The sequence below is a fragment of the Bombina bombina genome, chromosome 3, assembly GCF_027579735.1.
Source record: "Bombina bombina isolate aBomBom1 chromosome 3, aBomBom1.pri, whole genome shotgun sequence".
Classification (NCBI taxonomy): domain Eukaryota; kingdom Metazoa; phylum Chordata; class Amphibia; order Anura; family Bombinatoridae; genus Bombina; species Bombina bombina.
The window spans coordinates 130,740,229-130,812,317 of record NC_069501.1 but is presented as its reverse complement, the minus strand read 5'-3'; the positions used below and the strand labels follow the sequence as shown (position 1 = coordinate 130,812,317).

At 38.2% G+C, this 72,089-nt stretch overlaps 1 pseudogene; it reads left to right on the top strand.

Moving 5' to 3' along the window:
• Positions 1–66,232: 66,232 nt before the first annotated feature.
• On the top strand, positions 66,233–66,585 carry LOC128652244 (ER membrane protein complex subunit 6-like; annotated as a pseudogene).
• The last annotated feature ends 5,504 nt before the right edge of the window (positions 66,586–72,089 follow it).

The following is a 72,089-nucleotide window of genomic DNA, read 5'->3' as shown; positions in this document are numbered from 1 at the left end:
AAGATGACATCGCCCGGATGGAAGACTTCTTCAGCGCCGCCTGGAGGATCACTTCATCAGATGGAAGACTTCTTCAGCGCCCCTTGGAGGATCACTTCTGCCGCTCCGGATCTCCTCTTCGGTTCCATCGGTGGCTCGGCTGAGTGAAGACGACTCAAGGTAGGATGATCTTCAGGGGGGTATTGTTAGGTTTTTTTAAGGGGGGGTTGGGTTAGATTAGGGGTATGTGGGTGGTGGGTTTTAATGTTGGGGGGGTTGTATTTTTCTTTTACAGGCAAAAGATCAGTTTTCTTTGGGGCATGCCCCGCAAAAGGCCCTTTTAAGGGCTGGTAAGGTAAAAGAGCTTTGAACTTTTTAAATTTAGAATAGGTTAGGGATTTTTTTTATTTTGGGGGGGCTTTGTTTTTTTATTAGGGGCCTTAGATTAGGTGTAATTAGCTTAAAATTGTTGTAATATTTTTTAAATGTTTGTAACTTATTTTTTTATTTTTTTGTAACTTAGCTTTTTTTATTTTTTGTACTTTAGTTAGTTTATGTAATTGTATTTAATTGTAGTTATTTGTAGTTAATTTATTTAATTAATTTAATGATAGTGTAGAGTTAGTTTTAATTGTAACTTAGGTTAGGATTTATTTTACAGGTAATTTTGTATTTATTTTAGCTAGGTAGTTATTAAATAGTTAATAACTATTTAATAACTATTCTAACTAGCTAAAATAAATACAAAGTTACCTGTAAAATAAATATACATCCTAAAATAGATACAATGTAATTATTAATTACATTGTAGCTATCTTAGGTTTTATTTTACAGGTAAGTATTTAGTTTTAAATAGGAATAATTTATTAAAGTATAGTGTAGTGTTAGGTGTATTTGTAACTTAGGTTAGGATTTATTTTACTGGTAAATTTCTCTTTATTTTAACTAGGTAGCTATTAAATAGTTAATAACTATGTAATAGCTATTGTACCTAGTTAAAATAAATTGAAAGTTACCTGTAAAATAAAAATAAATCCTAAGATAGCTACAATATAATTATTAGTTATATTGTAGCTATATTAGGGTTTATTTTAAAGGTAAGTATTTAGTTTTAAATAGGATTAACTTAGTTAATAAGAGAAATATTATTTAGATTAATTTAATTAATATTTAATTTAGGGGGGTTTTAGGGTTAGTGTTAGACTTAGGTTTAGTGGTTAATAAATTTATTACAGCGGCGGCAGTGTAGTGGGGGGCAAGATAGGGGTTAATAAATGTATTATAGGTGGCGACGGTGTAGGGGGGCAGATTAGGGGTTAATAAGTTTAATATAGGTTGTGGCGGGGTCCGGGAGCAGCGGTTTAGGGGTTAAACTATTTATTTAGTTGCAGCGAGGTGCGGGATCAGCAGGATAGGGGTTAATAACTTTATTATAGAGGGCGGCGGTATAGGGGGGCAGGATAGGGGTTAATAGGTATCATGTAGGTGGCGGCGGGGTCTGGGAGCAGTGGTTTAGAGGTTAATACATATATTATAGTTGCGGCAGGGTCAGGGAGCGGCGGTTTAGGGGTTAATATGTATAGCGTAGCTTGCGGTGGGCTCCGGGAGCGGCGGTTTAGGGGGTAATACATTTATTTAGTTGCGGCGGTGTAGGGGGGGCAGCGGTGTTTAGACTCGGGGTACATGTTAGGGTGTTAGGTGTAGACAGCTCCCATAGAAATCAATGGGATGTCGGGCAGCAGCGAACTTGTACTTTCGCTATGGTCAGACTCCCATTGATTCCTATGGGATCCACCATCTCCAGGGCGGCGGATTGAAAACCAGGTACGCTGGGCCGTAAAAGTGCCGAGCGTACCTGCTAGTTTTTTGATAACTAGCAAAAGTAGTCAGATTGTGCCGCACTTGTGTGCGGAACATCTGGAGTGACGTAAGAATCGATCTATGTCGGACTGAGTCCGACGGATCGAAGCTTACGTCACAAAATTCTACTTTTGCCGGTCTCTAGCCTTTGATAACTAAGGCGAATCAGCCTCGCCACAAATACGCTGCGGAATTCCAGCATATTTGAGGTTGACGGCTTGATAACTACCCCCCATAGTTTGCTTAGGGATAATGACAATTTTTTTGCAGGCAGAAACTGGATAAACATTCTGTTATTGTTACTAATTTTAATCAATTTAATAATTTAATCAAGTTTGTTGGATTATTAAGAACCATTTACCCATCATTTATGGTGATGAGGATTTGTATTCTATCATAAAGGCTGTTTCGAAATTTGTATCCAGAAGAAATTAGAGATTGGGCAATGTTTTGAGACTATATGGTATATATACACTATATATGCCGACAGCACTCATGCAGGTCCAGACCATGACACTCCCACCACCATGCTTGACTGAAGGCAAAAACACTTGTCTTTGTACACCTCACCTGGTTGCCGCCACACACACATTATCTGAACCAAATAATTTTATCTTGGTCTCATCGGGCCATAGGACATGGTTCCAGTAATCCATGTCCTTAGTCTGCTTGTCTTCGGCAAACTGTTTGCAGTCTTTTTCTGTTCATCAGCTTTAGAAGAGGCTTCCTTCTGGGACAACAGCCATACAGACCAATTTGATGCAGTGTGCAGCGTATGGTCTGAGCACTGACAGGCTGACCCCCACCCCTTCAACCTCTGCAGCAATGCTCTCAGCACTCATATGTCTATTTCCCAAAGACAACCTTTGGATATGACACTGAGCATGTGCACTCAACTTCTTAGGTCGACCATGGCGAGGCATGTTTTGAGTGGAACCTGTCCTGTGAAACCGCTGTATGGTCTTGCCCACCATGCTGCATCTCAGTTTCAGGGTCTTGGCAATCTTCTTATAGCCTATGCCATCTTTATGTAGAGCAACAATTCTTTTTTTCAGATCTTCAGAGAGTTCTTTGCCATGAGGTGCCATGTTGAACTTCCAGTGACCAGTATGATATAGTGTGAGAGCGATAACACCAAATTTAACACACCTGCTCCCCATTCACACCTGATACCTTGTAACACTAATGAGTCACATGACACTGGGGGAGGTAAAATGGCTAATTGGGCCCTATTTGGACATTTCCACTTAGGGGTGTACTCACTTTTGTTATACAGGCTGTACACTCACTATTTATTATTTTACATTGTAGCAAACATTTTAGTACTGTTGTTGTAACATGCTCTTTTTAGAGCCGGCTTTTTTCTTGTGAAAGGTTGCACTTTCACAAGATCTAGATTTGCACAGATCTTTGTTGCCATTTCACAAGAAGAAATCTGGCTCTGAAAAGATCTGAATCTTGTGGATAGTAGCGATTTTAGCCGTTTGTTCACAGAATGCAACTAATACTAATGTTTAGAAAGAAAAAAAGAAAAAAAATGATATATATATATATATATATATATATATATATATAAAAATATATATATATATAGTAAAAATCTCTCTCTTTTATGATACTTGAGTATGCTCACCTTTTTCCAGAGACCAAGCATACTTATCTTGTACCTGCATATGCTCACCTTGTTCCAGAGACCAAGCATACTTACCTTGTACCTGCATATGCTCACCTTGTTCCAGAGATCAAGAATACTTACCTGATACATGTGTATGCTTAATTTGCTGCAGAAACCAAGCATACTTACATCGTACCAGCATATGATCACATTGTTCCAGAGACCAAGCATACTTACCTTAGTCTCTTGAAAGCCTAACAGTCGTACTTGATATCTGTGCCTGCTGAGAACCCTGTGTCTATTATACCACAAACAGTCTTCCTCAAACCAGCTGTGTCTGTTGTATCTATCTGGTATCCAGTGACAGTCACACCAACAGTACCAGCTGGGTATCCTGTGCCTGTTGAGAACCATGTGTCTACCATACCAGAGACATCCTTCCTCAAACCAAGCTGTGCCTGTAGTACCTATCAGGTATTCTGTGACAGCCTCACCCATACTGCAAAATTAAGTACCAGTGTTCATTGGACTTTGTTACTGCAACCTACTTATGATTTTCTGAACTTTGTATTGGGCCTATGTTCAAACTTGCTGTTTCTGTGACTTTCAATCTAGACTACAAACTGTTCCACACACCCTGATTTTATCACATTTTGTAGCCCAGTGCAGTTATGTTTAAATGTGTGCAGCTATAAATGTAAATATTATCTTTTATGTAAATCATCTTATTCAGTGGTACTGCTAGCATTGTTTTACATGAGTTATTTTAGTGCTTTAAATAAGAACTGTTATAATCAGAAGTATGGATGCCTGTGGTAGAAAAAATGAATTTCCCCAGTAGTGGCAACTATCTATGCTCCCACTAGAAATCCGGGTCTTGAAAGTTCTACTAGTACACTAGCCTCAGATGAGCACCAGAAGAAATTATAGAGGACTCTGGATTAATAGATTAGTAAATACATTGCACTAATTGTATTGAGTTTTAAAACACATAGCTTTGCAATAATACTTATGATTGTGGAACCACTGTCCATCCATATATATGATTTATAGAGAGGATTCTGAGCTTGGTGAACATTGCGTTAAATATGTATGTCCTATCATCTACTGATTACTCTTGAGAAACTTTATTGCTTATGGTAATTTGTATTTGTTATGGTATTGATGGATTTCACTTGATATGTTTATGGTGTTCAGGGTGATGCATTTCCTTAAAATATATTTTTATGGATTTCCAACCTTTGTTTTACAAAAGTTGCATCTGTCACTTGCAATCTTCCTGCTTCAAATGTTACATTTTCTCTAGGGTGTACATTAACCCTTATACAATTTAAGCAGCATTATAAATAATGTAATGTAATTGTTTAAACAAATCTGTACCAATCTGTTAGAGTAATTGAGACAACTAGTCATAGGTATGCTGCCATGATGCATTAATTTCACATCTCCGTTATCACAAGTGATCAGTCTATTGTTAAAAACAAACATTATAACTCACTTATCTGGGTATTCATATTAAGTAATCAAAGTTTTGTCTTGGGTGATGGAATGCTTTTATAGATTTGTGATTAGTCAAAGTAGACAACTGCCTAAAGACAACTTTGCTTAACCCTATTTACTAAGTTATGCCATCCAGTCTCTCATCAACATAAATATATTTGTTTTGAACTTATACACTAGAGCTAACTTCCCAAGGGACAAGTTGGGCGAAAGTAAAAGACAGCACTGAAGTCATTTAGTCCATGAAATAAAAGAGATGTAAAATCAGCTCTGATTCCATTGAATGCTAATTTGTCTCTTATGAAACAATACACTAGATGACAGCATTTTTCTAAAGAAAAAACAACAATAAACCTGACTATTTTTAGACTTTCTGGTACACAAGGACCTTGTTAATCATTGAAAATATTTAGCATTTAGATTAAAGCAATACCAAGTAACCCAACTACATATACCATGTTCTATATTCAAAGAAAATTATCATTTGTCATATTTTTATTGTTTCTGATTCCTGAAAATGAAAAATATTCTCAGTATGATAAGCATTCTGTTTGTTCCTAATGAATTATTCAGTTGTTTGTGATTGGTTAGAATCATAAGGAGAACATTGCAGTTGCAGAAGCTTTCACATAGATATGCCAATATAAATATGGGCCAACACTATACACTAATGTACCTTAGCAAATTTTGTTTTAAGATTTCATATTGATTTTAATGTGGGTATATTTCATGCATTTAAATGTTATTTTTTATTCTCAGGGTTTTAAATAAAATTATAATGTTTTGTTATCCAAAAGGGCTAGATTATGACTGGCCCGCTAACTGTTGCTTACGAGCAATAAGAGGTTTATAGCGGCTCTTTGCATGTCGGAAGTAGTGTGCGTATTAAGTTGAAAGTAAATGTGTTTGCTTGAGCACAATTGAATTTAACTTGCGTCAGGAAATCTTGGCTTTGGGGCCCTGGTTAACTGTTACGTAAGACAAAAAAGTTGCAAAAAATATCAAAAATGCAATTAAAAGTAAACAAACTCATAATAATACTGTCTATTAAAAATTGTAAAATATTGTATAAAAAAGATATAAGAGCTCAAATATATGAGGTCTCAGGTGTTAGAAAAAAAAGGTATGCAAAGAGCTTTAACATAGATATACATACATACACTTGTCTAAATCAGTGTGTGTGTATATATATATATATATATATATATATATATATATATATATATATATATATATATATAGTACTGTGCAAAACTCTTAGGGTACCATTAGATTTGCTGTTTTAACAAAGTTTTAATGACCATCCATATTTATTTTTTGGTCTCTTTATTAAGACACTAACAGAAAATACAGGAAATATGTACATAGCATATAAAAAAACCCCATAATTTTCACAACAAAATGGTATTTAGTGTAATCTTCTGGTATATTATACCAGGCTTCTTTCAGCACTTCCCACAATTCTCCTTTAGATTTAGGTTGTCTTTTATTTCTTTCTCTGTACAGGTGATCCCATGCCAATACAACTAGCATAAATGCAGCCCCAAACCAGGACAGACCATTCACCATGTTTCACTGAAGGCAGCAAGCATTCATTCTTCCATCTCTCTCCAACTCCTCTTCTCACATATTGTCGACCATTTGCCCCACAAATGTTAAACTTTGATTTGTCACTCCATAATACTCTATTAGACTGATCTTCAATCCAATATTTATGAGCTTTAGCTTCCGAAAAAGTGGTTTATTGGCTGCTACCCTTCCACAAACACCATTCCTGATCAAACTTCTTCAGACTGGGACAGTCTTCTGGCAGGGTCAACGTGGCATCTCGTTGAAGCTGCTAGATGCAAAGCAAGGTCCTTTCTGGACTTCTTGCAAACTCTCAAAGAAGAAACTCTGAAAAACTTCTCATCAGATTTTGAAAGTTTTCTTGGCCTTCCTGTTCTTTTTTTATCCTTGACCTCTCCTGATTCTTCAGATTTCTTTATAACAGCTTGAATACCATATCTCAAGTATCCAGATTGTTTGCTGATTTCCCTTTAATTATTTCTGTCAAATTCTGTGAATCACGAAAGAAAACATTTGGGTTCAGTGTCCCTTTAACATGTTCACAATATTTTAAGTTTGTTTTTTTGCGCGTGTCTCTGTCTAGCGAAATTTAACCTGTGAGCGGACGCGATAAATTGTGATCCACTCATAATCTAGTCCTAAATGGGAACCTCTCTGTTTCAATAATATTTTTTTTTCTTTTGGTAACTTGTATTATTCTTTTTATATAAAACAGTCTAAACTACTTGTAGTTACAATTTTTTTTAATATATATATATATATATATATATATATATATATACATATATATTACAATTTATTTATAAACATCTTATGCAGCACTGCAGCATTAAGTATAAAGTTATGCGGTAAAATTAACACAACACATTTATATATATCGTAGGTATACAGTTATGGAGTACAATAATTAGAAGACAATGGTCCCTTGGGGGAATCGGACAGCGATGCCAGCGTGGCGGGAGGAGGCACTACCGCAAGAGTAAGAGGCGGTGTACATGGCCAGAAGAAATGGCAGGGACACCAGGATTGAAATCAGCATCAGACCCGCTCCAAGACAGGACAGAATCCTCACTAGTGGTAAACTCTTCTAATGTTTCATTGAGATCTTCGTAACTGTCTATTATCGAAAAAAGGTTTATCATTCTGCCCAGAGACAAATTGCAATTTTTTTGAGTTACATAAAGATTCATTTTTTTCAGCTAATGATCATAACAGAGGAATTGTTGGCCCTGATGATAATGTGTTAAGTGTTGAAAGAGGGAATAAAGACCTATGCATTAGCCATTTGGGTTTGAGAAACAAAAGTACATTTGCACCAGGTATAGCTAACCCTAGCATAGATAACTTTTCAAAACTGGTTCTTAATGATGTAGCTAATTTACAGCATGAAATGGATGTTAAACCAAAAAAAGGTAGCATTAATAATTTCTCTCAGTCTGATAGATAGGCAGTACAATCCCTCAGACAGAACAGTGAGGTGGTATTGAAGCAAGCCGATAAAGGCATTGTCACTGTAAACCTTAACAAGGGTTACTACATTGAGGAGATACTGCCCCAGCTCTCAGACTCAGAGGTTTATATGAAACTTGATTGTGATCCCAAGTTTAGAATTCAAAAAGAGATAGCTACATTATTGAAATGGGCTTTGTGTAATGGAATTTTTGATGCGAAAACTAATCAATTTCTGAAAAAAAATGATGGTTTAACACCTATATTTTACACACTGCCTAAAGTGCATAAAAGCATTAGCAAAACCCCAGGTTGCCCAATTGTGGCTAGTACAGACTCTATTTTTTCCAATATTGCCATTTATTTGGATAAGATATTTTGCCCATTTGTGGAACAAGCACAATCCTTTATTAAAGACACTGGGGATTCTTTGGAAAAATTAGAGAATGTCACATTGTCAGGTGATAAATACATCCTATATTCCTTAGATATAGTAAGTCTCTATACTTCAATCAGTCACAATAGTGGCTTTGGGGCAATTCATCAAACCCTTTTGCCTAATGGAAGTTTTTCAGATATGCAATGCACTTTTTTGATTGAATTATTACATTTAATTTTGAGATGTAATTATTTTTTGTTTCAGGACCAGTGTTATTTACAGGTATAAGGTATGGTGATGGGGTTCCAATGTTGCCCCCAATTATGCCAATATTTTCATGCATCTCTTTGAAGAACGTTTTGTTTATGATATTCTTTATTTCTTTAGTATGGCACCACATGGTGGTGCTATATTGACAACATCTTTGGTATTTGGGTAGGCAACATTGGGACCTTATTGCAGTTTGTGGCAGAATTAAATAACTCATCTAGGTTGATTCAATTTAAACTTAATTTCAGTGAAAGCAACATTGAATTTTTGGACACATTGGTATACAAGAAGGATGGTAGACTATCTGTCGATATATACAAGAAAGATTTGTCGCAAAATGATTGTGCCCACCCTCCTTCGTTACTCAAATCTCTGCCCTTTAGTCAGTTACTTAGGGTGAAGAGAATTGTGTCTGATGAAACCTTGGCAGATGATAGACTTAGGCAAATAAGTCAATTATTTATTGACAGGGGATACCCGGAGGACCTTATTAAAGAGAGTATAAGTAAGGTTAAGGCTATGTCAAGACAACAAGTGCTAAAAGGTTCCACTAGGAAGGATGGCATGAAGAACAAGGATAGATGTGTGTTTGTTACTACATTTAATAAAAAAGTGGAAGGATTATGGGTATAATCCAAAAGCATTGGCATGTATTGAAAGGGTTTAATCCATCAGTATTGGAATTCCAGGATATGCCCATGTCTGCTTATCAGAGGGCCCAATCTCTTAGGGACCAACATACTAAAATGGACATAGGCATGAATAAAGGTGATGGATTTGGATATATCACTATGAAGAATAAGGGGTGTTACCCTTGCCTTGGCTGTTTCAGTTGTAGAAATATGATCAAAGGGGAAAATTTCTATCATCCCCATTCAGGTAGGGAATTTAGGATTAATTATTACCACACATGTAATTTGAAATATATTATTTATTTAATCAAGTGCCTATGTGGCCTTATTTATGTAGAAAAGTCAGGGAGCGTTTAAACCAACACAAGTATTAGGAAATGGGATTTGGAGGCTCCTGTCTCCAACCATTTTGTGAGGGCAGGGCATCCCATCTCCCAACATAAATTTTAGGTTATTGAACAGGTTAGAAGACCAAGAGGAGGTGGAGACAGAGAGTTGATCCTGAAGAGGCAAGAAGCCTTTTGGATTTTTAAATTAGACACCATGCATCCTAGGGGGTTGAACCACAAAATAGATTGGTCCTTATTTCTGTAATAAATGTTAAAAATTTTTTTTTTTTAAATGTTGCATTATGGCGATATCAATGTATATATTGGAAGGGGGTGGTTATACTCATTCTGTGTTCTTAATATTTTATGTGTTTCTTTTGGTATATGAAATAATCTATATGTATCTAAGATGTAATATGATAATGACCAAAAGAGGGGGTTGTATGTACTAATTAGATGTATGCACCTGTTAATTATTCACCTGTTGGGTATAAGTAGGTGTGCTTGAAATACCCAGAATGTTCACAAGATTAAGGGTTGAATCCCGAAACTTTGTGTATCTTTTTCTCTTTTCCCATAAAATAAATTTATATGCTTTATTGGGACAAGTGCTGCTGCCCTTTTGTACTTTTTGGAATTTCTCTCCTGTGGTTATTAATTAATTAAAAATATCTTTACTTTCTACTAAATATAATTCTAATCTATGGGGAAACCACTAAAACCAACACAAATAAATTGTGAAATAAACTCTATGAGAGGGTCTCCATTATTTCCAAACAGTTTATTTTGGAATCAATATATGTTAATAATAAGATAAATATTTACAGGTATATATACAAATCTATCTTACAGTAACAGTCCAATTTAAGACTAGGCAACTCTACCACAATAACCCCAATTTGTCCAATACTGCTAAAATAATCATAGGATTATACTTAGCCACATTCTCCAAGGTGTCCACCATCAGCCATCTTTCCAGGATAAGTAAGATAAGAAAAGAGAAAGATAGAGAGTGTTCCAGTTCTTTATACCCCAATTCAATAGGGAGTGGTTTATCAAATGCCAGTCAAAGGCTATTGGGAGTGTCTTTAGTTCAGAGAGAAAGGTGTACCGGGGGAAGGGATTTTAATAACAGCTAGGTGAATATTCCAGTGATAAAATGTCACCAGGTTCCCTCACTTTTTCTTCTCCTATGTTGCCCCGTTTTCTAGTTATACCCACTAGTACAGAAGAACACAGTGGGAGTGAAAACCTTACAGAGAAAATTCTCCCACCACCCCTTCGGAATATCATTCCCTCTGCGATATGAGCTCTTCTGTACTTTCCTAGGACTGTCAATTCCTAGTCTAACTTTATATAATTCATTAAAAAAATCCATTTAAAATTATACATAGAAACACAAAATCCTATGCTAAACCCCATTAGCAACATTTATACAATGGTCTTAAAATTGGGAAAAATTTAAAGTTCATGTGTGAGTGCGTGAGTGTGGGTACACTAGATGGGTATGCGTGTAGTAAAATCTTTATTAATAAAGTGTGAATTGTGCCTGTAAAACAGACGTTATCATGGTTCACTGAAGTTCTTTGTTGTCATCTTTTGGCATCTGGTCCTTGCTTTTGGCATCTTGTCCTTGCTTTTGCTTTACCAATTGTCACTCTCTTTGAACCACTTTGTTTTTTCCAAAACCCTCAAAGGAATGAAAAAAGATTAAAACCAGGCATATATTTACTTCACACTACAACACTCCATCTGCAGTAGAAACCACATTCACAGTTATTGACTTCAAGTTGGGATGTGCCTCTCATTGCATCATCCCACTCGCCCCCTTACTTAAACTTATGTTGCTTGTCCTATATTATTATTTACCCCTTTATGATATATATATTATTTTAGCCTAATGCCCAATTTTACATCTCTATTGTGATACATGTTATACTTATTTAATTTGTCCAACTCCACCATCATAGCTTCTTGGTTAGATCAGTCCTGAAGACACCTGAAAAACAACAATCTATAATATGTGTTATTGTGGAAAAGCTGGAAGGAAAGGTGAGAAGCTTTCTATCTTCATTGGTTTTCATCCTGCAAGATAAGACTTCAGACAGTTTATTAAAATGTCACCACATCTCCCTCCTGTCAGCTTGCACGGTCTGGTTTTAAAAGTAAACTTGAAACTGCAGTTAGACCACTTAAGCTGTCCAAGGAATGGGCATAACATTAACTCACTATGGAGCTAGGAATAGTTTTTTTTAGATAACACAAAAATATAGGACCTATTTGAGATACCAGAATATTTTTCACTAAACTGTGGCTTAAGTTACTGAGGTACAGTGAAAAAAATTCAAGAGTTTGTTAATAAATTGTTGCTGACCAAAATAGCTTGACCTTGTCCAAGTTGTATCCAGGTAGTATTCAGGAACACTGCTGGTATAACTTAATGCAATGCACTTTACAATACACTAAAAATGTATTTTCAGTCAATCATCATCATAGTGAGGCATTTTAGGTGAAAGCATTCAAGTAAGTTTTCTGACACTTTTGTTATAGAAGTTTTGTGTATACAGGTTAGTGCCAAAGTCTGACAAACTATTTCTACTGCTGCTTTGGAATTATTTATTTTAGTATGAAATTAAAAGAAATGGCAGTTTTTGTAACTCATACTGCTGAGGTTAATGAAATGCTTACTTGAGCTGATACAGAATTAATTGTGCAGCACATTTAACCAAGGAGTGAAAAAAAAGTGAAAATCTGCAGCTGTCTAGTTTTACAGGAAATTAGCCTATCAGTAAATGGGGACAGCATGAAAGAGACTCCCCTTGGGACCATAACTGTGTAACGGCAGAAAATAAAATATACAGCAATGACGTGAAAAAGAGAAGTGCTTTGGGAATTTGCAGATACTACGTTTATCAACTTCCTTGACTCTAGTGTGTTTATATCTAAATATTTATGTCCTTGTCTAATAATTAAAATATGCATTTTCTGATGTAAAATATTTTCAGATGTTTTTGTTTTAAAGCAACAGCGAATTAATTATATTGCTTAATCATGGTTTTCTTCAATAAATAAACACTGGTTTTTTATATATCTGTATTATCTATTTGGTAACAATTGAGATGTTTATTCTGTGACGCGTAAAGTGTATTATTGAACTGCACTTTTTACACTGTTTATAAAAGTGATTATAAAGCATTTAGAAATAATGTGTTTCTGTTTAACTGGACTTGGTTAACATACAAAGAGCTGATAGAAATTAATGAAGATACTGTTTAAAGCTTTGTTCTTTTTTTTTTTTTTTTTTTACATTAGCCAAGACCAGACATTTTAGTTTTAATATACCATTTATCAATTACATTTTAAAGCCATTTATAAATAATAGGCTCAATCATAATTCTTTAATAAAAATAAAATCTCAATATTTATTTACATTTACAATATTTATTGTTGGAAATCATTACAGGTAGCCCTCAGTTTACGCCGTGGTTAGGTTCCAGGAGGAATAGTTGTAAATCAAAACCGTTGTAAATTGAAACCCAGTTTATAATGTAAGTCAATGGGAAGTGAGGGAGTTAGGTTCCAGGGCCCTCTCAAAATTGTCATAAGTAACACCTAATACATTATTTTTAAAGCTTTGAAATGAAGACTTTAAATACTAAACAGCATTATAAACCTAAAAATATAGATTGTATCATCATCAAACTAAGTTTAAGGAACAAAAACATTTGCTAAACATCACCTAATAAAATAATCACACAACAGATTGCATCATCATCAAACTAAGTTTCATGAACAAAAACGTTTCTTTACTTGCATTTTTCTGCAATCAGTTCTCTGCTTTGTTAGCATGTTAGATAATATTGGGTCTTTACCTATTCTATGCATTTCAATCTGCAGTGATTAATAAGCAGTTAGACACCCTCACCTCAAGCAGCTGGACAGGAAGATAATAGGGAAATGCCTGCTAAATTTTGCTCTATAGATCATGTCTGATCTGTATACACAGATCAATTTAAGGCTGTTAAGTTGCATAACTTTGCTGCAAAACAAGCGGACAGCTCCACCTACTGGCTATTTTAATTAGTGCATTGCTTTCCAAAAGCTTTTCAATAGCAGTCACATGACTTAAAAAAAAAGGTTGTTATTCTGAAACGGCGCAAATTGAACCGGCGTAAACCGAGGGCCACCTGTATATGTTTTTCTAAAGGAATTTGATCAACCCCCATACGTTAAACTGGAACTTATAAATCATCATCTTAGGTTTAACAAATTTTTAGTATTCTAAATTGTTTTATGAATTAAACGTCCTTACTTAAAGGGACAGTCTAGTCCAAAATAAACTTTCATGATTCAGATAGGGCATGCCATTTTAAACAACTTTCCAATTTACTTTTATCACAAATTTTGCTTTCTTCTCTTGGTATTCTTAGTTGAAAGCTAAACTTAGGAGGTTCATATGCTAATTTCTTAGAATTCGAGGGCCGCCTCTAAGCTTAATGCATTTTGACAGTTTTTAAACACTAGAGGGTGTGAGTTCATGTTATTCATATAGTTAACACTGTGCTCATGCACGTGGAGTTACCTAGGAGTAAGCACTGATTGGCTAAAATGCAAGTCTTGAAACAAAGTAACAAGAACACAGCACTCACTAGTTGCACAGCACGGAGAGGGCTTACCATGCTCAGCACAATCATAGAAAAAGCAAAAGTTCTCCAGCTGGTGCAAAATCCAAGACCTTTATTGTGCAAAGTGGGGTACGAAATAGCTACGTTTTAGGCACACAATCAGCCCTTTTTCAAGCTTGAAAAAGGGCTGATTGTGTGCCTGAAACGTAGCTATTTTGTATTCCACTTTGCACAATAAAGGTCTTGGATTTTGCACAAGCTGGAGAACTTTTGCTTTTTCTAAAAAGCAAGTCTGTCAAAAGAACTGAAATAAGGGGGCAGACTGTAGAGGCTTAGATACAAGATAATTACTGAGGTAAAAAGTGTATTAATATAACTGGGTTGGTTATGCAAAACTAGGGAATGGGTAATAAAGGGATTATCTATCTTTTACAACAATAACAATTCTGGAGTAGAATGTCCCTTTAAATGAATGCCAATTTAAAAAATGTCAAGACTTTTAGTCTTAAAAAGCCTTTGTCTGAAGCATCCCTCTCATAACATTATTCTAGTACGGTCATGTCAGAAAGTGTGCCGGAAGCCAATCCAGTGCCAATACAAAAGTACGGGATGAAAGCACACATTTGAAGGGCAACATAATGCCCATTTGAAGGGCAATATAATGCACCAGAGGTATAGGTGCCTTTGGTTGTTTCAAAATTAACAAATATGTTTGTTTTCAAGTGAGTTTTTTCTTTTTTTAAAAAAAGCTTAGAAAAATTACATACTTTAAAAGTGAATTAAATTGAGAAGGGCTGTTAATGTTATCTTAAGTTATATTAACTGTAATATACAAATTGGTGGTACATATAATGGCATAGGGATAATTAATATGCATTGTAATACAACTTAATATGTTCTAATAATGACAATATTAATTGGCACAGTTGGTAAGTATATACGGTGTATTCCTAAAATAGGCAAATTCTGACCTGACAGGTATCAATCATAATGCTGCAATAAATGACAGGTCAGGAGCACCAGTAGATGAAAAAGGTAGCTTTTATTCACGCATAAATAGCTACAAATTAAAAGTTCCAATACTTGCTTCACAAAGTAAAAACTCTGTATGCATAGAAAATAATAGGCTAGACAGCAGCTGGTTGGTCTAGTTGGAGAGAAGGAAAAAGCAGCTGACATGTTTCGGCTTTGCAGCCGTACTCTAAGCTGATAAAAAGTTAAAACCAGCGGCCTTTTTCTAGGGCCTTCCTTCCTCCAATTGGCCAAACAGTGAACCAATCAAAAAATACTTTAACTTATGTCAACATATCTTTTAACATGAACATGAAATGTCACTTTATTTTAGTAACAAGGTAATATGCACACCTCCATATTATAGAAAGTCATCATCCTATTTAGGGATACCATATGTGTTTAACATTATATAAGTATAGAATGCTACCAGTGCTTTAATAATTACTGCCTCTTGTTCGTTAGAATTATTTTATTAATTACCTTATTAGTTATATCCTGGAGTGTGCTGACTGTTTGGGGGTCAAAATGTGCTTAATACTTTGAAAAATTGGGATGCCATTATGAAAAAAGAGATACTTAATGTAGGATACCACCTTTACATGTTGCAAAATTCTATGAAATTGAAAAAGTGCATATTTGAATATTTAAATATTCATTGTATATAGATTAAGAAAAATTATGTTAGTTTGCATGTAATGCAAGAGTGAAGAATGCTATTGGCTAAATGAGCCTGTTCCTTTTAGAGCAATTTTCAATATGCATTCTGATAGACAACCTCAATGCCAATAATTAATCAAGTCATAGGAGGAATTTAGTCCAGAAGGTGTTCTGTCCCCAATTTGAAGATCCAGAACACCTCCTGCCTACCCAAAAGTAACTCTCTGTCGCCCCCACTTGATGGAGCTGAGATCTTTTCTATAGCTGTCCATCTGAAGCTATCAGTTCCTTTATCATGTTTTTGTGCGAAATGTTGTACTAATGGGGTGGTTGATCTACCAATCCTAATTGTTGAAAGATGTTCCCTGATGCATGATCTTATCTCTCTCGTCGTAAGACCCACATATTGAATTTTATAAAATGTACAAGTGATCAAATAAATTACATATTTTGATCTACATGTAATACAAGATTTGATTTCAAAGGACTGGCCTGTAGTTGTGGACTGAAAAGTGTCCCCACAAATTACCTTTTCACAGGCCACACAGTCCCTGAAATTGCATCTGTGCATTCCCTTCACTGTCAGCCAGGCTGAGCCTCCTGGCTGTGTAGTCTTAAGTTTTGTCGGGGCTATCTTATTGCCAATCATCATATTCCTTTTATAGGCAAACTGACAGCCTGATTTGGCAATATCCATTAGATCATCATCTGCAGAAACCATGTTAAAATGCTTCTTGATGATTCCACAGACCTCACTGTATTCCATAGAATAATCAGTGATGAAAAGTGGGCGTTTTTCAAGTTGTTTTTTGGCTGGACCAATGGTTTTATCCTTAGGTGATAAGAGGTCCTTCCTTTCTAATCCATCTGCCAACTTTCTAGCTTTTTTGATTGTTCTATGTTCATAGCCTCTATCTTTTAGTCTCCTTGTTAACTCATTGCTCTCCCTCACATAGTGATCATAATCACTGCAGTTTCTATTATGTACTGTCTCTTTGCTACTGCACCAAACACATGTTGGGGGTGACAGCTTTTTGCGTGAAGCAACGTGTTCCCTGTTATAGGCTTTCTATAGATAGTTGAAGTTACTTTCTCACCTGTTCTGCCCATAAGGGTAACATCAAGCTAATTGATGTTGCAACTGACACTTTCAAAGGTGAATTCAATCCCCTTGTCATTACTATTTAAGTAATCAACAAAAGCATCAACTCCTGTTGTGCTACCTCTCCACACAAACAGGAGATCATCAATAAATATCCTGAAAAAGACTATTTCATCTTTAAATGGGTTTCTCTCTCCAAATATGTGGCACTCCTCCCACCAACCCATGAACAGGTTGGCGTAGGAGTCTGCCCATATTCCATTCTAAAGTGTAACCTTAATTAATTCTAGATATTTGCATTTGTTTCGTTATGAATGCAAATTGGTTAACAAAACATGGATATTTCCTGCCATTTTCACAATATGAATATTCAAACTAATGCACCACAAAATTTAAAGAAAACAACTAAAATACTGATAAAATTCATTAGTATTCAATTGTTTCTGCACGCTACACTTACCATTAGCACGCTGTGGAGCCGTGCTAATCCCAACCATTCTTCACAGAGCCCAGGGCCACGACAACAGGTGGTTTAATGTGCTCCAAGCCTCCTATTGGTATGGCTCAGGGCTCTCTGAAGTAGGGTTGAGATTAGCGCTGCTCTCCAGATCGCTAAAGGTAAATATTTAATGCTACAAGTGAAACAAATTAATGTAAAAATTTAAATGTTCCTCAAAGATTTAGATTTTATTTAGTTTAAAATGAAATTAATACCCAATAGCACGTGCTCTGAATATTTGAAAAACAATTTTTATTTTTTATATTTGGTAGAAAAAATTTGGCTGGACTGAATTTTTTGCCCATGCACACCTCTAATTCCTACGATATGATCATCTGATGTACATACCAACTTAACAGAACTTTATAGAGCTATCAACTATATAATCATGATGATATCAATAATCATAATAATTATATCAATAATCCCATGTATTTTTAAATACTTACCCCTTTACTAGTATATTTCATTAATAAACCACTCTTTCTGTAAAGAAGTGCTTCTTAAAAATTACTCCCCCCAAAGAGAATCCATGACCTTTTGGTCTAGTGTTGCTCTTTTTGTGAAAATGCTTTCATCCACAGAATAAAGTGAGCATATTCTTCATAGTAAGATCCAATATTTCTTCATTTTACTTGATTGCTTCTTGTAGAACTGATCATGAGTCTATTTTTTAACAAAATTGATTATAGTTCATGGAGTTGTAACTGACTCATAGTATTCTGCAACAAAGGTCAAAATTCCTCCTTAGGATGCTTAGTACTTTTTTCTCATGGGTGTCTTCCAGTGAAAATCAAATAATAAAACTCTGAGGCAATACCCTCTTTATAGGGTGAAACACTTTTATCCCTCCCATGGTTCTTTGGTTATTCATGAATTTGACTTTAAAATATGTGAAACATTTTAATGTACTTTAGAACTTCTTAGCTCTAAATTATGTTGAATGCCTTTAGAGTATTTTTCACTAAATGATAAAAATGTTGTTCTTATCTCAGTACACTCTGTGCAGTGTAGATTTTGAAAAGTACTATAGTAAGTGAGAATTTGTTCCTAATGAAAAACATAAGATGTTTGAGCAGATATGTTTGTTGCCAAGCGATTGTGAATGTACATGTAACTGTGACATCATGACAAACAAATAGGCTAAAAAGTCAATGGTATCTTATTTATACATGCTCAGGACCAATGCTGGTGTGAACTAAATGCATAAGGCAAAAATATCTGAATCTATCTGTTTTAAAATGTACATTATATTTACATGTTTATGTTATGTTTAGTTGGAAAAAGAATAGTCTAAATAATAATAATAAAAAAATTAGTGTAAGAATCTTGGATTATGGATTTTCCGGTTATATGCAAATTCATATACAAATAGTGATGTCGCGAACATAAAATTTTGCGTTCGCGAACGGCGAACGCAAACTTCCACAAATGTTCGCGAACGGGCGAACCGGGCATACTGCCATAGACTTCAATAGGCAGGTGAATTTTAAAACCCACAGGGACTCTTTCTGGCCACAATAGTGATGGAAAAGTTGTTTCAAGGGGACTAACACCTGGACTGTGGCATGCCGGAGGGGGATCCATGGCAAAACTCCCATGGAAAATTACATAGTTGATGCAGAGTCTGGTTTTAATCCATAAAGGGCATAAATCACCTAACATTCCTAAATTGTTTGGAATAACGTGCTTTAAAACATCAGGTATGATGTTGTATCAATCAGGTAGTGTAAGAGTTACGCCCGCTTCACAGTGACAGACCAAACTCCCCGTTTAACACACCGCAAACAACCGCAAACAACAGCAAACAATCCATTTGCACAACCGCAAACTCCCCATTTGCACAAGGTTGTATACCAAGCTAGCCATGTCCCGTTCCTTGTCCTCACTGATGTCATTGAAGGTCTCTTCCTCCACCCAGCCACGTACGGTGTGTTAAGTAGTACTATTCTTATCAGTTTAATCCCTGTTACGTCCCCTATCAGGGGACGTGTATATGGCATCAATTTTAGGAACCGGGAGATGGAAAAAGATGCTTGGTCGGTCCTCCTACTTCAAATTTGGGGCACTGCGCGTGCAATCTAATGTGCCACCAGATAGGAGTGGTGTGTTAAGTAGTTCTTCTCTTATCAGTTTAATCCCTGTTACGTCCCCTATCAGGGGACGTGTATATGGCATCGATTTTAGGAACCGGGAGATGGAAAAAGATTCTTGGTCGGTCCTCCTAGTTCAAATTTGGGGCACTACGCGTGCAATCTAATGTGCCACCAGATAGGAGTGGTGTGTTAAGTAGTACTATTCTTATCAGTTTAATCCCTGTTACGTCCCCTATCAGGGGACGTGTATATGGCATCGATTTTAGGAACTGGAAGATGGAAAAAGATGCTTGGTCGGACCTCCTACTTCAAATTTGGGGCACTGCCCGTGCAATCTAATGTGCCACCAGATAGGAGTGGTGTGTTAAGTAGTACTATTCATATCAGTTTAATCCCTGTTATGTGCCTTTTTTTTTTGTTTGTTTTTGAAGCCACAGTGCAGCACCAGAGGCCAGAAAAATTAGGCATTGTTGCAGCTGCTGTTGTAGCAGTAGCCAGAAAAATTAATGTTTGTTTCCCAGGCAGAAAGTGCCCTAAAACATTGCGGCTTGAACCCTAGCTGGTGGCGGATAAGTCACACAAGTCATCCGGCATTCATAGATAAAATACAGCAGCGTGTGGACCATTTTTAGCCCAAGGCAGCTCATCTCATCAGGCCTTTTTTAGTCAAATGTATCGCCCAATGTCAGTCCCTTCAGGATCCATCCCTCATTCATCTTAATAAAGGTAAGGTAACCTAGACTTTTTTGACCTAGGTGACTTCTCTTCTCAGTGACAATACCTCCTGCTGTACTGAAGGTCCTTTCTGACAGGACACTTGAAGCAGGGCAGGCCAGAAGTTCTATCGCAAATTGGGATAGCTCAGGCCACAGGTCAAGCCTGCACACCCAGTGGTCAAGGGGTTCATCGCTCCTCAGAGTGTCGATATCTGCAGTTAAGGCGAGGTAGTCTGCAACCTGTCGGTCGAGTCGTTCTCTGAGGGTGGACCCCGACGGGCTGTGGTGATGCGTAGGACTTAAAAAGCTCTGCATGTCCACCATCAACAACACGTCTGTAAAGCATCCTGTCCTTGCCGGCATGGTCGTGGGAGGAGGAGGATTACTTTCACCTCTTCCCCTGTTAGATTCCTGTTGTGCTGTGACATCACCCTTATACGCTGTGTAAAGCATACTTTTTAATTTATTTTGGAACTGCTGCATCCTTTCCGACTTGCGGTAATTCAGTAACATTTCAGGCACTTTATGCTTATACCGGGGGTCTAGTAGCGTGGACATCCAGTACAGGTCATTCTCCTTCAGCCTTTTTATATGAGGGTCCCTCAACAGGCACGACAGCATGAAAGACCCCATTTGCACAAGGTTGGATGCCGAGCTACTCATGTACCATTCCTCATCCTCAGTGATCTCACTGAAGGTATCTTCTTCCCCCCAGCCACGTACAACACCACGGGTACCAGATAGGTGACAACGAGCACCCTGGGATGCCTGTTGTGGTTGGTCTTCCTCCTCCTCCTCAAAGCCACATTCCTCCTCTGACTCCTCTTCTTCACAATCCTCTTCCAGCGTTGCCGCAGGTCCAGCAAGCGATGCTGATAAGGCTGTTTCTGGTAGTGATGGTGACCACAACTCTTCCTCTTCATCTTCACGCTCATCTACGGCCTGATCCAGCACTCTTCGCAGGGCACGCTCCAGGAAGAAAACAAATGATATGATGTCGCTGATGGTGCCTTTGGTGCGACTGACTCGGTTTGTCACCTCCTCAAAAGGACGCATGAGCCTACAGGCATTGCGCATGAGCGTCCAGTAATGTGGCAAAAAAAATCCCAGCTCCGCAGAGGCTGTACTAGCACCCCGGTCATACAAATAGTCGTTAACGGCTTTTTCTTGCTGGATCAGGTGGTCGAACATTAGGAGTGTTGAATTCCAACGTGTCGGGCTGTCGCAAATCAAGCGCCTCACTGGCATATTGTTTCGCCGCTGGATATCTGAAAAGTGCGCCATGGCCATGTAGGAACTAGTGATGTCCTGAACTGTTCGCCCGCGAACGGTTCACAACGAACATAGCTTGTTCGCGTTCGCGTTTGTGGGTGAACACATGGCGATGTTCGATCCGCCCCTATGTGTCATCATTGTGGAAACTTTGACCCTTTATGTCACAGCCGCCTGACACATTAGAGCCAATCAACATCAGACACTCCCTCACAGACACTCCCAGCTACTCGGAATCCGCCATTTTAGACTCATAACGACCTTGCTTTTTTAATGAGAGGACGTGTTGTGTTTTCACTCCTGACATTAATAGTAAAAACATAGCTAGGCTAGTGTATTTACAGTCCAGAAGGACTCCACTCATCTCTGCTGCAAGCACAGCACCCCAAAAAGCCCTTTTTAGGGCTATATTTCGTGCCGTTTTTTTTTTTTTTTTTAGTTTAAATTTAACTAACCCAAAATTATAATTATTTTTCTAGTGTAAATTTTTTTTCATTTTCTATCAGGCCAGTGTCACACAGCATATACTCTGGTTCATTGCTCTGTGCCAGCCAGCAGTCAGCAGTGTTAATATCCGTTTATAACATTATTTTTAATTTAAAAAAAAAACACAAAAAAATATGTTTCTAGTGTAATCTAATTACATTTACTATCATGCCTGTGTCTGTCAGGCTCGCTCAGCATTAATATACCTCTTTTTTTTTCAGTCTTTTGGTTAATTGGTCTGTGCCAGGCAGCCACCCAGCACTCATATCTATTTTTCTTTCACCTTAATTTTAATATATATATAAAAAAAAAAAAAGTTTAAATTTGTTTGCTAGTGTAATCAAATCTAATTTTCTATCCGGCCTGTGTGTTTTGCTGACATAGAGAGCCTACTGTGTTTACTTGCTGCCCTCCCTAGTCTATGAGCCACGACTCATATGTGTTTAATCTTTTTTTAATTCCCCCCCCCAAAAAATAATTTCAATCATTTTTCTAGTGTAATCTAATAGTATTTTCTATCAGGCGTGTGTGTATCCGACATACATAGCCTACTGTTTTTAATAGCTGCCCTTCCAAGGCTATCAGCCACGACTCATATGTATGTGCTTAACCTTTTTCTTAAAATTTCCAAAAAAAGTCTTTAAATCATTATGCTAGTGTAATCTAATTGTATTTTCTATCTGGCCTGTGTCTAACTGTCTATCTGACTTACACAGCATACTGTTGTTATAATTGCTGCCCTACGTAGCAGCCAGCCAGTGCGACCACTCATAGAGTCATATGTGCATTGCACTTCTTAACATAATTTTAATATTAAAATCTAAAATTTTAAAATATTTTGCTAGTGTAATGTAACTTAATTTTCTATTAGTCCTGTGTTTTTGTCACTTACACAGCATACTGTGTTCAATTACTGCCCTACCTACCATCCACGACTAATATCTGCCAGCCTGTCTGCCAGGCCCAAGTAGCCAATTAGTGGCACCAATCACAATTCTTGTAACAGTAATAAAAATAAAAAAAAATCATAATTTTTTGGACTGCAAATATTCAGTCTCCTAGGGCCATTGAATTTCATTTACCTCCTGCCTGCCACTGCCAGCCTTTTGTGCCAGGCCGTCTAGCCAACTATTTACACCAATCATAATTGTTGTCACAGTCAGACAGTATAGTTATTAATTTAAATAAAAACATTTTTTAGTGTTGATCTTAACCCTCAGTTTGCTCGTGCCTTTGAATTGCACTTTTCTACAGCCTTCCAAGCCTGTGTGCCAGGCCTACTTAAAAAATATTTACACCAATCATATTTGTTGTAACAGTATTCTAATAATTAAAAATTAAAATTTTTGGTAATAGTTGCTGTGATTTGAATCGTCAGTTTGCTGGTGCCATTGAAACGCACTTCCTCCTGCCTTGCAGCCTGCTGTGAGCCAGGCCCCTACCTAGCCAATTGTTGTCAGCAATCATATTTCTGTTAACAGTATTGCAAAAATTGTCAATCATAGTAGAACTTGAAACAACAGAGTTAGCCATGGGTGTTAGTGCAAAACCGCTTGGCTTTTTTTTGGCTTTGGGTGCGGCTATTCATGCAGGCCATATAGAGCTGACAACATTCGGTGTCGTATCAGCTATTAAACTAATAAGAACAGTACTACCAAAATACAGCCAATGAAGGGCCTTAGGAAGACTGGGCCAAGGTTGGATTGTAGTATTTGGTTAGGCTAATCATGATGGCCATGTAGACCACCACCACCGAGAGTCCTGGAAGTAACAGGGATGATGAGATGAAAGTGCTAAGAATAGTACTACTTGAAACAACAGAGTTAGCCATGGGTGTTAATCCAAGACCGCTTGGATTTATTTTTGTATTGGGTGCAGCTAATCATGCAGGCCATATCGAGCTGACAACATTCGGTGTTGTATCAGCTATAAAAATAATAAGAACTGTACTATCAAAATACAGACAATGAAGGGCCTATGAAGACTGAGCAAAGGTTGGATTGTAGTATTTTGTTCGGCTAATCATGATGGCCATGTAGACCGCCCGTAACAGGGATGAAAGTGCTAAGAATAGTACTAATTGAAACAACAGAGTTAGCCATGGGTGTTAGTCTAAGACCACTCAGCTTTTTTTTGGGTTTGGGTGCAGCTAATCATGAAGGACAGATAGACCTGCCACCATTTGGTGTTGTAACAGGTATGAAAATGCAAAGAACAGTACTACATAACACAACCTACTTACCATGGGTCCCAGAACATATGTTTGGTTGTTATATTTTGTAAGTGTAATCATGCAGGCCATATAGACCTCCACTGATAGGGTGAGTATGAGTAACAGCTATTAAAATGCGAAGGACATTACTAATTAACACAACATAGTTACCATGGGTCGCAGACCAAGAGCAGATGTCTTATTATTATATTTTGTATGGGTAATCATCCAGGCCGTATAGACCTCACCAAATAGGGGGAGTTACAGAGATTAAAGTGCTAAGAATGGTAGTACTTAAAACACAACCTCGTTAAAATAGGTTACAGACCACATGTCTTATTATTATAATTTTTCAGGGTAATCTGGCAGGCCATATAGAACTCCCACGATAGGGGGGGGGGGGGGAACAGGGATTAAAGTGCTAAGAAAAGTACTAATTGACACAAGCTAGTTGGGTCCAAGAACGCATGTTTGATTATTAGAATTTATTAGGGTAATTATATATCTAACAAATCTATCTATTTCTCTTCTATCGATTCTATCTAACTATCAATCTATGTATATCTATCTATCCTATCTATCACTATCAATCTATCTTCTGTCCGGGATGTTTTGAGACAGCCACTTTGGGAATGTTAGTTGATTTAGACCCATTATGGCTTAAAAGCAGACTCTGCATCAACTATGTAATTTTCCATGGGAGTTTTGCCAGGGATCCCCCTCCAGCATGCAACAGTCCAGGTGTTAGGACCCTTGAAACAACTTTTCCATCACTATTGTGGCCAGAAAGAGTCCTTGTAGGTTTTAAAGTTCGCCTGCCTATTGAATTCAATGGCGGTTCGCGCGTTCGCGAACAATACCGGAAGTTCAAGTCCGCGGTTCGCGAACCGAAAATTTTAGGTTTGCGACATCACTAGTAGGAACGCCTGAAATGGCCACACACCTTCCTGGCCTGCTTCAGGACGTCCTGTAAGCCTGGGTACTTATGCACAAAGCGTTGTTCGATCAGATTACACACATGTGCCATGCACGGCACATGTGTCAACTTGCCCAAATTCAATGCCGCCACCAAATTTCTTCCGATGTCACTAACCCCTTTGCCAATCTCCATTTGGTGCGCAGTCAGCCACTGATCCACCTGTGCGTTCAGGGTGGACAGGAGTGCTGGTCCAGTGTGACTCTCTGCTTTTGGGCAAGTCAACCCCAAGACGGCGTGACACTGCCATATCCGGGATGTGGAATAGTACCTGGGAGCTGGGTGGGTGCCGTTGATGTGGAGCAAGACGCAGTAGCAGAAGAGGACTCAGCTGAGGAGGTTATGGAAGAGGATAGAGTAGGAGTACTGCAGAGCCACGCATTCCATGCTTGGCAGCCGTCAGCAGGTTTACGAGATGCGCAGTGTAGGTAATATACCTGCCCTGACCATGCTTTGCAGACCAGGTATCAGTGGTCAGATGGACCCTTGCCCCAACACTGTGTGCCAGACATGCCATCCTTTTGCACAATCTAGTACAGGTTGGGGATTGCCTTTTGTGCAAAGAAATTTCGGCCGGGTACCTTCCACTGCGGTGTCCCAATAGCTACAAATTTTTTGAACGCCTCAGACTCCACCAGCTTGTATGGTAAAAGCTGGTGGGCTAAGAGTTCAGACAAGCCAGCTGTCAGATGCCGGGCAAGGAGGTGACTTTGTGACATTGGCTTCTTACGCTCAAACATGTCCTTGACAGACACCTGACTGTGGGCAGATGAGCAGGAACTGCTCAAGGCGAGACACGTAGTGGCGGATGGTTGAGAGGGGGCAAGGAGAACAGCAGTGGTTGACGTGGCTGAAGATGCTGAACCAGGAGGAGGATAGCTGCTTTGAGTTTGTGTGCTGCTTGTACTCATGTGTTGATCCCATAGGCGTTTGTGATGTGCGATCATGTGCCTTCGCAAAGCAGTTGTACCTAGGTGGGTGTTGGACTTCCCATGACTTCGCTGTTTTCAGAGGCAGACACACAAAAAAAATGCCACACTGCTGAGCTCTGCAATGACAGCATTCTGGTGGTGGCAACAGCATGCGTTGATTGGCGTGCTGTCTGGCTGACCCCGGGTGCCGATGCATGCTGTCTGACTGTGCCACTAGCTCCTTGTGACGACCTCCCCCTGCTTCCAAATTGTCTCCTCCTCCTCTCTGTCTCCCCATCTGAACTTCCCCCTCTTCTTCTTCTCTTCTATCGGGCACCCACGTGACATCCACGGATGCATCGTCATCATCAACCGCTTCACTTGTATCTGACAACTCGGCAAAGGAAGCAGCAGCGGGTACAACATCATCATCATCACACCGTACGTCCATGTGTGTAATGCTGCCTGACTGAGACATATCCCAGTTATCTACATCCTCTGGCAATAATGGTTGCACATCACTATCACTCATTTCTTCCAACTGATTTGTAAATAAGTCCTCTGACAGATCAAGTGAAGCGGCTGTGGTGCTAGTGTTGGTGGTGGCGGCAGGCGGGCGAGTGGTAACTTGAGAGGTGCCCGAAGCTAAGCTGGAGGAGGATGGTGTGTCAAGGTTCCGAGCGGAAGCTGTAGAAGATTGGGTGTCCTGTGTTAGCCAGTCAACTATGTCCTCAGAACTGTTCGAGTTCGGAGTACATGGCCTCTGAACACTGGGCATTATTCTAGGGCCAAAGGGAATCACAGCACCACGAACACGACGGCCCCTGTGGGGTGGCCTGCCTCTGACTGTCATTTTTTTTTCGATTAGTGGAACTATGCATGCAAGCTACTGTGACAACAAGATATGAGTGGCACTGTGCACTGGCAGAAGTTGGCAGAGTAGACGCTGTAGGCCTGACACACACGCTTGCAGACAACTAACTGCTATTCAATCTATTACAGTCAAAAAATTTTTTTTTTTTAAATGTACACTACTGTTACACCAGATATGAGTTGCACTGGGGTGAAGGAAACTGACTGCTATTAATTCAAAGTTAAAAAAGTGTTTGCTTTTTTTAAATGTACACTAATGTTACACCAGATATGAGTTGCACTGGGGTGACACTGTGCCCTGGCAGGCACTGAAACGCACACGTGTGAAGGAAACTGACTGCTATTATTTAACACAGTCAAAAAAGTGTTGTTTTTTTTAAATGTACACTACTGTTACACTAGATATGAGTTGCACTGGGGTGACACTGTGCCCTGGCAGGCACTGAAACGCACACGTGTGAAGGAAACTGACTGCTATTATTTAACACAGTCAAAAAAGTGTTGTTTTTTTTAAATGTACACTACTGTTACACCAGATATGAGTTGCACTGGGGTGACACTGTGCCCTGGCAGGCACTGAAACGCACACGTGTGAAGGAAACTGACTGCTATTATTTAACACAGTCAAAAAAGTGTTGTTTTTTTTAAATTTACACTACTGTTACACCAGATATGAGTTGCACTGGGGTGACACTGTGCCCTGGCAGGCACTGAAATGCACACGTGTGAAGGAAACTGACTGCTATTATTTAACACAGTCAAAAAAGTGTTTTTTTTTTTAAATGTACACTACTGTTACGCCATATATGAGTTGCACTGGGGTGACACTGTGCCCTGGCAGGCACTGAAAGGCACACGTGTGAAGGAAACTGACTGCTATTATTTAACACAGTCAAAAAAGTGATGTTTTTTTTAAATGTACACTACTGTTACACTAGATATGAGTTGCACTGGGGTGACACTGTGCCCTGGGAGGCACTGAAACGCACACGTGTGAAGGAAACTGACTGCTATTATTTAACACAGTCAAAAAAGTGTTGTTTTTTTTAAATGTACACTACTGTTACACCAGATATGAGTTGCACTGGGGTGACACTGTGCCCTGGCAGGCACTGAAACGCACACGTGTGAAGGAAACTGACTGCTATTATTTAACACAGTCAAAAAAGTGTTGTTTTTTTTAAATTTACACTACTGTTACACCAGATATGAGTTGCACTGGGGTGACACTGTGCCCTGGCAGGCACTGAAATGCACACGTGTGAAGGAAACTGACTGCTATTATTTAACACAGTCAAAAAAGTGTTGTTTTTTTTAAATTTACACTACTGTTACACCAGATATGAGTTGCACTGGGGTGACACTGTGCCCTGGCAGGCACTGAAATGCACACGTGTGAAGGAAACTGACTGCTATTATTTCACAGTCAAAAAAGTGTTTTTTTTTTTTAAATGTACACTACTGTTACGCCATATATGAGTTGCACTGGGGTGACACTGTGCCCTGGCAGGCACTGAAAGGCACACGTGTGAAGGAAACTGACTGCTATTATTTAACACAGTCAAAAAAGTGATGTTTTTTTTAAATGTACACTACTGTTACACTAGATATGAGTTGCACTGGGGTGACACTGTGCCCTGGGAGGCACTGAAACGCACACGTGTGAAGGAAACTGACTGCTATTATTTAACACAGTCAAAAAAGTGTTGTTTTTTTTAAATGTACACTACTGTTACACCAGATATGAGTTGCACTGGGGTGACACTGTGCCCTGGCAGGCACTGAAACGCACACGTGTGAAGGAAACTGACTGCTATTATTTAACACAGTCAAAAAAGTGTTGTTTTTTTTAAATTTACACTACTGTTACACCAGATATGAGTTGCACTGGGGTGACACTGTGCCCTGGCAGGCACTGAAACGCACACGTGTGAAGGAAACTGACTGCTATTATTTAACACAGTCAAAAAAGTGTTTTTTTTTTTAAATTTACACTACTGTTACACCAGATATGAGTGGTGGCACTGTGCAAGTGGGCACAGTATACGCTGTGAGCCTGACACACACGCTGGCAGGCAGGCAACTGCAATTAGATTACTAAGAAAAGAAAAAAACCAGACTGATGTTCTAGCCCTAAAAAGGGCTTTTTGGGGTGCTGTCCTTACAGCAGAGATCAGATGAGTCCTTCAGGACTGTAGTGGACACTGAATACACTAGCCTAGCTATCAATTTTCCTATTCAATCAGCAGCAGCTACACTGTCCCTCCTCTCACTAAGAATGCAGCTTCCGAATAAATCTAAAATGGATGCTGTCCAGGAGTCTGGGAGGGAGGGTCTGCTGCGGGTTGGCTGGAATGTGCCTGCTGATTGTGAGGTACAGGGTCAAAGTTTTACTTAATGATGACGAATAGGGGGTGGATCGAACATCGCATATGTTCGCCCACCGCGGCGAACGCGAACATGCTAACTTGCCGGGAATTATTCGCCGGCTAACTATTCGCGACATCACTATATACAAAATCTATTGTGTCAAAATATTTCGATGTACAATCCTATTTCAGTTATTCTTATAAAGTAGCAAATAATTAGAACCATCTAAAATTTGTGAACTTCCTAGGGTTATGAATCTTGTAAGTTATACTTGAATTGATTAACTAAGAGCTTTACAAGTAAATAAACCTTGATGATACCTATTATATTCTAAAAACCACTACAGTAACATGTGTAAGAAAAATCAGAAAAGGCGCCTCATAGTGTAAAACCTCCAGACAGAATCATCAAAGGCAATGTAAGAAATGTACTCACACTTAGCAGGGCACTTAAAGGGACACTGAACCCAAATTGTTCTTTCGTGATTCAGATAGAGCATGCAATTTTAAGCAACTTTCTAATTTACTCCTATCATCATTTTTTTGTTGTCTTGTTATCTTTATTTGAAAAAGAAGGCATCTAAGCTTTTTTTTTTTTTTTGGGTTCAGTACTCTTGACAGCACTTTTTTATTGGTGGATGAATTTATCCCCCAATCAGCAAGAACAACCCAGGTTGTTCACCAGAAATGGGCCGGCATCTAAACTTACATTCTTGCATTTCAAATAAAGATACCAAGAGAATAAAGAACATTTGATAATAAGAGTAAATTAGAAAGTTGCTTAAAATGTCATGCTCTATCCAAATCACGAAAGAAAAAATTTGGGTTCAGTGTGCCTTTAAGAAGTGCAAATTGGGCAGACTGGATCCTTAAAAGAGTCACCCGGCTAACTTGCCTCCCGTTCCCAATGCGTTGTGGTTGTTTCTCCCAGCAGCCAGAGATCAAGTCCAAAGTGCGGTGCTTTGATCAATAAAAAATAGCTAGGTAGCATATAGTACGAAAGTGTTTATTTGATAAAACACAATGTATCTAGCTACACTTGATACATTGGGGTAGCGGGTAGATTTGTTAAAAGACAAGCTGACATGATTCGCTGTAGCGAATCATGTCCACCCAACATTGCTAATTGCCGAAAGCATACGCTGTCGGCATTTAAAATTGCACAAACATTTCTTGTGAAATGCTTGTACAATGCCACCCTCTGTACATTCGCTAAGACATGCCGGAGCAACCCTTCTACGACCCATTGACCCGGAACAGGGAGAGGAGGTAACGAGCTATCGGAGGTCCGGTAAGGGGGAATGTAAATTGACAAAGGGACCCTTTCAAATATACAAATAAAGTACAAACAACCTAATCTGGAACAAGTTTACTTAAGAGGACTGTAGCGGATGTAATTTCCTATATGAAGATTTGGATTAATCTTTTTAACAGAATATACCAGGACATAAATAGTTGTGGCCACAACTTAACTACATACTGATCAGTCTACAAATGTTTTAAAAGTGAAAGCAGAATCCAAACAATATTATTGTACCTTGAATGTTTTAATGCTTTAAAAGTTTTTAACATTGCAAATTGCAACATTATATGAATCGCAACATTTTTTAACATTGTATTTACATAGAATAAAAGTTTATTTATGATCATTTGTGTTTAAGCACATATTTTATATCACGTAAATATTATTTTTAACAAATCAAACTATAATCACTACAACTGATAGTGTATGCTATCGATGGTACATCTGGATAAATAAACACCACAATATAAGAATCACAAATATATATAAAAGGTGACCTATATAAGGTATTTAATTAAAGAATTAGAATACTCACTAGGAGCACATTATCAGAAATATTTTGACAACAGCTTATAGCAATTGTGAACACACGTTTTTTAATATCACGTAGATAGGTAAAATATATATACACTTAGGATATTAACAAGAGTGATAAACATAACACATATAAGGATACCCAGTAGTATTTAGATACGTCCATACTCGCAGTTTTTTTAGCGCTCCCCACCCCCACCATAAACAGTCTATCTAAACCGATATTGGGAGGATATCGGTATTGGGGCAGCTTTGTGAGTCTAGTAGGTCTAACAATAGTATACCCATACACTCTCCTTTGATATAAAGCAGTAAACAAACCAGTATATTCAAGTAGTAAAAGAGCAGAAATAAACTCAACACAAAAGCATCCACATTATAAGCTAATAGCTAATAATATTATAGCTAATAGAGACTAATGCAATTAAGGCCTAATTGATCTTCTAATTGATCTTCTAAGCATCCTTAAAGGTACAGTATGTCTAACTTTAGCAGGAGCATATGTGTGTATGTATATATATATATATATACTGTGTATATATATATATATATATACTGTATATATATATATATATATATATATATATATATATATATATATATACAAAAAACCAGGTGAGTCTCTAGATGTGATGTCGCGAACCTTAAAATCTCAGTTCGCGAACGGCGGACTCGAACTTCCGCTACTGTTCGCGAACCGGCGAACCGCGTGAACCGCCATTGACTTCAATAGGCAGGCGAACTTTAAAACCCACAAGGACTCTTTCTGGCCACAATTGTGATGGAAAAGTTGTTTCAAGGGGACTAACACCTGGACTGTGGCATGCCGGATGGGGACCATGGCAAAACTCCCACGGAAAATTACATAGTTGATGCAGAGTCTGGTTTTAAGCCATAAAGTGCCTTAATCACCTAACATTCCTAAAAAATTTTTGAATAACGTGCTTTAAAACATCAGGTATGATGTAGTATCGATCAGGTAGTGTAAGGGTTACGCCCGATTCACAGTGACAGACCAAACTGCCCGTGTAACGCACCGCAAACAACTGCAAACAGTCCATCAATCGATGCAATATACATTTGATAGATACGAATTACATAGATCAAAAGATGCAATATACATTTGATAGATCCGAATTACATCGATCAATAGATGCAATTTATATTTGATAGATACGATTGATAGTTAGATAGATTTGATAGATAAATAGATAGATTTGATAGATATATGATTTCCCTGACAGAGTATAACAATAAGACATGCGGTCTGGGACTGGGACCCGTGGTGTGTTAAGTAGTATTATTCTTAGCAGTTTACTACCTGTTACTCCCCATATCGGGGGAGGTCTATATGGGCTGCATTTTTGGAACAGGGAGATGGAAGAAGATGATTGGTCTGTCCTCCTACTTCAAATTTGGCCTAAACACAAGTGGCTGTCTCAAATCAGTCCTGTCACGAGATAGATAGATTTGATAGATAGATATACATAGATTGATAGTTAGATAGAATCGATAGAAGATAAATAGATCGATTTGATAGATATATAATTACCCTTACAAAGTACAGTAATAAAACATGTGGTCTGGGAGCCATGGTAACTAGGTTGTGTTAAGTAGTACTATTCTTAGAACTTTAATCCTTGTAACTCCCCCTATCGGGGGAGGTCTATATGGCATGCATGATCACCCTGACAAATATAACAACAAGACATGCGGTCTGGGACCCATGGTAACTAGGTTTTGTTTATATTAGTACTATTCTTAGCACTTTAATCCATGTTACTCCCCCTATCTGTGTAGGTCTATATGGCCTGCATGATTACACTGAGAAAGTATAACAACAAGACATGCGGTCTGGGACCCATGGTAATTAGGTTGTGTTTAGTAGTACTATTCTTAGCACTTTAATCCCTTTTACTCCCCCTATCGGGGGAGGTCTATATGGCCTGCATGATTACCCTGACAAAGTATAACAACAAAACATGTGGTCTGGGACCCATGTTAACTAGGTTGTGTTAAGTAGTACTGTTCTTAGCACTTTAATACCTGTTAGTCCCGATATCGGGGGAGGTCTATATGGCCTGCATGATTACCCTGACAAAGTATAATAATAAAACATGTGGTCTGGGAGCCATGGTAACTATGTTGTGTTAAGTAGTACTATTCTTAGCACTTTTATCCCTGTAACTCCCCCGATCGGGTGAGGTCTATATGGCCTGCCTGATTACCCTGACAAAATATAATAATAAGACATGCGGTCTGGGAGCAATAATGTTAAGCAGATATGAGTGGTGGCTGGCACAGCAATTAACCACAGTATATGCTGTGTAAGCCTGACACACAGGCCTGATAGAAAATGAAAATAGATTACACTAGCAAAATGATTTAAAAGTTTTTTTGTTTAAATTTACACTAATGTTAAGCAGATATGAGTGGTGGCTGGCACAGAGCAATTAACCACAGTATATGCAGTGTGAGCCTGAGACACAGGCCTGATAGAAAATGAAATTAGATTACACTATCAAAATGATTTAAAAGTTTTTGTTTTTAAATTTACAATAATGTTAAGCAGATATGAGTGGTGGCTGGCACAGCAATTAACTACAGTATATGCTGTGTAAGCCTGACACACAGGCCTGATAGAAAATGAAATTAGATTACACTAGCAAAATGATTTAAAAGTTTTTTTGTTTAAATTTACACTAATGTTAAGCAGATATGAGTGGTGGCTGGCACAGAGCAATTAATCACAGTATATGCTGTGTGAGCCTGAGACACAGGCCTGATAGAAAATGAAATTAGATTACACTAGCAAAATGATTTAAAAGTTTTTTTTTTTTAAATTTACAATAATGTTAAGCAGATATGAGTGGTGGCTGGCACAGCAATTAATCACAGTATATGCTGTGTAAGCCTGACACACAGGCCTGATAGAAAATGAAATTGGATTACACTAGCAAAATGATTTAAAAGTTTTTTTGTTTACATTTACACTAATGTAAAGCAGATATCAGTGGTGGCACTAATCACAGTATATGCTGTGAGCCTCACACACAGACTGACAGCTAGGCAAATGCAAATACAAAAAAAAAAAAAAAAAAAAAAAAAAAAAACTACTGAAGTTCTAGCCCTAAAAAGGGCTTTTTGGGCTGAAGTTCTAGCCCTAAAAAGGGCTTTTTGGGGTGCTGTCCTTACAGCAGAGATTAGATGAGTCCTTCAGGACTGTAGTGGACACTAAATACACTAGCCTAGCTATCTATTTCCCTATAATGTCAGCAGCAGCACTAAACCTCCTCTCACTAAGAAAGCAGGATCGTAATGAATCTAAAATGGCTGCTACCCAGGAGCTGGGAGGGTCTTTGAGGGAGTGTCTGCTGCTGAGTGGCTCAAATGTGTCTGAAGGCTTTGAGATACAGGGTCAAAGTTTCCTCAATGATGACGAATAGGGGGCGGATCGAACATCGCATATGTTCGCCCGCAGCGGCGAACGCGAACAAGCTATGTTCGCCGGGAACTGTTCTCCGGCAAACTGTTCACGACATCACTAGTCTCTAGGCACCATATGATAAAAAACAAGCTTTATTTGGAAACATTGAAAAAATATATAGAAAAACACTTAAAACAAAATATAATCCATAAGAACAGTTGGAGCTGTACTGTGTTACGCGTTTCGGCTAAGCTGTAGTCTTACTCATAGACACAATAATGCAACTGAGCTCAGGGCTTAAATTACCCGGTGTTCAGTGCATTAATTAGCTCCAGCTGTTAGCAATATAGAACAATTATTTGTTCCACCTTTTAGAATGGATATGTCATAAATGAATTAGATGAGTGTGTACCCAGTTATAATATTTACATATATACAATTCAATAATGGAAAGTGATGTTAGGTAATGAAAATAATATTAACACAGCATGGGGTATGTAGATGAAATATATTACATGTCAACTTTGCCTCAAGGCTGCAGTAGTGACATAGTGTATAATCTCTGTAAACGTATGTGTCCTAACTATGTCTTATGCAAATATCTCTAGATGCGCATCAATTGTGTATTTCGAACTCTAAAACACTGTATGCAGACATAAATTGTGGGTATATTAAACATCTCATACAAATGCCTCTGAATGTACATCAATTGTATATATCAGACTCTTAAGCAATGAATACATCCACATATAGAGAAAGAGGAAAGTGTACATATATATGCACATGAACGATATGTGTTACATATGGAAATCAATTTGAGATAGTATGCATAGAGAAAATGGGTATATATATATATATGTATGTGTAACAATATGGTTATTAATCGTATTGTTATTAATCATATATTGGGGTTAATATAAGGGGCCTTATAGTCAAGCTTAATTTATTTACAATGTTGTTTTTATTTTTATTTTGATTCCCTCTTTAATGGGGTGCTTTTTAAGACTTAAATTCAGATATTAACATATATCTTAAACGTATAATTTTTCTCGCTGCCAAAAATTTATGACATCACCCTCAATCTTAAATCCCTCCGGTCTGCAGGTTTTTTATTGAAATATCCAGTAAGCTTCTTGGTAGAGAAGTTTACTGTTGGTATCTCCCCCTCTATCTGGGGTTCTGACTTGCTCAATGATCTGCCACTGAAAACTACTAACATTCTTGCCATGATAGTGAATGAAATGTCTCGCTAAATCTGAGCACTCAGTACCATCATCTATATTATTGAGATGTTCTCGGATGCAAGCACGTGCTTCTCTGGAGGAGCATCCTACATACTGTTTATTACATGTTGTACATTCTACCAAATAGATAACATTGTCTGTGCTTCAATTAGTACAATTTTTTAAGAGGTAAACTTTCTGTGTAACCTTTGATTGAAAGTTTTTTTGTGACTTTGGTGCACCCACACGCTATGCATTTGTTAAAGTGACATTTGTAATGTCCTTTTGTACTTAGCCAACTACTGACACTGGGTTGTTTTTTAACATGTGTCTGTATGTATGTATGTATGTATGTATATATATATATATATATATATATATATATATATATATATATATATATATATATATATATATATATATATATATATTAATGTATAGATGTGTCCGGGATATATTTATGTGTTTTACTGTTTATTTACATTACATATTTTACATTCTAATGTTCTTCACATACAGAATAACAAGATTTTTATTGTAAATACATATTTCTATATATTTGTGTATATACCCACACCTGTATATCTCATATAGATATATAGCTATAAATATGTATTTTACATTAACAATATGACATATATAAAAACATAATTTATACTTACCTGATAAATTATTTCTTTCCTGGCACGGAGAGTCCACAAATCCATTCAATTACTATTAGGAATTCAACTCCTGGCCACCAGGTAGAGGCAAAGAACACCCCATCAACCCTTCAAGTATCCTCCCACTACCCACAATCTGCAGTAATTCAACCGAGGAATTATGGAAAGAGAAGAAGACACAAAGGGTATAGAGGTGCCTGAGGTTTAGAAAAATGATAAAAAGCTGTCTTAAAAATAAGGGTTGGTCGTGGACTCTCCATGACAGGAGAGAAAAGAATTTATCAGGTAAGTATAAATTATGTTTTCTTTACAATGGCATGGAGAGTCCACAAATCCATTCAATTACTAGTGGGAACCAATACCAAAGCTAGAGTCCACAGAATGGAGGGGAGGGATACACAAGACAGGCAAACCTAAACAGAAGGAACCACCGCTTGAAGAACTTTCCTCCTAAAAGAATCCTCAGCTGAGGCAAAAACATAAAATTTGTAAAATTTGTAAAAAGTATGCAATGATGACCAAGTGACCGCCTTGCAAATCTGTTCCATAGAAGCATCGTTTTTAAAGGCCCAAGCGGAAACGACAGCCCTAGTGGAGTGAGCTGTAATTTTCTTTGGAGGCTGCTGTCCATAAGACAATCAAATAACACTTCTTCTCCAGAAGGAGAGAGTAGAAGAAGTGGCCTTCTGACCCCTCCGTTTACCTGAAAAGACAACAAAAAGAGCAGAAGATTGACAAAATCTTTCATAGCCTGTAAATAGAACCTTAAAGCACGCACAACATCCAGATTGTGCAATAACCACTCCTTCTTAGAGGAAGGATTAGGACAAAATGAAGGAACAACATTTTTTTGGTTAATATTGCTTTCCGAAACCACCTTAGGTAGAAATCCTAATTTAGTACGGAGAACCGCCTTATCTGCATGATGAATAAGATAAGGAGAATCACACTGTAGGACAATAACTTGATATCAACAGAATGCACAGGCTCAAATAGAGCATGTTGCAGAACGTTAGAACCAGATTAAGACTCCAAGGAGGTGCAATTGACCTAAACACAGGTTGGAATCTAACCAAAGCCTGGACAAAAGATTGAACAGCTGGCAAATATGTCAGACACTTCTGCAGAAGAATCAACAGAGCCAAAATCTGACCCCAGGGTACTGACTGATCAACCCTTCTCCAGGCCCTCCTGAAAAAAGGACAGAATACAGGGAATTGGAGCTCAATGCTGCACCAGACTTGCTGCAGGATACCCTCAGGACCTTGAAAGAACTCCACAGATAAGGCGTTCATATATAATGCGGCTTAGAGAGATTCAAGCTTAGGTCATAAGTTCATGGTTTGGTGGTTTGACTTCTATGATTAACACTGTATATTGTAAGTCTTGTTATGTTCTTTCGTATTATCTTGATTAAAGGCCCCGAATGTATTACCTGGTCTCCAATAGTTTACGATAATTATGGTACCCTGTCCCCCAGACCAACATTCATCAAATAGCTCTCTATATTTGTTATTTGTTCTTTTTCATCCTTTTTCCTTATATTCCCCTATCATTCCACCCAAAAGATAGTTAACATAGTCTGACTCCTACAATTCCCTTCTATTACACTCTATAATGGGGGGGAAACCGGTCTTCAGCACCCCCCTATCCCCTCTCCAATACACAAAAATCCCTACGATTAGTAAAATTCAGGTACAGACCTCAACACCTCCCCACTTATATGTCCTCAACACTTTCATACACTCATCTCACCTAAACAAGGTTAAATACCTTTTTTTTATATCCGCTCCTCTTGCTCCAGTCAACTATACCCTACCTCTTTGAGGTCACATTTATTACAACCTCCATCTCCAACCCCTCCCCCTACACTTGAGCGGCTTCTGTTCGCTGATTCCTTTTCACAGTATAAGTCAAGAGGAGTGGCCATTTTTATTAGCAACACTGTTAAATATGACCTCATATATGTAGAGTGTGACCCACAAGCCCGCTTTATCATACTGATTTGTAAACTAAACAATAACCTGGTGACTCTAGTGAACGTATATGCTCCCAACTCGAAACAAATTAATTTTCTGAGGAAGCTCCTCATGTCGGTGTTGGCTGTGAAACAAGGAGAACTGATTTTGGGTGGATATTTTAATCTTATCTGGGATAATACTATACTATACTATAAAAATAAGACATATCGGGCCCATGGATCTCCTTCTCAGATAGGTCATCACAGTCACTCTCTAAGTCCTTTCAGAATCTCATTAACCAGTACGACTTATATGACTGTTGGAGATCATTACACCCACAAGATAAAGATTATACCTTCTATTCCGCCCCACATAAATCATACTCCCACATAGACTACTTCTTCACAAGCTCTCGAATGTTCGACCTGATTTCCTACACTAAAATATCTCCCATATCCTGGTTAGATCATGATGCATTGCTATTATCACTTGGTCCACATTCTGCAAATACTCCCCAAAACCACATGGTGACTGGATGGTCACAGACCCCCTACACAAAAAAGAACTCCAAGATACTGACTTCCTTAATATTAATGACAATCTCCAAACCTCAACTGAGACCCTCTGGATCTCACTTAAGGCTTATCTTAGAGGCCACTTCCTTAAGATAGACGCAAATTTGCACAAAATACAGGAAGCCCTTCTTTCAGCACAAACCGCATGCCAGAGGATCCTGAGACAACAGTTCAATTTATCCTATTCTATATCTATTTATGACCAAACCTCAATGATATCTAAACAGATCCAAACCCTAGAATTACACAGAGTCCAGTCTATGCTAGAAAAGTTTAAAAGAATATTTTATTATCAAGGGAATAAAGCCTCTTCCCTGTTAGCAGCAAAACTCAGACATCACACAGCCCATGCTAAAATAACGTCCATTAAAACAGCCAACAACAAGTTGTTATGCTCCCCTTAAGACATCAGCAAAACCTTCAAATCTTTCTATCATGCCCTTTATAATATAGAAGCCAGTTCTGAACATACCCCATTAGCCATTAGTAAGGTTTGTCCCTTCTTGGACACACTTTAAATACCACAACTCCCACAGGAAGACTGTCATGGCCATGTTGCCCCAATAACAATTGAGGCAGTCCAGAAAGCTATCAAAGGCTTGAAAATGGGTAAATACCCCAGGCCAGACAGCTACACAGCCAGATTTTATAAAACATTTCAGCCTCTTATTGCCCGCATTCTAGGCAGGGTGTTTCAAGAATTGATGAATGTGGGTTCCTTCAGTAGTGAGTTCCTAGAAGCCATGATAGTAACAATCTTAAAACCAGGAAAGCCCCCAGATCAATCTAGCAGCTATCGCCCCATCTCCTTACTTAATTTAGATACCAAGTTATACTCTAAAATTATAGCCAATAGATTATCCAGCGTTATCCCTCACCTGATACACACAGATCAGGTTGGCTTTATACCAAATAGGGAAGGTCCAGACGCCACCAGGCATATTTTAGATATCCTCTCAATTGCATCAATCGGAGGGGACCCTTTTCTTGCTCTGTCTCTTGATGCCAAAAATGCATCTGACAGAGTGAGATGGGATTATCTCGGGGAAACAATGAGAGCTTTCAAGCTCCCATATGACTTTATATGCGTAGTCCAAGCCTTGTACACTTGCCCAACTGCTAGGATTAGGGAAAGTCAATTTCCAATCCAACTCATTTTGTATATCTAAAAGCACCAGACAGGGCTGTCCCCTCTCTCCCATTTTTTTTTGCTCTGGCTATAGAACCCATTGCTCAGTTGATTAGATTAGACCCCCAAATTTATGACATTTTCATAGGGAAGTCGCAACACAAAATCTCTCTTTATGACGATGACATTACATTATTCTTGGCAACCCCGGATATATCCATCCCTGCAGTTTTCAAACTTCTTAACCATTTTGGACTTATGAGTTTCTACGAACTTAATATCACCAAAACAGAAGCATTAACTATTAACATATCTCCTCAAGACTTATCCTACCTACAACACTCATATAAATTTCAATGGATGGAATTCACAATACATAAACATTTTGGGAACTTTCCAAAGTGCGGATCCCTCTGTCACAATTACTAAAAAAAAAAAAACTTCTAAATTTATGGGCTTTTAAAGAGATGTCATGAACAAGGAGAATAGCTGCAATTCCCCGACCTATTCTTAATAAGCTTCAAAGTCTCATCACCACCTACATTTGGAAGGATAAAAACCCCAGAACCTTTAGACAAACACTACAGAGACCACTCTCATATGGAGGACTAGCCCTCCCCAATATCATCCTTTATTATAATGCAGCTCGCTTATCCCATATTTTGAGCTGGAATCTTTCAACATGTTCTCCTAGATGGCATGATTTAGAGGCCTCAATAATACCTACAAGTCTGGAACTCCCTGACCTCATTTGGATACCACCACATCACAGGGAAAATCTAGAAACAACACACCCTATACTGCAGGAGGCACTCTAGTTCTGGGACAAAGTTAGACACAACCCGCACATTTCCCCACACCTCTCCCCAGTCCTTCCATTAGCAAGTGCTAATTACCTGACTCCCATATAGAATCTTGGCGACACCTTCGGTTCACGCTAGTTAATGATTTTTGCCAAAATGATAGTTGGATGTTACATCCCCAACTATGCCTAAAATTCCAAATACCTCATTGCTTGCATTTTGAGGTGTTCCGCCTCAGTTCCTGGTTAAGGTCCTGGGGATACCCTAAACACAATATTCGTAAACTTACAAGCTGGGAAGGTAAATTCATCCAAGCTTGTGGTCTTAAGCATGTCTTGTCTTTCCACTAGGGGCTATTCCTCGAACCTCACATCCACCATAAAATCCCCCAATACTTGGCTTAAGTATAGGAGAAAGATTTCACGGACAATATCAATGCCTGGTATAGGAGAGCTTTTGTCACTAAAAAACTGCTGCATTGCACCACTCTTTGGGAACTACATTTCAAAATACTAGTAAGGTGGCACTTAGTACCCACCACACTTCATAGGATATATGGCACACACTCCCCGCATTGTTGGCAAGGGTGTGGTCAGTTGGGCACACCTCAACATGTTTGGTGGGCATGTCCTAAAATCCAGCCTATTTGGCGGAAACTATACACGATGGTTCACAAGCTACCCTTAATGCTCTGTTACACATCAGAAGTTTGCCTACTTCACATGAAAATACCAAATTTAGTACCAGCCAACGAAGCTCTTTTAATATATCTCTTCATGGCCACCAAGTTGGCAATAGCGAGTGCTTGGAAAAGAAAAGACCCACCTCCCTTTTCACAAATCTCCTCCACTATATAATACATCAAGCAAATGGAGCTCTACTCTCATAGGACCTTAGACAAACTTGACTTTTATTTTGCAACTTGGTCCATCTGGTTGGAAAAGTTCCCTGATTAAAACATAAATATGGCCTAAAGGACCTAGATAATGCGCTTTTTTCCCCGTCCCTCCCCTCTGGTCCCAACCCAGACATAAACTGTAGTTAATTTTAAAGCGAGACTCTGAACACTTTTTATCTCACTATATTGTCATGTATAATATGCTATGATCTATGTATTCTTTCTAATAATCATAATTCCTACTAACTTAATAGAAAATTAGGTTTCCCATCTAAGGGTTAAATTTCTATGCTTTCTCAGAGTTCACTGCTAGTTCTTATTGTTACTTAATTTTGTATTTATGAAATAGAGGTTTTCATTCTAGTATATGTACGTCTACAACTCTGTAATAGAAGATTCTTAGAGAGATAACATGTCATTTAATACCTTAAATTATACTAGTTATGTAGTTATGTCAATATTGCTTGAAAAATAGTCGGTTGTCTAAAAATCTTTCTATTTGAAACCCTATGGTATGATGTGATATACAAAAACCTCAATAAAAGATTATTCACAAAAAAAAAAAAAGAATAAAAAAAAAAAGAATACGGGGAATTCTCACTTGACTCCAAGAAAAACCCCTAGATCCGCACCCATGAAGGTATTTATGCCATACCTTATAATAAATCTTGCCAGTAACAGGCTTACGAGCCTGAATCATAGTCTCAATAATCTTCACTTTTATAATAAACCTTTGTCTGGACAAGACTAATCTTTCAATCTCCAAGCAGTCAGCTTCAGAGAGACTAAGTTCGGATGGAGGAAGGGACCCTGAATCAGAAGATCTTTCCTCAGAGGCAATTTCCAGGGGGGAATTGATGACATCCTCACTAGGTCCGCAAACCAAGTTCTGCAAGGCCACACTGGAACTATAAGAATTTCCGAAGCCTGCTCCTGTTTGATATCACCCGAGGAAGAAGGGCAACCAGAGGAAACAGATAAATTAGACCGAAATCCCATGGCACTGCCAGGGCATCTACCAGAGCTGCTTGAGGATCTCTTGATCTTGCTCCATATCTTGGAAGATTGGCGTTTAAATGAGATGCCATCAGATCCAGCTCAGGAACTCCCCACTTGAGGGTTAATATCGAGAAAACTTCCGGATGGAGAGTCCATTCCCCTGGATGAAACATCTCCCTGCTCAGATAATCCACTTCCCAGTAGTCCACCCCTGGGATATGAATGGCAGAGAGATGACAATTGTGAGACTCTACCTACTGAAGAATACAAGTCACCTCCTTCATAGCTAACAGACTCAGAGTTCCTCCTTGGTGGTTGATATACGCCACTGAAGTGATGTTCTCCGATTGTAATCTGATAAACTGGACTAAACTCAGTTGAGGCCAAGCTGATAGAGCATTGAGAATTGCTTTCAATTCTAGGATATTTATAGGGAGAGCAGACTGCTCCTGAGTCCAAAGTCCCTGAGCTCTTAGGGACCCCCAAACTGCTCCTCAGCCTAACAGGCTGCCATCCATGGTCACAATCTCCCAAGAAGGTCTCAAAAAAAAAGTGCCCTGAGACAAATGGTCCTGGGAGACCACCAAGACAGAGACATCCTTGTCTGAGAGTCAAAAACTATCCTCTGAGAGAGATCTGAGTGGCCTCCGTTCCATTGATTGAGCATACATTACTTTAGAGGTCTCAGATGGAAGCAAACAAACGGAATAATGTCCATGGATGCCACCATGAGACCAATTACTTCCATGAATACAGCCACCAATGAAAAAACAGAGGACTGAAGAAGCTTGAATTTTCTGACCTCCTTCAAAAAAATCTTCATAGATACTGAGTCTATGATTGTCCCCAGAAAACATGATTAAATCAGCCAATCAGATTCAAGTTCAATCTTATTGGCTGATCCAATCAGCCAATCAGATTGAGCTTGAATTCTATTGGCTGTTCCAATCAGCCAATAGAATGTGAGCTCAATCTGATTGGCTGATTGGATCAGCCAATGGGATTGAACTTGAATCTGATTGGCTGATTCAATCAGCCAATCAGATTTTTCCTACCTTAATTCCGATTGGCTGATAGAATCCTATCAGCCAATCGGAATTCGAGGGACGCCATCTTGGATGACGTCACTTAAAGGAACCTTCATTCATCATCTAGTCGTAGGGAGAAGAGAATGTTCCGCGCCGGAGGTCTTGAAGATGGAGCCGCTCCTCGTCGGATGGATGAAGATAGAAGATGCCGCTTGGATGAAGATGTTTGCCGGACCAGATGTCCTCTTCTGCCCGGATAGGTTGAAGACTTCTGCCGCTCCGGATGTCTTCTTTTGGTCCATCGCTGCTCGGCTGAGTGAAGACGACTCAAGGTAGGGAGATCTTCAGGGGGGTAGTGTTAGGTTTATTTAAGGGGGGTTTGTGTTAGAGTAGGGGTATGTGGGTGGTGGGTTGTAATTGGGGTGGTATTGTGTTTTTTTTACAGGCAAAACAGCTGATTTCTTTGAGGCATGCCCCGCAAAAAGCCCTTTTAAGGGCTGGTAAGGTAATAGAGCTGTTAACTATTTTAATTTAGATTAGTGTAGGGAATTTTTTTATTTTGGGGGGCTTTGTTATTTTATTAGGGGGCTTAGAGTAGGTGTAATTAGCTTAAAATTCTTGTAATCTTTTTTTATTTTTTGTAATTTAGTGTTTGTTTTTTTTGTAATTTAGTTTAGTTCATTTAATTGTAGGTACTTGTAGTTAATTGATTTAATTTATTTATTGATAGTGTAGTGTTAGGTTTATTTGTAACTTAGGTTAGGATTTATTTTACAGGTAATTTTGTAATTATTTTAACTAGGTAGCTATTAAATAGTAAATAACTATTTAATAGCTATTGTACCTAGTTAAAATAAATACAAAGTTGCCTGTAAAATAAATATAAATCCTAAAATAGCTACAATATAATTATTCATTATATTGTAGCTATATTAGGGTTTATTTTACAGGTAAGTATTTAGCTTTAAATAGGAATACTTTAGTTAATAAGAGTTCATTTATTTAGTTAGAATAAAATTATATTTAACTTAGGGGGGTGTTAGGGTTAGGGTTAGACTTAGCTTTAGGGGTTAATACATTTATTAGAGTAGCGGCGAGGTCCGGTCGGCAGATTAGGGGTTAATACTTGAAGTTAGGTGTCGGCGATGTTAGGGAGGGCAGATTAGGGGTTAATACTATTTATAATAGGGTTTTTGAGGCGGGAGTGCGGTGGTTTAGGGGTTAATACATTTATTAGAGTAGCGGCGAGGTCCGGTCGGCAGATTAGGGGTTAATAAGTGTAGGTAGGTAGCGGCAACGTTGGGGGGGGCAGATTAGGGGTTAATAAATATTATGTAGGTGTTGGCGATGTTAGGGGCAGCAGATTAGGGGTATATAGGGATAATGTAGGTGGCGGCGGTGTGCGGTCGGCAGATTGAGGGTTAAAACATTTTATTAGAGTGGCGGCGATGTGGGGGGGCCTCAGTTTAGGGGTACATGGGTAGTTTATGGGTGTTAGTGTACTTTAGAGCACAGTAGTTAAGAGCTTTATAAACCGGCGTTAGCCTTAAACCTCTTAACTCTGACTTTTTTATGCGGCTGGAGTCTTGTCGGTATAGGGTCTAACACTCACTTCAGCCGAGACTCTAAATACCGGTGTTAGGAAGATCCCATTGAAAAGATAGGATGCGCAATTGGCGTAAGGGGATCTGCGGTATGGAAAAGTCGCGGCTTGGAAGTGAGCGTTAGACCCTTTCCTGACTGACTCTAAATACCAGCGGGCGGTAAAAAGCAGTGTTAGGACCCCTTAACGCTGCTTTTGACGGCTAACGCAGAACTCTAAATCTAGGCGTTTGTTTTCTGTCCTTAAGCCAGCATTCCACCCAGTTCACAATTTTGGAATCTAGACCAAGGAGATAGAGTTTGTTAATTAGTTTATTGTGTGGGACAGTGTCAAATGCTTTGCTGAAATCTATATATGCTACATCAACTGCTCCCCCCTTGTCTAATACTTTTGTTACATAATCAAAGAAGTCAATTCGATTAGTCTGAAATGATCTCCCTGAAGTAAAAACATGCTGATTTTGGTCCTCTAAATTGTTTGTCTTTATGTAAGTCATAATTCTTTCTTTTAAGAGACTTTCCATTAATTTCCCTACTACTGAAGTTAAAGGACCAGTAAACACAGTAGATTTGCCTAATCAACAAATGCAAGATAACAAGACAAATTTACTCTGAATTTTAAATGAGTAGTAGATTTTTTTCTAACAAATTTCAAAGTAAGGTATATTTCCACTCCCCCGTACCATGTGATAGCAATCAGCCAATCACAAATGCATATACGTATAGTCTGTGAGTCCTTGCACATGCTCAGTAGGAGCTGGTTACTCAAAAGTGTAAATATAAAAGACTGTGCACATTTTGTTTAATGGAAGTCAATTGGAAAGTTGTTTAAAATTACATGCTGTATCTGAATCATGAAAATTTAATATAACCTGAGTGTCCCTTTAAACTAACTGGCCTGTAGTTACCAGATTCTTCTTTACTACCCTTTTTATGAAGAGGAATTACATTTGCTTTTCTCCAATCATCTAGGACAGCTCCTGTTAATATTGACTGATTAAACAGATCAGTTAATGGGACAGTTAGCACTGATCAAAGTTCTTTTAAATCCCTTGGATGAATATTATCAGGACCCACTGAATTTTTAACATTTATTTTTGATAATGCTAACAAAACCTCATGCTCTGTAAACAGGTTACTGTTGTTAAGCTTGTTTCTATTTTTCGTAGCATCCCTTATTGTAGACATTCTATCTTCACAATCTTCACAATTCTACCATCAACTGATTTCAATTTTATTATTCCTACCTTATTTTTTCTTCTTTCACTGATATATCTAAAACATGTTTTATCCCCATGTTTTGCTGACTATGCTATCTTCTCTTCTGCATGAGCTTTAACCTTCCTAATTAACTGCTTAGTCTTTTGTTGGACTCTCCATATTTTCATATCATCATCTGCTTGTGTGTCTGTAATTTTTATAAGCTATCTTTTTTGTCTTTACAGCATGTGCTACTTCTTTGGAAAACCAAATTGGTTTCCACTTTATTTTACTTTTACAGACATGTCTAATACAGTGTGCGGTTGCATCTAAAATGGCACCTTTCACAAATTCCCACTGTTCTTGAACCCCTGTAATAAGAGTTTTCCCTTGTAAATAGTTTTTTAGGTATTCTCCCATTAATGAAAAATCTGCCTTCCTAAAGTCTAAAACTTTTGTTTTAGTCTGGGTGGACAGTTCCTGCACATGACTACTAAACCAAACAGATTGATGATCACTGAATCCTAAGTTCTCACCTACAGACACATCTGAAACTGTATCATTGTTTGTAAGTAATAGATCTAATATAGCTTCCTTATGAGTTGGTTCCTTAACTAATTGCTCAAGTGATTCCCCTAGCAGAGATTCAAGAATATACCTGCTTCTAGCTGATCTAGCAGAAGGAATCTTCCAGTCTGGCAAATGTAAGTCCCCCATTACTATAACCTTACCCTTTATGGTCATTTTGGTTATTTCTTCTAATAACAGATTGTCTAGGTTTTCATCCGTCAAAAGAGGCCTATATACAACCCATATTCTAAACACATTTTTATTTCCAATTTCCAAAGTCACCCAAATACTTTCCACCTTATCATTTGTTCCTACAATTTCAGTAACCTTTATATTTTCATTTACATACAGAGCATCTCCTCCTCCTTTCTTTCCTACTTTGTTCTTTTTAAATTGCCCGTATCCATGTATGACTATGTCCCAGTCATGCAAATCATTGTACCATGTTTCTGTTATAGCTACTAAATCCAAGTTGTCCCTAATCATTATTGAAATGAGTTCAGGTAATTTATTTCCTAAGGTGCAAGCATTTGTGCTCATTGCACGAATAATTTTTCTAGTAGAATTTCTAGAATTGTTACTTGGACTAACAGTTTTGGCATGCTGTGGGGGGCAGTTGGATATATTAATGCTACCCCCCTTTATTAGTTTAAATGATTTCTAATAAAGGATTTGAACTCTTCTCCTAGATACTCTGTTCCTTTAACATCCAAATGCAAGCCATTTCTCCTAAATAACCTAGTATTTATTTATTTATAAACTATTTTACCAGGAAGGGTACATTGAGATTTCTCTCGATTTCAAGTATGTCCTGGGTCCATAAAACATTGCATTGATACAATAGGGTACAATAAAATTAAAAACCAATAATAATACACAACATATGCAAAAATGTAACATAGAACAGGTAGGAAATATATAATCAACCATGACAGGTGCATTCTGCTTTGAGATATGTAGAGAGGGATGTCTTAAAAGATATTAGGCTTGGGGAAGGTTTGAAAGTGTGCGGGAGGTCATTCCATAACTGTGGTGCTCTGTAGGAAAAAGAAGATTGAACTGCTTTCTTTTTGTATTGAGGCAAGATAAATAATGTGCTGGTACTGGATCGGTGTCAGGGTTTTTTCCCTGCTTTGTTTGCCATGTGCTGCTGGCAGCCATTTTACTCACCTCTCTTGCTGACTCTGGTGCATAGTGTGTGATGCTGCTCATTTCCTGCATGCCCTTTTATGGCCAGACTGGTGTACATCATCCATGTGAGACAGGTTGCAGTCTCAGAATTGTGATGTCATCACTTATTATTTAAAGGGCTTCTGTTCAGTATGCTTTGCCCTTGCATTGTCTCAGACCTGCTTGTGAGAGTTCCAGTTCCTGTGTATTACCTGGCTGTCTGACGTCCCTCCTGGTTCCTGATCCCTGGCTTGTTCCTGATTCTGCTGTTCTCCTTGTTTCTGATTCTGGCTCATCTGACTACTTGCTTTGGCTTCTGACTCGGCTCGTCTGACTATTTGCTTTGGCTCCTGACTCAGCTCGTCTGACTACCAGCTCTGGTTTTGACTCCTGCCTTGTTATTTAACTTGTGGATTTTTTATTAGTTTTTGCTATTAATAAAGGTGTGATTATTTTTGCACTTCTTGTCTCAGTCTTATTCCTGGTACCCTGACAATCGGAGGTTATAGGAGGTGGGAATAGCCAGGGAGAGCATTTTGCTCAGGTAGGGTGGGATCTTTCCAGAAAGGCTCTTAAACACAATGCAGGAAAGATGGAGGGTGCATCTGGATTCCAGCGTCAGCCAGTTTAGTTCTTTTAGCATGTCACAATGGTGGGTCCTGTAGTTACATTGTAGCACAAAGCAGCAGAACGAGTTATACAATGTATTAAGTTTATTAAGGTGAGTTTGTGGTGCAGGTGCGTATACTATGTCCCCATAACCCACTGTACAATATTTTCCTTTACTGTAGGGCTGACGCAAGATTTGTTTCTGTACAAGGCACCTAGTTTTGGATAAAGTTTAGATATAGTATCTTGCCAGAGCTATAATGGCCAATAAAACCAAATCCTCGTTCCCTGCACCACTTTTCTAACTAAGAATTAAATGTTGTTATCCGCTCCATCTTTCCTGCTTCCTGGCCATACACAGGCTTCTCCCATTCCTGAGATATAATGTCAGACATGCGATCTGGAACAGGAAAAACCTCAACAGATTTAGGTTTGACATAAAAAACCTAACTCCATTCAGTTTATTAGCCTTTTTAGGAGCCTCTGCAACAGTTTCAGAGTCATTCAAAGTAGCTAAAACCTCCTTCAAAAGTAAACGGAGATGCTCCAGTTTAAATCTAAAATTAACCTCCTCAGAATCTATAGTACTAGTAACTGCAGATTCTGAATCAGAGATCTCGTCCTCAGAAGCTGCAGAGGAATGATCCTCGCTAGATAACTGAAAAAGACTAACCAAATCAGTATTGGCGGAATCAGAACCAATAGAAATGTTCTTAGATTTCCTCTTCCTTTTACCAGAACTAAGTAAAGCACTTAAGGCTGCAGAAACTGCAGAAGTCAACGGCGCAGAAATTTTTTTAACAAACACTCCCAGAGACTGACAGAGAGGAACCGCAGGGTACTGCATGTGAATCTGTCAAAGACTTGGACATGTTAACAGTAGGCTAAGACAACCCCTAAACAGCACTATCCTGAGAAAAAGAAGGCTCAGATAAGGAATCCTTATCCTTAGATAAAAAAACCTTTTTAAGGCAAGGGGAACAAAATTGCACAGGAGGTATAACCTGGGCATCTGCACAATAAAGATATTTATCAAATGACAGAGAAAGCTTGGGATCAGCTTCCATAGTAAATAAAATAGCCCTTTACTTTCCTTATACTCTAATTTCAAAATATTTAAAATATAAATATAAAAAATTTGAATACAATTCTAAGCATAGATAAATAATTATTCATACCGGCACCCTACACTCCAGCCACACTGGAGAGACTCGCCCAACCGGTAAACAGAAATCTAATCCACACCATCAGATAAAGCATTTTCAAACTGCAGATCTTAGAAAGTTGCAAACATCAGAGAGAAGCGACAGGCAGGAAAAACGATCTAATGCCAAAAAATCCGGTCTGTCTCCCTGAAAATCCAGCTTCACAAAAGCCGGCTAGAAACAAACTGATCAGCACTCAGGAAGTAACTGAATGGTCACATGATCGCAAATTCAAAAGTAAGGTGCGGTCCAACAACTTTCTTAAAGAGATATTACCCAAACTAAATAAAAGGTAAACTTGTGCAAACAAATCCCCATATCCAAAATAAAAAAAAGCCTTCACATGACATAACAGTGCCCTGAACTGCCGGCCAATAAATCCCTGTCCTTTAAAAGGATATTCAGTCCTATAAGGATCCACTTTGTTCTCTAAGTATCCATTTTTTTCTTTTTTTTTAAAAACAAGGAACTCTTAAGTGCTGCATCCTTCTCTTCTAGAAGGTAAAAGCACGTACCTGTGAATCCGCTGTAGGGCAGGTACAGTAAACAGGTAAACAGACCTGTAGATAAAGAAAAAACAGACAGCTAGATTACGAGTTGTGCGTTAGGGTAAAAAAACAGCGTTAAGAGTTCCTAACGCTGCTTTTTTTACGCCCCTCTTGAAGGTTTAGGGTCACCGCACACTTCTTTGGCCTTACCGCAAAACGACTTACGTAAACTTCATAAAGTCTTTTCTCTATGGGACTTCCATAGTGCCGGTATTACGAGTCTGTCCTGGGAGGCCAAAAAGTGAGCGGTACACCCTACTCTGTCAAGAGTCCTAACGCATTTAAAAGTCAGTAGTTAAGAGTTTTATGGTACAACGCCGTAACATAAAACTCATAACTAAAGTGCAAAAAAGTACATTAACACCCATAAACTACCTATTAACCCCTAAACCGAGGCCCTCCCGCATTGCAAGCACTATAACATTTTTAACCCCTAATCTGCCGCTCTGTACACCGCCGCCACCTACATTATATTTTTGAACCCCCAACATCGCCGACACCTACATTATATTTATTAACCCCTAATCTGCCATCCCAAACGTCTACGCCACTATTATAAACATATTAACCCCTAAACGCCGCACTCCTGCCTTTGCAAACATTAGATAAATATTATTAACACCTAATCTGCTGTCCCTAGCATCGACGCCACCTACCTACATGTATTAACCCCTAATCTGCCGCCCCCAACGTCGCGACCACTATATTAAAGTTATTAACCCCTAAATCTAAGTCTAACCCTAACCCTAACACCCCCTAACTTAAATATAATTTAAATAAGTCTAAATAAAATTCCTATCATTAACTAAATTATTCATATTTAAAACTAAATATTTACCTATAAAATAAACCCTAAGCTAGCTACAATATAACTAATAGTTACATTGTAGCTAGCTTAGGGTTTATTTTTATTTTACAGGCAAGTTTGTATTAATTTTAACTAGGTAGAATAGTTACTAAATAGTTATTAACTATTTAATAACTACCTAGCTAAAATAAATACAAACTAAATTGTAAATAAAACCTAACCTAAGTTACACTAACACCTAACACTACACTACAATTAAATAAATTAACTAAATTAACAACAATTAAATCAATTAAAATAAATTAGCTAAAGTACAAAAAAAACCCACTAAATTACAGAAAATAATAAACAAATTACAAGATATTTAAACCAATTATACCTAATCAAATAGCCCAAAATAAAAAAAGCCCCCCAAAAATAAAAAAAACTTAGCCTAAACTAAACTACCAATAGCCCTTAAAAGGGCCTTTTGCGGGACATTGCCCCAAAGTAATCAACTCTTTTACCTGAAAAAAAATACAAACAACCCCCCCAACAGTAAAACCCACCACCCACACAACCAACCCCCCAGATAAAATACTAACTAAATAAACCTAAGCTTCCCATTGCCCTGAAAAGGGCATTTGGATGGGCATTGCCCTTAAAAGGGCAGTTAGCTCTTTTGCAAGCCCAAATTCCCTAACCTGATTGGAACAGCCAATAGAATGTGAGCCAATAGAATGCATCAGCCAATAGAATTCTATCAGTCAATCGGAATCTAAGGGATGCCATCTTGGATGATGTCACTTACAGGAACCATCATTTAGTAAGAAAACTTCGTTGGAAGAGGATGCTCCGCGCCGGATGTCTTGAAGATGGACCTGCTCCGTGCCGGATGGATGAAGAGAGAAGATGCCGTCTGGATGAAGACTTCTGCCCGTCTGGAGGACCACTTCGCCCGGCTTGGATGAAGGCTTCTCCCGGCTTCGTTGAGGACTTTAGCCCAGCTTGGATGAAGACTTCTCCCGGTAAGTCGATCTTCAGGGGGTTAGTGTTAGGTTTTTTAAGGGTGTATTGGGTGGGTTTTATTTTTAGGTTAGGGACTTTGGGCTTGCAAAAGAGCTAACTGCCCTTAGGTTTTTTTATTTAGTTTTTTATTTGGGGGGTTGGTTGTGTGGGTGGTGGGTTTACTGTTGGGGGGGTTGTTTGTATTTTTTCAGTTAAAAGAGATGATTACTTTGGGGCAATGCCTGCAAAAGGCCCTTTTTGGTAGTTCAGTTTAGGCTAGGGGGGGGGGTTATTTTGGGGGGGCTTTTTTTATTTTGATAGGGCTATTAGATTAGGTTTAATTAGTTTAAATATCTTGTAATGTGTTTATTATTTTCTGTAATTTAGTGTTTGTTTGTTTTTTGTACTTTAGCTAATTTAGTTTAATTTAATTTAATTGATTTAATTGTTGTTAATTTAGTTAATTTATTTAATTATAGTGTAGTATTAGGTGTTAGTGTAACTTAGGTTAGGTTTTATTTTACAGGTACTTTTGTATTTATTTTAGCTAGGTAGTTATTAAATAGTTAATAACTATTTAATAACTATTCTACCTAGTTAAAATAAATACAAACTTGCCTGTAAAATAAAAATATTAGAGTTAGATTTAGGGGGTTAATAACTTTAATATAGTGGCGGCGACGTTGTAGGTAGGTGGCGTCGATGTTAGGGACAGCAGATTAGGGGTTAATAATATTTAACTAATGTTTGCGAGGCAGGAGTGCGGCTTTTTTGGGGTTAATATGTTTATTATAGTGGCAGCGACATTAGGGGCGGCAGATTAGGGGTTAATAAGTGTAGGTAGGTTGCGGTGACATTGGGGGCGGCAGATTAGGGGTTATTAAATATAATGTAGGTGTCGGCGATGTTGGGGGCAGCAGATTAGGGGTTCATAGGTGCGGTGATGTTGGGGGCAGCAGATTAGGGGTTAATAAGTGTAAGATTAGGGGTGTTTAGACTCGGGGTTCATGTGTTAGGTGTTAGGTGTAGACATAACTTTTGTTTCCCCATAGTAATCAATGGGGCTGCGTTAAGGAGTTTTACACTGCTTTTTTGCAGGTGTTAGACTGTTTCTCAGCCAGCTCTCCCCGTTGATTCCTATGGGGAAATCGTGCACAAGCACGTACGACCAGCTCACCGCTGACTTAAGCAGCTCTGGTATTGGAGTGCGGTAATGAGCAAAATTTTGCTCAACGTTCACTTCTTGCCTTTTAACGACGGGTTTCTGAAAAATTGTAATACCAGCGCCATATGTAAGTGAGCGGAGAGGGAAAACTGCTCATTAGCACCGCACAGCTCAAAACGAAAAACTTGTAATCCAGCCGAGAGTAACCAACCCTGGTTTTCTATATAGGGGTTGCAAAAATGTTGGAAGGTAAGCAAAGACCACCTCGCCATCTTCCAACTGCTAAAATCCACCATTACTCTTTCTAAAGAGAATTACATGGACACAGCATAACCCTAATCCTTGCTTGCAGAGAAAAGTACCCATTAAAGGATTAACAACTTGATTTCTTCAGACGCCTTCTTCCCACATCACCTACAATGTTACACAGGCAAAGAATGAATAGGGATTGTGGTTAGTGGGCGGATACTTGAAGCTTTGCTGGAGTGTTCTTTGCCTCCCACTAGTAATTGAATGGATTTGTGAACTCTCCATGCCATTGGAAAGAAATAGAAATTTATATTCAAAAATAAAAATTACATTAGTTTCTGAAGAACATAGGAATGTAAGATATGCGTAACGTGCATTTGGGGTTCGCAATTTAGATCTAACATGCAGTGTCGGGTTAGCGCACATGAATAATTTATAAAGTCAATGCACTTTATTAAAATAATAATTATTACATACTAAATTAATTATTAAAAAATATGATACATACTGTAAATATACACACACACATATATATATATATATATATATATATATATATATATATATATATATATTATGGATTATTTATCCTTTTTATAAACTTTTTCCTTTCATCTTGTAATATACAAGCTACCTGACGTGCACAAAAAGCTTACTTCTAGTGAAGTTAATGCTTGAGTGAAAGCGCTGAATAGCGAGCCACTTGTAATCAGGCCCAAAATGTTTTATCTGTAGCACAACTTATGGACGATTCCTTTCTATGTTTTGCACGTGTTTCAGCAATGTTATCTACAGTATGTGACTATAATACTGTCTATGAGGTAACAGTAATGCTAAAGAGAAGTGAAATCATTATTAGATTATCTGATATTTTCTTGTTTGGATAATTTATATTTTTTTATACTTTTGTTAAAAACAAACATATCGAAACTTGAATGTGCTCAAATTCTTATTATAGCTGTATCATCACAGGTTGCAAATACTTCTTCATAAAATGCATCTGAAAGGAATGTGTTTACATATTCATTTTGACATTTTCTAACACTAAAGACAATTTTATCTTCAAGATTTCTCATCTCTGTAAGTTAAACTAGTTTAATCAGAATGTCAAAATTATTAAAACTGAAATGGTATAGCTGAGTCAAAATGTGTTCATTTATAAGGTTAATCTGTTTACAATTTCAAGAAAATCTAAATTAACAGCTTGTTATATTGAAGTATCTCATACAGCTATATGATTTTTTTTTGCTGCATATTGTGAATGATTAAACAAACTTTCTTTACAAGCAAAGGGTATTTTCAGGCTAGAGAGCCTTTCTAAATATCTCATTAACTTTATGGTTTTGTCTTGCTGTGTGGCATCCTACAAGTAGAGTCTACAAACCCTATTATTTCAAAGAATTACATGAACAAATGAAAGAACCTGTAATGATAAATGTGGCTAACCTTCTGACCTTGTATGTCTTTATAAACTCATATATCCTGCTTTATAAATATATTTTCTATTTCTTTCAGACATTTTAATAAACTTCTGCTATGTGATAGAAATTCTGAAACAAAAAAAGTTTGTATATTACCACTGTAGTGCAGATAAAGATTATGGGATAGAAAACCTAATACTTTTTTAATTATAAAGTTGTATGTCAGATATTTAACAACCAACTATAATTTAGGCTCTTACAACTTACTATAAGTAAGTACAAAATATCTCTTTTAGGAATCATTTAATTGTGCAACTGTGGTTGGATGTAGTATGAACTAAGCCGTATTGTGAGTAGATAATATATATCATGTCAGTTTTGTACATAAAACGTAAAATATATATATTCTACGTTTGCATTTTATTGTAAAAGCAATCATTGGGGAGCATAGTTTAGCTGCCGTTAGAACATGACAAAGACATTGGAGGTCTTTATTCACATTCTTGTAAGTTTTTTTTTTTTAATGAGAAAGGAGGGAAAAAATAATATGCTGTCAGAGTTTGCCATAATTATTTTTTTAGCATTTATTTTTTAAATCTGGTGGTATCTTGCACAGAAGTGTCATGATACTACACACTACACGATCTTTGATTAATTAGACTTTTATTTAATTTCTGTAGATGATCATTTTACATCTATTATGAATGGAAACGTTTCCCCTGATGTGCCTTTCATATTATTTTTTTAGATGAACTTAAAAAACCCGGAAGTATCACTAAGAGCCAATTTCAATGCAGGGGCGGCCAAACGGGTGAACAAAAAGGGGTGGACATCTCCACCACTCTTGCAGGTAGCAATATGATTACCGCATTTACCATTGCACAATCCGCCACATGTGTAATGACACCCCCTGCTCACACCAATCATAAGAGCAGGGGCTTGGTTTGTAAAGCACATTTCAATTTTTAAATGCTCTTGAGAAAGACGGCTTGGTCCGTTGAAACGTTTTGGGCACAATAAAACTGCTTTTATACGTAAAAGCTGGTGAAGTTTTTTTCTTTGAATACACAAGGAGCCGTTTATTCTAAATATATGCTGTGAGTATCTACACTTTATTATATGGTGTATGGATGCAACACTTCAGTGCAATCTTTTTTAGGAGCACAATTCTCCAGATGAATGTCTGAAAGGGCTTTGGAACACACTTAAGCGAACAGTCATGAATACATAATGAACGAGCGCCTCCTTTTGCACAACCTATCGATTCAACAGACTTTGGGAGAGACTGTGGGAAGGCAGCAGTTCTGACATCAAAGGGGAGTAACAATCCATATTGTATATATTTGTTTGTTTGTCGATCGATCTGGACAGAGAAGTCCGGGATGATTGAGAAATTCTACTTTACATTTAGATTAGCAAGTTAAAAAGTAGTGGTCTGACGCTTCGCTGAAGGTGCTCCAATGCTGCATTTGCAGCTTCTAAAATTGAGCCATATATATATATATATATATATATATATATATATGGCTGCACATTTTTAAGCTTTGGAGGACCACTTTGTACTAGTAAAGCCGAAAGCAATGTTTTTGATGAGAAAGTATAACCTACAGAATAGCATTTATTTAGAATAGCCAGCAAAATAATGTATTGAGTTTGTGAGTCTGTTATTTTAGGATTATTTTTAAGTTTGCTCCCATCGGTCTACATAGAGTGACTTAATTACGCTTGAGAAATATATTCTTTTCTTATTTGAGTTCCAGGCCATTGGTTGTGTTCCCAAGTTGATTATGGGTGGGGACAGACTAGAAATATTAAATAGAAAGGAAGTATTTTAGATTTATAGCCTAAAAACTGGAAATCCTAAAGGTGTGAATGGGCTTTGGGATTTAAAACTCTAAATTGGTCATTTATTAATATTGCTATTACATTGTCCTTTAAGATATGAATATTCGGTATATCATCATATACAGAAGCCTCCCTTTTTCTGTTCACAGGAATAATTTTATAATTTTAAACTTATATATTATAATATTATACTATTCATTGGAAGATAAATATCTAAATAATAATTGATTAATATATCCCTACCAACTACTGGACAGTGTTGAATTTGATGATTTTTATGTTTTTGTATATTTATTTTTAACATTGTCTGTTCCTTTAAATGTGTTAAGAGTTAATTGTGTGAGGAGGAGCTGAAAGTGTAAAGTCCACCCATAAGCAGGGCAGTAGCATGGGAGAGCAGCTCTTATCAATCAAATAGAACCACCAGACACCGACAAAAGGCTCCAAACCTGAGCACAAGACCACCACAGTCACCACACTGTAGAGTACACTGTAGAGTTGTATTCCTATACCCAAGTGAAACATTAGCAAAAAGAAGTGAAGATACAAAAAAATCACTAGATTAGCTCTAGAAATATTATTTAGACTCACTGGTGATATAGAAGAATAAAAGTCATTGCACCCTTAAAGGACCACTCCATGCAGTAAAATTGTATAATTAATATATACGTAATAAAAAGACAAGGCAATAACACTTACACTGAATTTCAAATAAGCAGTCATTTTTTTTCTGACAAATGTATTTTTTCTCCCATTTTCCAGCCCCCTGTATCATGTGACAGAAATCAACCAATCACAGACTAGTATACGTATACCCTGTGAGCTTGTGCATGTGCTCAGTAGGATCTTGTTCCCCAGAAAGTGTGCATATAACAAGATTATGCAACATTTGATAATGGAAGTAAATTGGAAAGTGTCTTAAAACTGCATGTTCTTTCTGAATCATAAAAGTTTATTTTGACTTGAGAGTCCTTTTATCTATAAATATTGTCAAATTTAAAGGGAGATAAGTCCAACATTTTCTGTCATTACTCAGATAGACGCATTTTACAATTTAATTGGATCAAATTGTTTCATCCTCTTGTATCCTTTGTTCAAGTAGTAGCAAAGCATTGAGCCAATAACAACAGGCATATATGTGCAGCTACCTATCACCAACTCCCCATACTGCATTGCGGTTCCTGACCCTGCTTGGTATGCTTTTCATCAAACAATATTAAGTGAATGAAGCAGATTAGATAGAAGTAAATTGGAAAGATGATTAAAATTGCATGTTCTATCTTTACTGTACCTTTACCCAACCAGGAATAGAGCACAAGGCTTCTACGTCATATCAAAATGTGGGCCTCTGTATGTGTTTTGTTTATTAAAATATATGTGATCGTTATTCATGTCTTGTTCTGATTTTTTTTTATTATTCTTCTTATTCTTCTTCTTATTATTATTATAGTATAAAGTGTTTTTTTTTTCTGGAGAGGTTTTATTCTGTTACACAATTTTGTTTAATATGTGTTTCCCTATTATTATAAAACATTTAGCTGACACCTTTGCAAAATAATTTTTTAATCTCATTAATTTTGCAGAAATTGTATTTTTTGATTTGTCACTGGAACATAAACCAAAAAAACATGAAAGTCTCTCATATTGTAATTGTATATCTTGTAAAATAACTAGAATTCTTGAACAAACAAATCATCTTGTTTCCACAAAAATATGATCTTATTCTTGACTAGACTCTTTGAACCTTGAGTTGTCATCTCACTGTTGCTGTTTTCTGTTAAACAAAACTTTATTCTTCTCTAATGGATAGTGTAGGTTCTATATTTTAAGCTTCATTAAAAAAAAATATATATATCATCTTTACCTTATACTTCAGTAATAATAACTGTGTGGTTAACAATAATAACTATTTTTATTATTTGCAATCTCACTCTGAAGGAGATAAAAGTCTCTTTGAGTGACCTGGCAAATAAATGTATTAATAATATAATAATATATATGTGGCACAGTAAATGGCAGTGTGGCACTTGTTCATGGCTATGGTGAGCGTGCTTGTCATTGATAATTATCCTTAAGGGGCAATGAAACCTTACAAAAAATATGCAAACTTAATATTATTATTATTATTACTTATTTATAAAGCGCCAACAGATTCCACAGCGCTGCCCATGGGTACAAGGATAAAAGTACAATACAATAAAAGACACATTTTTACAGACAAATACAGGGGGAATTGAGGGCCCTATTCCCGTGAGAACATACAATCTAGATGGGTAGGAGGACGGGAGACAGGAGGTGGGGACTGCAAAGGTGAGAATGTTATTAGTGAGGAGATAGATGAGGGCAACTGTTAGGTAAGTAAAGATAATTTGTTAATGAGTCGGGTGATAAGCTTCCCTGAACAAAAAGATCTTTAGGGAACGTTTAAAGGAGGAGAGTTTAGGAAAAGTCTGACAGCTCTAGAAAGTGCATTCCAGAGCGTTGGTGCCGCACGAGAGAAGTCATGTAGTCTAGTATGAGAGGAGGTGATGATAGAGGACGCAAAGAGCAGGTCATTGTTGGATCTTAGGGGGCGGGCTGGAGTATATTTGTTAATGAGTGAGGACAGGTAGATTGGGGCAGCATTGGTGACGGCTTTGTAGGTAAGGGTGAGAATTTTTAATTTAATTCTGCTGTGAATGGGGAACCAGTGAAGGGACTCAAGGAGAGGTTCAGCAGATACAGAGCATTGAGAGAGGTGGATTAACCTGGCAGATGCATTTAGGATGGTTTGAAGGGGAGAGAGGTGGGAGAGCTGGAGACCAGTAAGTAAGTTATTACAGTAGTCAAGTCAAGAAATTTCCAGGGAGTGGATTAGCTGTTTAGTAGTTTCAGCACTCAGAAATGGACACATTTTGGAGATATTCCGTAGGTGGTTGCAGCAGGATGAAGAGAGCAATTGGATGTGGGGAATGAAGGACAGATTTGAGTCATGTGACTCTGAGGCAGCAGACTTGGGGTGATGGGGATAGTGGTGCCGCCAACAGTGATGGAAAAATTAGAAACTGGAGTAGAGTTAGAAGGGGGGATTAGAAGTAGTTCGGTCTTGGACATGTTAATTTGTAGGTGGTGAGAGGCCATCTAGGAGGAAATGCAAGATAAGCAGGCGCTGATGTGAGAATTGACAGAAGGAGAGAGTGCAGGGGTGGAAAGATAGATCATCAGCATAGAGATAATAGTTGAAGCCATAGCTGTTGATAAGTTTACCCAGTGAAGAATTGTAAATAGAAAAGAGTAGAAGACCCAGGACAGAGCCTTGAGGTACTCCAACAGACAGAGGCAATGGAGAGGAGGAGTCACCAGCAAAAGAAATGGAGAAGGATCTGTTAGAGAGATAAGAGTGGATCCAGGATAGGGCAGTGTCACAGAGCCCAAGAGAGCTGAGAGTCCATAGGAGAAGGGGATGGTCAACAGTGTCAAAGGCAGCCAAGAGGTCAAGTAAGATGAATATAGAGTAGTAGCCTTTGATTTTAGCAGAAAGGAGATCATTAGTAATCTTGGTGAGGGCAGTCTCAGTTGAGTATTTGGGACAGAATCTAGATTGCAGGGGGTCGAGCAATGAGTTGGAGGACAGGAAGTGGGTTAGGCGATCGAAAAGTTTTTTAAGGATTTTTGAAGCTAGCGGGAGCAGTGATATGGGGCGGTAATTTGCAGGAGATATAGGGTCAAGGGAGGGTTTTTTGAGGATGGGGGTGACCTTTGCATGTTTAAAGGAGGCAGGGAATGAGCCAGTAGAAAGGGATAGGTTGAATATGTGAGTAAGACCCGGGATGAGGGTGGGAGACAGAGAAGCTATTAGATGGGAAGGAATAGGGTCAAGTGGGCAGGTAGTGAGGTGTGAGGAAGACAATAGGGAAGCCACTTCACTCTCAGTGGTAGGGAGGAGGGTGCAGAGAGTGGCAGAGGGGGTGACTGGGAGCGAAGATGGGAGATTTCATGCTTGTGTAGGGATGTTTCTTCGGATGGTAAGTGTTTTATTGAAAAAGTAGTCTGCCAGGTCTTGAGCACTGAATGCAGATGAGGGGGTTGGTGCAGGTGGGTAAAGGAGAGAGTTGAAAATGGAGAAGAGTCTTTTAGGGTTTGAGGAGTGAGTGGATATAAGAGAAGACAAGTAAGTGTGCTTAGCTAAGTGAAGGGTAGAGGTGGCATGTTTGCTGGGAGTGCCAGGGCTGGAGCTGACAACATGGGGCTTTGCAAAAATTGCAAAGTTGGGGCGGAGCAAGAGTGTCAAGTGCAGAGGAGAGGGTATTGTTATAGTGGGTTATAGCAAGGTCAGGGCAGGATATTGTGGAAGTGCGGGGGAGGTGTATTTGAATGAGGTTGTAGAGTTGGGGAGGGGCCACAGTGTGCAGGTTTCTATAGGTGTGGGGACGAAGGGGAGAAGTAGGTTTAGCCTGCATATTAAGATTAAAGGTGAGCAGATGGTGGTCTGAGATGGGAAATGGGTGACAGGCAACATCAGAGAGAGAGCAAAGATAAGAGAATACCAGATCAATAGAGTGTCTATCGCGGTGGGTAGGGAATAGGGTGGATTGTGAGAGGCCGAAGGAGTTGGTGAGTGATAGAAGTTTAGAGGCAGCAGGGGCAGATGGGTTGTCAATGGGGATGTTGAAGTCCCCCAGAATTAGACTAGGTCTATTTGTAGAGAGAATGTAAGGAAGCCAGGCAGCAAAGTTGTCAAGGAATTGGGAGGTTGATCCAGGGGGGCGATAGATAACTGCCACTCTGAGAGAGAGGGAGGAGAACAGGCAAATGCAGTGGACTTCAAAGGAAGAAATGGAGTTAGGTACTGATAGGAGCAGGAGGGGAAGAGTAAGATGCCAACACCGCCACCATGTCTCTCACCTGGACTAGGTGTGTGGCTAAAGTGAATACCACCATGTGTGAGAGCAGCAATGGAAGCACTGTTAGAGGAAGATAGCCAGGTTTCAGTAATTGCTAAAAGGTTGAAAGCGTTGGAAACAAACAGGTCGTGAACAGTTGTAAGTTTGTTACAGACTGAGGGAGCATTCCAGAGGGCACAAGAAGAGAGAGGGGATAAGCACTGTGTGTTAATGGAGATGAGATTGTTGGTATTGCGTGCCCTAGACAGAGCGAGAGTGTAAAAGTGTGGTGATTGCTGCAGGGCCAGGGTTAGGAGAGACGTCACCAGCAGCAAGCAGTGAGAGTGACAGAAGGTGAGAGTGAGATTTGTGGGAGCGTGTATGACTAGACACAGGAGAGTTAGAGGGGGAAGTGTTTCTAAGGAGACAGAGTAGTTCATGAGAGGACAGCATAGGGGATGAGAGAAGGGAGGGTGAAATATGGATAGTGTGGGGATTGTTGTTATAGGGACATGCAGTCAGTTTTAGGAGAAGGGCAGACAGAGAGAGCAGAAAAGACATGGAGAGCATAGTGTAGGTGTATAGTTAATAAGTTTACCTGTTAGTTAGTCTGCAGTTTCCACCTCCAGTTTATAACTCCAATGAGTAACTCTGCCACTTCTAACAGAGCCACTTAGAATCAGATAACACTGTATTAAAAAAAAAAAATCTGTTGTCATGTTCAACAATGGCATTTGCACACTGGCATTCTAATAACACAATTGTAAAGAAATAGCTTTTGCTTAATATTTTTAGAAACTGAAATCTGCTATTAATTTAAAGGGACAGTATAGTCAAAATTAATCTTTCATGTTTCAGATAGGGTATGCCACTTTAAACATCTTTTAAATTTACTTTTATCCTCAAATTTTCTTTGGTCTCTTGGCATTCTTTGTTGAAAGCTAAACCTAGGTAGGCTCATATGATAATTGCTAAGCCCTTGAAGGTTGCCTCTGTGACAGTCTTTCACAGATAGACAGTGCTAGTTCACGTGTGCCAAATAGATACACATTAAGCTCACTCCCTTGGAGTAATTTATGAGTCAGCAATGATTGGCTAAAATGCAAGTCTGTCAAAAGAACTGAAATAAGGGGATAGTCTGCAGAGGCATAGATATAAGGTAATCACATAATAAATTGTGCATTAATATAACCATGTTGGTTATGCAAAACTGGGGAATGGTTAATAAAGGGATTATCTAACATTTTAAACAATAACATTTCTGTAGTAGACTTTCCTTTTAAAAAACATGATAGCCAGAATTAAACTTTCATTATTAATTTTATAATTTTAAAAATGTATTATCTTATTTATTATTTTTTCTATTTTCATCCTTTGCTGAAGATCATACCTATGTAGGCACAAAAGCATGCTTATTGTTGCAAACTGCTGTTGAATATTTTTGCAGACACATTTGTAACTATTTAGTACATTTTTTGCAGAGAATGCTGCCCTCTAGTGCTCAACAGTTTAAAACACTGTCTGAATCATGCAACTTGAGTTTTTACTACCTTGTCCCATTAAAGGGCGCATGAAACCCATTTCTTTTATTTAATAATTCAGATAGAGCATGCAATTTTATAGAACTTTTAAATGTACTTTTATTGTCTAATTTGCTACGTTCTTTGGCATCATTTGTTGAAAAGCATACATTGTTGGTCTCAGAAGTATCAATGCACTAATGATGGGAGCTAGCTTCTGGTTGGTGGCTGCACATATATACCTCTTGTCATTGATTCACCCTATGGGGCCCGTGTTTCTGGCGAGCCTTCAGGCTCGCCAGAAACACCAGTTATGAAGCAGCGGTCTAAAGACTGCTGCTCCATAACCTGTCCGTCTGCTCTGAGGAGGCGGACAGACATCGCAGGAAATTAACCCAATCGAATACAATCTGGTTGATTGACACCCCCTGCTAGCGGCCTATTGGCCACAAATCTGCAGGGGGCGGCGTTGCACCAGCAGTTCACAAAAGCTGCTGGTGCAATGCTGAATGCGGAGAGCGTATTGCTCGCCGCATTCAGCGATGTTTGTCGGTCATGATCCGCTGATCGGATCATGTCCGACAGATGGTTGATAAATCATCCCCAATGTATTCAGCTGGCTCCCAGTAGTGTATCGTTGCTCCTTCATCCAAGGATATCAATAAAAATCTAATTTGATCATAGAAATAATTTGGAAAGTTCTTTCAAACTTTCAATCTTAATAATAAAAGAAAGATTTTGAGCATCCCTTTAGTTCAATTTCTAAAGCAGATTTGAATTTCTGAAAACATTCTGATTATAGCTATTGCTTTACAGTTTTGTTATTAGAATGTCATCTTGTTAATAACACCATTCAAAGTGTCAGTTGTTTACAGAACTGATGAGATGATTTACTTGGGATTAGTTTTTCTCGCTGTGTTTGTTCAAGAAATTAAACACTTTTTAATTAGCTTCCAGTGATACCCAATGTTGATAATTACTGATGTTCTGTCAATGTATAGATTTACACTTTATTCAGATGAAGTGGATCGAAATAACATTTAAAGGGACAGTTCTCCCCTTTAAATTATTCCCAATGATCCTTTTTACCTGCTAGAGTGTATTAAATTGGTTGCAAGTAGCTCCTTTACTCATATTTCAGCATTTGAAATAGCTGATTTAGCTTGTGGTTTCCCAACCTATACTGAAAGTTTTGATACTGGCGTATATGCTACTGACAAGTAAACACAGCCAGCAGAAGAAATTACACCCTCAGTGGGGGGCATGATAGTTAAGTAATAAAATTATAATTTTCCATTGTTCTCTCTATGTATTGAGCTTTGGTGTGCCAGACAAATATAAGATAAGGAAGCAAGTCTGTGCACATAAAAGTGATAACATAATGAGATCTGATATTACCTGAAGCTCAACCCATTGTAATAGGCTGTGGTTTCAAAGCACAAAACCAGCTACTTCAGATACACAAATAAACCCGAAAATGAAATTTCTCAAATATTTTATACTCTGCAGTTGATATAACAAGTCATTTAAAATACATTTATGGAAAAACAATTTTACAGTGTACTGTCCCTTTAAGTTGTGAAAGTGATCCAATGCATTAGAGCATTTTCTTGCTGCAGATTTATGTCCCTTTAAATGAGCTAATGCTTTTAAAGGAACATGAAAGACAAATACTTCTTTCTTGATTCAGAATTCAATTTTAAAAAACTTTCAAATTTACTTCTATTTAATTTGCTTGTTATCCTTTGCTGAAATCTTTATCTAGGTAAGCTCAGGAGCAGCAAAGAACCTAGGTTCTAGCTGCTGATTGGTGGCTGCACACACACATATATATATATATATATATATATATATATATATATATATATATATATATATTGATTGTCATTGGCTCACTTATGTGTTCAGTTAGAAACCAGTAGTGCATTGCTGCTCCTTCAACAAATGATACCAAGAGAATGAAAAAATTAGGTAATAGAAGTAAATTAGAAAGTTGTTTAAAAATGTATTCTCTATCTGAATCCTGAATGAACATTTTTGGGTTTCATTTCCCTTTAAACACAAAACACAAACCACTGTTACACTCCTGTAACTTCCGCAACTTAAATAAAAAATGCTATTCAGATCTTATATACAATATTTAATTTATTTACTTTTGAGTTATAAATCTGGAAACAGCTGATCAAGTAGGCAACACTGATAAGTCACAAATGATAAGTATTTTGGCACAAATTTTGAACGATTCACACATTAAATACCATGTTCCTGAGTTTATGAAGCAACTAAGTTCATAGCAAACACTTACTATAACAATATAGAATAGTTCCTAAAAATATTTGTTGAAAGTAGTGCCACATACTTATTAGACAGCTAATACCTTTAAATATTATTAAAATCCAGTAACATGTTGTCTTCTTCTAACAAAGATGGCGGAGTGCATATTATAGACTTGCTCTGTCACCCGCTGTAGGGATCAAGCGATAAACCTCCCTCATATTCATATGTCTCGCTGTAGAGTATCTACTCTGGAGTTGCAGCAATGGCGGCAGCTCTGGCTATGAAGAGAGACGGTCCTCAGTTCATAAGTGAAGCTACAGTGCGAGGGAATGCAGCAGTTCTGGACTATTGCAGAACATCCATGTCTGCCCTGTCTGGAACCACAGCTGGAATACTTGGCTTAACAGCCCTGTGTGGTTTCATATTTTCCTCGCCTCATTCCTTCTCTCTTTGCTGTTGGTATTAGAATCTGGATAAAGGTGCACCAAATATTTTAAAACCAAAGGGCCACTGTTTACGGGTGGTCTTATCGGAGGACTTTTTATGTATGTTCTCTTTTGGACCTTCCTGTATGGCATGGTGCATGTTTCCCAGAGATGTTGTGGTGTGCTTTAATATCTTTACCTTCAAAGACAGGCTTATGCAGGCAGCCTTCAAAAAACAATCATACCAGACAACTTCAAAGACATCCAGCTACTAACGGACCTATCCTCACATACTTTACAGCAACAAAGGACTTAAATATCTATAACCACTCCCCTCAGAAGATCAAATATCAAGTACAGATGGGGTTATCCCACAAAACTTATCATAAGAAAGGATAATCAAACCCATGTGGTGACCTCACTTTCTCAAGGCAATGCCCTCTTGACAAACTGGGGACTGCAAAATGACGCGGCACCCTCATCTGTTACCCCTTATCCTAATTTGAGGGCCTCAGCACAAGAATGGACTGTAAGAGACAAAGACAAACCTCAAAGCCTTGCCAACTTTATTTGACACTCCCCACGAGTGGGCACATTTCATTATACTGAGATCATTACGTAAATATTGTATCAATCTCATGTTGTTACCTAGAGTTCAGTAAAAATTTAAAAGGTAATACTTATTTTTTTGCACTAGAGCGGGGCTGACTGCACCTGCCTCATCTTTCAGTTGCACTACCCCCCCCCCCCCGAGCTAAGAGCCCACGTTAGGTTCCACATTGGTGGACTACTTCCACCAAAAATACTCACTCTCCAACCCCCCCACTCTTCCCAACTCACATTCCTTTAACCCTACTTCCTCTATTTATTAATAGTGAGGTCCTCATCAAACCCTACGTAGGATTAGCATACAACCTCACACATGTCCTCCCTCAGATTTGTAAGACATAATGTGAGTGGTCTAAACACTACAGGAAAAAGAAGCCTGCCTATTAGATTCCTCAAATTCCATAGAGCAGATGTGGCATTTCTCCAGGAAACGCATTTCTCATCTGATGGCCCAGTCAAACCCCTATCTAAGGATTATCCAGTTATGGAATCGGCCCCTTTTTCTAAAAAAGCTAGAGGAGAAGCCATACTTATACATAAGAAATTGGCTTATGAGCTGATACACATTATTAGAGATCCTCAAGTCAGATATTTCATCTTAATATGTAATCTAGACCATATCACCTATACCTTAGTCTCCATTTATCTCCCCGATGTTCATCAACCCAAATATCTAAAAAAGATCCTACAAAAGGTAGATCAGGTTAAACAGGGCAGGGTAATCCTAGAGGGAGATTTTAATATGGTGTAGGATAACAGGAAATCTAACTCCCCCAACAAGAAGAATACTTTAACTCCTGACCCTTTAAGCCTCAAATTTAGAAACCTTATGATACAATATGGTTATTATCACATCTGGAGATCATTATATATATCGTATATATAATTTAAAAAAGAGCTAAGAAAATAATTACAATTCCTCATACAAAGAAATGATAGCCCTTCACTTCGAGATGATATAATATGGGGAGCAATTAAGGCCGCAACTAGAGGCTATTTTATTAGATAACAAGCCCATCTACGAAATCAGGTAGGCCTCTCACTCTCTCAAGCCCACTGTAAGTTGAGAGATCTTAAAAGACTACACTGCACCTCCCTAGATCTCAGAGACCAAATTACAGAACTTATACTGCACATCTCCCAATTAGAGCTCAACAGAACACAATCCCACCTCTTTAAATTAAAACAACTTTTCTATTCTAAAAGTAACAAGGCTGACACCTTGCTAGCAAATAGATTAAGGCAACGCATAGGGGCTACACATATACACACATTAAAACATGGCGACCAAAACCTTAGACTTCCTTCCCAGATAGGACAAAAATTTGGTGAATTTTACTCTGCTTTATATAATATACAGAAACATGAACCACTAAATCCAGCCTCCCAATAGGTTGTCAGTTCCTTTCTTCACTCCCTGAAACTACCGACCCTCAATTCTGATAAGAAGGAGGCTGTAACTAACCCCTTCCCTATTCAAGAGATCAAACAAGTAATTAAAAAGTTAAAACCTTTCAAAGCCACAGGTCCAGATGACTATTCAGCTATCTTCTACAATACATACATACATGAAATATCACCCCTTCTACTTAGATTTTTTAGCCTTTCTAGCAAGGAAGGTTTGTTCCAGAGGGAGTTTCTTAAAGCTTCCATTGTAACCAAGCCAGGTAAAGACCCCTCATCATGCACTAATTATAGACCCATCTCACTAATAAATGTGGACATCAAAATATACTCTTAGATTTTAGCTAACCGAATATCTATGTTTCTCTTTTATTAAAAAGACAATACCTAGACTACTAGAAATTCTGGAGACTTTCAGTAACCTTTCTTACTATAAATTAAATTTCAACAAAACTGAAATTTACACTTGGTGGTAGTACCAGTACAACAATACCCTAGACAACATAGGGGTTAGCCTCCCCATCTGTAACAAGATACTATGAGGCGGCAATGCTTACCCATATCTCACAACGGGGAGTTACAAAATCCCAGAGTAAATGGAGGGAAATTGAGCAGGCCTCATTGCCCTTCTATATTCACCTATGTGACCTAATCTGGACTCCACCCCACTATCGGAGACACCTCTCAATTAATAACCCAATAATTATGGAATGCCTTGCTACCTGTGACAAAATCAGACACTACAAGCTAATAGCTCCCCATCCGTCCCCTATCATCTCCATCCCAGGTCTTTTTATGGGCCTACCTGATTCTCATCACAAAACATGGGTACGCTTAGGATTTACAAAGGTATCCGACTTATGGTCTACCTTCCCACAAGGACAATTCGTCACATTAGACCAAATCAGGGAATCCACCCATGCACCATCGTTTATGACATTTGAATACACTAGAGTAATAAGTCTACTCACTAGTTGGTGGTTTAAACCTACATCCTCATGCCAGTTAACTATTTGGGAGTCTAGATGGCAGCAAGGGAGGAAATCATGTAAAATTATGTCTCTTCATTACAATCTTATGGAAGGAGCTCTGCCCCTAGATAAAGCCCCTCATATAATGAAATGGGAAGAAAAACTGAACATAGCTGTTCCTCCACAAATTTGGCAACATATACTCCTGCTCTCTAAAAAAGCCATTTATTGCATCACCCTTTACAAGACATGTTTTAAGCTTCTTGTGCACTGGTACCATGTCCCCCCATGTTTGACCCAATTCCCTACTCCTAAATGCTGGAGAAACTGTGACCATATGGCGATATGACACATATATGTTGGGACTGCCCGAAACTCAAACCACTATGGAACACTTGTTTCACCACATTAGCCAGAATATGGATACCCCTAGCCAAGTCACTAGCTGTGGCCTTGCTGCATCTAGGCACATGCACCTTACCTAAACATTACAGCTATCTTCTCTGCCATAAAACTATCCATTGCCAGATCATGGAAGAAAGCAACTCCCCCTACCTGGCCCGTAATAATTAATCTTATGGCGCACATATACTCTATGGAAAAAAAGTGTTTTCTAATCCTACGAAAATTCTGATCTATTTGAAATGATATGGGCTGATTGGAAATCTATGTTTAACACCCAATGGCTTCCCAATATTGACTCCTAAAAGAGGACACTTTCCCACCATCCCCTAGCTTTCCCCTCTTCACAAATTAGCAAGTTCCCTAATATTAACTTTTTAAACCAGTACATTATCCTTATCAGTAACCCCTCAATCCCTTAATTTCCTCAATCCCCACCCCTAATTACCTAATCCTTGTTATTGGGTATTCTTTCTGTTACACCAATAAGCAACACCTCTTATTACTGTTTGTCTGAGATATATATATGTGTATTTCTCTTAATATTTGATTCATGTGGATTTACACTTAACTGTATACTGTTGCACTTTTATTCTTAAAAAAATAAAACATTTTTTAAATTTAAAAAATAAAATAAAAAAATCCAGTAACACTACTATGAATTACTTTGTTGGAATATGTCTCTTACATTTAATATGTATGTTCTAATCAAATTATGCTATTTGTGTGCCTATTCAAACTATTACTGTAGGTGCTATGTATCATTTAAATGTTTCAGGGGCTGAGTCTAAAAAATTCACCATTTTAGACCAGTGACGTGCGGTGAGGTCAAAGGCTGGTGAGGCACACTCTCTCTCACACTCTCTCTCTTTCACTCTCTCTCTCTCACACTCTCTCTCTCACACTCTCTCACTCTCTCTCTCACACTCCCTCTCACACTCTCCCTCACACTCTCTCTCTCACACACTCTCTCTCACACACTCTCTCACACACTCTCTCTCACACACTCTCTCTCACACTCTCTCTCTCTCTCACACTTTCTCTCTCTCTCTCTCACACACACACTCTCTCTCTCTCACTGTCTCTCTCACTCTCTCTCTCACACACTCTCTCTCTCTCACACGCTCTCTCTCACACACTCTCTCTCTCACACTTTCTCTCTCACACTCTCTCTCTCTCACACACACTCTCTCTCTCACTGTCTCTCTCACTCTCTCTCACATACTCTCTCTCTCACACTCTCTCTCTCTCTCTCACACTCTCACTCTCTCTCTCTCTCAAACTTTCTCTCTCACTCTCTCTCTCACATTGTCTCACTCACACTGTCATGCTCTCTCACAAACTCTCTCTATCTCACTGACTCTCTCTCTCACATTGTCTCACTCATTCTGTCATGCTCTCTCACACTTTCTATCTCTCTCAGTCTCGCTCACTCTCTCTCACACTCCATCTCACACTGTAGGGCAGCGATCATCAACAGCTTATATACAAGCACCCCAGAAGATGCCCCAAGATTATTTAGAAAATGTGCAGAAGAAAAGGGGTTATAAGGTTATCCAAGCATACTTTTGCATAAAAAAATTGGCTAACATTTTAAAGATAAGTCCCTTTAATTGTTTTCTATTTTGCAATGACATCACACACATAGATATATAAAAGCTAGGTCTCAGCACAGACATCACACACAGAGCTGATAATAACACGGTGCTTGTAGCACTGTTATCAGGCCACTAGATAACAGACACGGACAGATAAATTAAATGTTTTCAAAATAGGACTGGATTACTGCTGGATTTGAGCATATCTAAAATATACAGACAGTCTTAAAAAAATCATCCTTAGCTCAATCTGAGCATTAAGCATTGTCATAAGCAATAAGCATTGTCCTTGTAACAAGCAGATTGAAGTCTTTTAGTAAACACACAGAATAGCTCATACTCTATAAGGCATACATTTGCAGAGGAGTAGATCAAGCAAGCAGTAATATTACAGGGTTTTTTAATAAAAGGAGTGTGGAATTGACTTTCAACCTTTGGCAGCAAAATATATCAAAAGTAGAAACAGAGAAGTTGTCCTGTATGTTAACCAGTATTTAAACTGCAGATAAGCAGCAAGCCTTCCTTCTCATCCCCTTCTCCCAACTTTTCTATGGTGTGCAGATTTTTACAGGAAAAACAGGAGCTAGTACCTCACACAGACACGGCTCAATATAAATAAATAAGTCAGCAGACAGTCTTTGAATAGGCCACAGTCCCTCTAGAAATAAATAGAATTCAGCTTGGCGCAGATTGAGTCACTCCACTCCAGT